Raw genomic sequence first — 60,948 nt, forward strand, 5'->3', positions numbered from 1 at the left:
TCTCTTCAAGTCCAAGCCCAATTCTGGATTCAAGCCCAATTGCTTATAATTTTCCTGAAATTAAATTAAAAACATAAAATTAATCCAGTAGGCCCAAATGATAAAACTACATAATTAATTTGACAATTAAGGCTAATCAGTAATTAAAATGGTGATAAAAAGGGTTAAGAAATATGAGAAAATGACGACACATCACAAAGCAGAAAATAAAATAAATGCAAAGGAAATAAAAATATATACATCAAATAAAAAGGTCAAAATAATTGCTACCATTTACAAAAAGATAAAAGTTCATTGATCGATAAACGTAAATTCACTAAACAAACTTTGACTGATTGATTGAGCTGACAAAGCCAATATCATAGGAACTTGACAAAGAATTTCTGTTTCATACACCCATTTTTTCAATAAATTAATAAGGTTCATGGCAAATGGTGCAGATAAATTTAAAATAATAAAAATAATTAGTTAACAATGTCGAAAGAAAGAAATAAAATAGTAGAGTCACATTACACTTGTTTTCATTGATATATGTCTTAAATAAAATTAACTTACGCATAATAAGAACAGCAAGTCATAAGAGACTTGTTCTTAAATCCAAAACAAAATATCTAACAAAGAAGAAAATAAAATAAATGCAAAGGGAATAAAAATATATACATCAAATAAAAAGGTCAAAATAATTGCTACCATTTACAAAAAGATAAAAGTTCATGGATCGATAAACGTAAATTCACTAAACAAATTTTGACTGATTGATTGAGCCGACAAAGCCAATATTGTTAGACAAGTGGCCTCAGATATCTTAAGAAAGGGGGTTGAATTAAGATATTCCAAACTGCTTCCCCTAATTAAAAATCTATTTCACTTTTTATTCAAGTTTTGAATTCCCTTAATGACAATCTTCTTAAATATTAATTCAAATAAAACAATTTGAATATGAATATAAAGCAATAATAAATAAAGGAGATTAAGGGAAGAGAGAATGCAAACTCAGTTTTATACTGGTTCGGCCACACCCTTGTGCCTACGTCCAGTCCCCAAGCAACCCGCTTGAGAGTTCCACTATCTTGTAAATTCCTTTTACAAGTTCTAAACACACAAGAACAATCATTCCTTTGTGTTTAGAATTCCTTTACAACAAGAGACTCACGGTCTCTTAATCCCTTAGAGAATGAGAAGAAGAAGAATAAATCTCTCTAGAAAGAGATGGATTTTACAGATTGAGCACTCAAATAATTCCTTAATGAATTGCAATTGAATTGGCCAAGGAATTCTTAAGAGGATAAAATGAATTTTCTCTTTGAGAGGATAAACACTTGTTGTTCTTAAAATCTCTGAGCAATTTCGTGTTTAAGTCACATATATATAGACCATTGGTGGTCATGAATAAAGCCTTTGAAAAGTTGTGACTCTTAAAATTATTTTTCTGAAAATCCTGTCTGGTAATCGATTACAGTAATTGTGTAATCAATTACAGCTTTTAAAATTTGAATTAAAACGTTTACTAACTGCTGGTAATCGATTACCAAAATTGTGTAATCGATTACACAGTCTAAAATTTCGAATTCAAATTTTAGTAGCTGTTATAAAATATATTTGGCCACTGGTAATCGATTACATCCTCTGGTAATCGATTACCAGAGAGTAAAACCTTTGTAAAACACTTTTTAACTTAAATTACTTGGCTAAACCTTTTGCTAATTCAATTAGGAATTCCCTTCCTAATATACTAGTGATCATCTTGATGCTGTGACTTATAATCTTGAAGTATCTTGAAGTATTGTCTTGAATTTAATCTTGAAAAGCCCATTTACATCATATCATCATGATCATCATCAAAACATCAAAAGCAATTGCATCTACAATCTCCCCTTTTTTGATGATGACAATACAATACCTGAAATCAAGATTAAAGCAAGCAACAACCAATTGTATATGCGTTTACTCCCCCTATATTTCGGAATTTATGATCACTTGATTTCTAAGGTTGTTAAGCTTTTTCTACAACCAACATTTTTCTTCAACCAACCTTTTCTCCCCCTTTGGCAACATCAAAAAGCCAAAGAACTCGGGTATCAACACAGATATAATAATGGAGTAGAACGATATAATAATCAGAGTATAAAACACAATAATCCAAACTCACAAACAAGAAATAATCAAACCAGAATCCAAATAACTTAAAATGTCAACAACCACAAAATATCCAAGACCGAAATTTAAAAACCACAAGATAAATAAGCAAAGTACTTAGCATAATAATGTAAACTCTAAGAAACTAAAAGCCAAAATACACGGCTTATAAACGACATATAATCAGAAACTAAAATCTAAGAAGACGGAGGTGGTGGTGGAAGATCGAAACTCTGACGAATGTATCCAACATCCTCTTCAAGCTGTGTAAGGTGAATGTCCATACCGGCAAAGCGTGAATCTAACGAGTCGAAGCGGTCACCAACATAAGAACGAAGACCCCGTAATTCAGAAAGGACTTCATTCATGAGTGCGGAATCTTCACGTTGAGGGGGAGGTGAAGGAGTACGTTCATCTTGAGGAGGGAGAGCATCCTTCTTCAGCCATTGTCCATTCCGATCTTTACGATACCCAAAGGATGTCACTGCACCAGCACCAATTGCAAAGGAACGCTTGACTTGAACAAAGGGTTCATCATCAAGCGGAATTTGAAAATGACGCAAAAACAGAGTAATCAAATGTGGATAAGGAAGAGGTGCATTGGCCCGTAATGCCTTATGCATTTGGTACCGAACCAAATGGGCCCAGTCGATCTGACGACCGGTAAGAAAAGCCCACATAAGAATCAAATCCTCCTCAGAGGCCTGTGCTAAATTTGAAGACCGAGGAAGCAAAATTCTAACAATGATATAATGCATGATGCGATTATCAAATGTTAATGACCCGGCCAACAATCTACCGGTCATTTCAGCTTGATCATTGCAGACCATGCGACGAGCATCATGACTCGAATAATCAAATTTCCAGTCATCAACAATGGTGCCCTCAAAAGGTGCACCTTGACTGGGTAAATGAGTCAAAGAAAAGAAAAGTGACTGATCAATGACCATAGAAGTACCATGCACCTCAGACATAATAATACCATCCTGAATTTTTAAATTGCAGTAGAAGACCTTTACAAGTTCAGGATAATATGGCAATTTTAATGTCATGAAATCAACAAGACCAGAATTTTGAAACACTTGATAGCAATCAAACGTTTCATCATTAAAGAATTCTACGTCTAGGTACTTAGGGTCTAAGATTATTCTAGAAGAAAACTGAGAAAGGTACCGTAGATGTTGATCATCGGATGAAAACAATGTTGATGATCTTGGAGATGACAACGAAGGAGGAATAGGTGCTGTGGGTGCTCCGGATGGGCCGTGGCGGCGATGGGCAGCGGCGGTAGCGGTGGAGGATGATCCCTTTCACTTCTTTGATGGCTCTGCCATTTGATGAAGTTTTTATGAATTTTGATCGGTGGAAGTGAAAGAGGAGTGAAAAAGAGGAAGATTGGGCTTTACGGGACGTGATTTGGTGAAGAATTGAGTGAGAATCGAAGATTTGAAGTTTTAGGTATGGAGGAAAACGTGGAGGAGGCTTTGGCTGCGCAGCAGCTCTGATTTCATGAATATTTATAGAAGATGACGTATTGTAATCGATTACAGGTATTGGTAATCGATTACAGGCCCAATAAGCCTTCTGGTAATCGATTACAGGATGTTGTAATCGATTACAGGCTGCCTGTTCATGTGTAATCGATTACACTGGATGGTAATCGATTACCAGAGCCTATCCTAAGCTAGTTTCTTAAGAGAATATCTATGTTTATGCTCAAATACATCCTATATGACTAATTTTCACTACTAATATACTAAATTCAATCATTCAATTATTATATACACAAGAAATCATAAATTCTATCATAAAAACAAGAATTCAAACAAGATCAAACAAACAAAATAATCTACAATCAATAAGTAAGAGTAAATCAACCAATCAATCAACCAATCAATCCCTATTTTTCTAAATCTCTTGCATCTAAGAGACCTAATTCTCTTCTAATAGAGAAGAACACTTCCTTGGGGAGAGGTTTAGTGAAAATATTAGCAAGTTGATTCTTAGTATCAACAAATTCTAATACACAATCTCCCTTTAGCACATGATCTCTAAGAAAGTGATGTCTAATCTCTATATGTTTAGTTCTAGAGTGTTGAACTGGGTTTTTGGATAGATTTATGGCACTAGTATTATCACACTTAATAGGTATGCGATCAAGAATGATGCCATAGTCAGATAATTGTTGCTTTATCCATAAAATCTGTGCACAACAACTACCGGCAGAGATATACTCTACTTCAGCAGTAGATAAAGCAACACTGTTTTGTTTCTTACTATGCCATGAGACAAGAGCCGATCCAATAAATTGACAAGTTCCACTTGTACTTTTTCTATCAGTTTTAGATCCGGCAAAATCAGAATCAAAATATCCTATTAGGTTACATGTTGAATTCTTAGGATACCATAATCCTAAATTGATTGTTCCTAATAGATATCTCATGATTCTCTTTACTGCACTTAAATGTGATTGTTTGGGGTTGGATTGAAATCTAGCACACATGCATACACTAAACATAATATCAGGTCTACTAGCAGATAAATAAAGAAGAGATCCGATCATACCTCGATATTGTTTTATGTCTATAGACTGACCAGATTCATCTTTATCTAAGTAACAATTAGTGCTCATCGGTGTAGACATGTGTTTTGCACTATCCATCCCAAATCTTTTGATCAATTCCTTGCAATACTTGGATTGATTGATGAATATACCTTCTTGAGTTTTCTTGATTTGTAATCCCAGAAAGTACTTTAGTTCTCCCATCATTGACATTTCAAATTCACTTTGCATATCAAGGGAAAACTCCTTGCACAATGAATCATTAGTGGATCCAAAAATTATATCATCAACATATATTTGAACCAACAAAATATCATTATGCTTTCTTTTTATGAACAATGTGGTATCCACTTTACCTCTGGAGAAATCGTTTTCTAGAAGAAAATTGCTTAAGCGTTCATACCATGCCCTAGGGGCTTGTTTCAAACCATAAAGAGCCTTTTGTAATTTATAAACATGGTTTGGTTTATCAGAAATTTCAAAACCAGGGGGTTGTTCAACATATACCTCTTCTTGAATTAAACCATTTAGAAAGGCACTCTTAACATCCATTTGATAAAGTTTAAAGTCCATTATGGATGCATATGCCAAAAGCATTCTAATGGCTTCTAATCTTGCAACAGGAGCATATGTTTCTTCATAGTCTATTCCCTCTTCTTGATTATACCCTTTTGCTACTAACTTGGATTTTTTTCTAATAATTATACCATGTTCATCTAATTTATTTCTAAAAACCCATTTTGTTCCTATGACAGGATAATTTTCAGGTTTTTCTACTAATTTCCACACATTGTTTCTTTCAAATTGGTTTAGTTCTTCTTGCATGGCAATGATCCAATTATCATCTACTATGGCTTCTTTTATATTTTTAGGTTCAATCATAGATACAAAAGCCATATTATTGCATAAATCTTTAAGAGAATGTCTAGTTGTTACCCCTTTTGAGATATCACCAATAATGTTGTCGAGGGGATGATCTCTTGAAGCTTTCCATTCTCTTGGAAGTTCATTATTGGATTTGACTTCTTCTTGAGAATCTTCATTGTTTCCTTTATCATTTATTTTGGAATCTTGTTCATCAATATTCATATGTTCTAAAGAATCTGCAATGTCATCTAGCATATTCTTTCTTGACAAGATAGCATTAGATTCATCAAAGGTAACATGAATAGATTCCTCGATATTCATAGTTCTTTTATTATATATCCTATATGCTTTGCTTTGTAATGAATATCCAAGAAAAATACCTTCATCAGATTTTGCATCAAATTTTCCTAGAATATCTTTTCCATTATTGAGCACAAAGCATTTGCAACCAAAAACATGTAGATGAGAAATATTAGGTTTTCTACCATTAAATAACTCATATGGGGTTTTCTTTAAAATAGGTCTTATTAAGGCCCTATTCATGATGTAACATGCAGTATTGACCGCTTCAGCCCAAAAATACTTTGGAAGAAAAGTATCATTTAATAAAGTTCTTGCAATTTCTTCCAATGACCTATTTTTCCTCTCAACAACTCCATTTTGTTGAGGGGTTCTTGGTGCAGAAAAATTATGTTCAATACCATGTTCATCACAAAATAATTCAAAATCTTTATTTTCAAATTCACCCCATGATCACTTCTAATGGATGCAATCTTGAGATTTTTCTTGTTTTGTATGACTTTAGCAAGTTTCCTAAATGCTTGGAATGAATCACTTTTATGTGTAATAAATAATGTCCAAGTATATCTAGAGAAATCATCAACTATAACTAGAGCATAGTAATTTCCTCCAAAACTCATGGTTCTAGATGGACCAAATAGATCCATATGCAATAACTGTAAGGGTCGAGTAGTTGAGACAACATTTTTAGATTTGAATGAGACTCTTGTTTGTTTGCCCTTTTGACATGCATCACATAGTTTATCTTTTTCAAATTTCAATTTAGGCAAACCAACTACTAAATCCTTTGAAATTAATTTATTTAGGTGATTCATGTTTATGTGAGCAATTCTTTTATGCCATAACCATGGATCATCATCTTTACTAAGAAAGCAATGATTGTTTTCTTGTTTTATGCTTAAGTCTATCATGTAAACATTATTGACTCTATGTCCTACATGCTTTATATTAATGTCATGCTTATGTTCTATAAGACATTTCTGAGAATCAAATGATACTAGATAGCCTTTGTCGCATAATTGACTAACACTAAGCAGGCTGTGCTTAAGGCCTTCAACAAGTAGAACATTTTCAATGGAGTTTGAAGAATTTGTACCTATTTTACCCACTCCAAGGATTCTACCTTTGTTGTTGTCACCATACGTTACATGCCCGCTTTTCTTTGGAGAGATATGTGTAAAATTTGATACATCTCCAGTCATATGTTTTGAGCATCCGCTATCTATGTACCACTTCTTTCTCAAAGATACCTGCATAATCAAGTTTTTGACTTAGGTACCCAAATTTTATTGGGTCCTTGCATGTTAGTATAAACAGAGGATCCTTTTGGGACCCATATCATTTTAATGTTACTGTAATTTTTCTTGAAGTAGCAAGTTGATATGCCATGTCCTCTTCTTCCACAGTAAAAACAAGTGATAGAATTAGAATTACATTTTTGTGTGGAAGTGGAAAAGTTTTTATGAAACTTTTGTTGTTTTTCATATTTATACCCTAGTCCATTTTTATTAGACACATATCTTTGTTTACTTAATATAACATCTAAATTATTTCTACTATATGAAAATTTTGCAAGTGAATTTTTCAACTCTTTAATTTCTTTTACATATTTATCACAACAACTACAAGAATCTGTTATTTTCTTGTCATTAATAGTGGAGATATTAACTTTTTCATTTGTTTTAGAAATTGAGACTTCATTTCTAAGAAGATCTAATTCTTTGTTTAATTTCGAAATTTCATTTTCTAAATTTGAAATTGTTTTCTTTGATGATGAAACTAATTTTGCAAGTTTAATTGATTCTTTATGCAAATCAGCAAATGCATCTTGCAATTCATCAAAAGAAATAGATAAGTTATTTGAAGATGTTACCTCTTCATCACTTTCGTAACTTTTAGCCATAAGACAGAGATTTATCTCTTCATTTTCAGAATCTTCAGAGGATTCCAAATCATTTTCATCCCATGTGATGTATGCTTTCTTCAGTTTCTTTTCATTATGATTTTTCTTTTCAGATTTTTCCATCTTTTTCTTGAAGATGGGACAATCAACCCTCATATGTCTAGGTTGATTGCATTCAAAGCATTTTAAAGTAGAGGATGAATTTTCAGTCCTTCTCTTTGATTTAAAATTGGGTTGCCTCTGATTTCCTCTTACTTTAAGAAACTTTTTGAATCTTCTAACAAACAAACTTAGATCATCATCATCATCTGGATCATTATCCTGATCACTTTCTTCTTGAATTGAGGATGATGCTTTAAGAGCAATTCCTTTCTTTTTCTTGTCATTTTCTTCGTGTTGATGTAATCTCAATAGTTCCATCTCGTGTTCCTGCAACTTTCCAAATAAAGTGGCAAGGGACATATTAGACAAATCTCTTGATTCAGAAATGGCCGTTACTTTGGGTTGCCATTCTCTACTTAAACATCTTAACACTTTGTTTATGAGATCCTCATTTTGAAATTCTTTGCCTAAGGCTGCTAGATGATTTACTATATGTGTAAATCTCTTTTGCATGCTTTGAATATTTTCATTTGCATTCATTCTAAATAATTCATACTCATGAGTTAGTGCATTTATCCTAGATCTTTTAACATCTGTAGTTCCTTCATGTGTTAATCGAAGAGTGTCCCACATTTCCTTAGCACTCTTACAATTTGAAACCCTGAAATATTCATCCATTCCCAGGGCAGATGTTATTATGTTTTTGGCTTTTAAGTTGTATTGTACTCGTTTTCTATCCTCTTCAGACCATCTATCTCTAGGTTTTTCTATGGTTATGCTTTCACTTGATGAACTACCATCTATTGAAACTCTTTCTACTGTGGTGGGTATATAAGGCCCTATTTCTATGGATTCCCATATATTTAGATCTATCGCCTCAATAAAAATTTGCATTCGGGTTTTCCAGTAGTGGTAACCCTCTCCATTAAAGATTGGAGGTCTATTGATAGAATTCCCTTCTGGAAATAAGGAATTTGCTGAGGCCATCTTTTTCTTGAAGCTTCTAAACTTTATACAAGAATGAAGCTCTGATACCACTTGTTAGACAAGTGGCCTCAGATATCTTAAGAAGGGGGGGTTGAATTAAGATATTCCAAACTGCTTCCCCTAATTAAAAATCTATTTCACTTTTTATTCAAGTTATGAATTCCCTTAATGACAATCTTCTTAAATATTAATTCAAATAAAACAATTTGAATATGAATATAAAGCAATAATAAATAAAGGAGATTAAGGGAAGAGAGAATGCAAACTCAGTTTTATACTGGTCCGGCCACACCCTTGTGCCTACGTCCAGTCCCCAAGCAACCCGCTTGAGAGTTCCACTATCTTGTAAATTCCTTTTACAAGTTCTAAACACACAAGGACAATCCTTCCTTTGTGTTTAGAATTCCTTTACAACAAGAGACTCACGGTCTCTTAATCCCTTAGAGAATGAGAAGAAGAAGAAGAATAAATCTCTCTAGAAAGAGATGGATTTTACAGATTGAGCACTCAAATAATTCCTTAATGAATTGCAATTGAATTGGCCAAGGAATTCTTAAGAGGATAAAATGAATTTGCTCTTTGAGAGGATAAACACTTGTTGTTCTTAAAATCTCTGAGCAATTTCGTGTTTAAGTCACATATATATAGACCATTGGTGGTCATGAATAAAGCCTTTGAAAAGTTGTGACTCTTAAAATTATTTTTCTGAAAATCCTGTCTGGTAATCGATTACAGTAATTATGTAATCGATTACAGCTTTTAAAATTTGAATTAAAACGTTTACTAACTGCTGGTAATCGATTACCAAAATTGTGTAATCGATTACACAGTCTAAAATTTCGAATTCAAATTTTAGTAGCTGTTATAAAATATATTTGGCCACTGGTAATCGATTACATCCTCTGGTAATCGATTACCAGAGAGTAAAATCTTTGTAAAACACTTTTTAACTTAAATTACTTGGCCAAACCTTTTGCTAATTCAATTAGGAATTCCCTTCCTAATATACTAGTGATCATCTTGATGCTGTGACTTATAATCTTGAAGTATCTTGAAGTATTGTCTTGAATTTAATCTTGAAAAGCCCATTTACATCATATCATCATGATCATCATCAAAACATCAAAAGCAATTGCATCTACAAATATCATAGGAACTTGACCAAGGATTTCCATTTCATACACCCATTTTTTAGTACAACCAAACCATAGATGATGCACCAAAAAATTGTAATATTTCATTTTTCGTAAATAAATTAAAAGGATTTTTTTAGTTAAAATATAATTTTAGAAAAATGTTGAGATTTTTATAATAAAATAAATAAGGAGAAATAATATTATTAATTAAAATAATGATTTGAAAGAAAAAAAAAAGATATTTGATTTAGTCATTTGATAGGAAATAAAATAGAGTATTTGTTTATAAAATAATAAACAAAGAAAAATAGAGTAAATAATAGGTTGTGAGTACCCTAGCTATAAATAAAGACATCTTAGGTCAATTTTCATAATGACGATACTCTCTACGCCTCCTCTTCTTCTCAATTTTGTTTTCCCCCTGTTCCTCCTCCCAAAACTCTCTCTTTTCCCGCATACCACCAAACTTGTCTCAGAAAAATGATGATCTCGAATTCATTTATCGTTAGATTGTCATGAAATTTGAGCATCAGGTTTCAAACTCATTCAAGAACATTCTCACCGTTGGGTTACAAAAAAATGTTGGAGCTGAGAGAAATACCCTTTGCATCGTAGCTTTTTCTTTTCTCGCAGAAATCCAAAACTGTGACATCCTGGAATTTCTACCCGAAATTTTGTAAGCGTTATATTTTAAATAATTATATATATATATATATATATATATATATATGTATGTATTATTCAGTGTGTGTGTGTGTGTGTGTATATATATATATATTCTTGGTAAGTATGTACATTGGGGGAAAGATACACGGGTTAGACTAATTAGCGTAGAGAAATCCATAACTGGACAATTATTGATTAATCCTCCATTAATTAGTCTAAAAATTATCGTTTTGCATGCAACCAAAAATTTAACAAAACCAACCTCTGAACCACGCTCAATGTCTCATTTTGAGTGTTTTGATATATATTGCCTACTTTCGAAAAATGGGCCCCGATGGGTGCAGAGAAATGCGAGGAACTGGAACCAGAGAGGCAGCATGCAAACTGAGACAAGATTTTTAGCATTCAAAAGGTCAAATTTTTCTCTCCTTGTGGCTGAGTATGAAGTCACATCAAGAGAAAAAGGTGGGCCCCTTTTTGCTCCACTTAAAATGAGACAAGTGACATTGCTTTATGAGAAAAAAAAAGGAAAAGAAAATCATTTTTTTTATAAAAGCCAAATTTCTCTCTCCTTCTTCAGAAATTTTAGCAGCTCTTCTTCTCCCTTCCACGTAGCTTTTTCTTCTTCCTTCTTCTCCACCATTGTTCTCCATTAAAGCTCCAAAATTTCTTCTCATTTCTACTCCAAATTGCAAGAAGAAGCCATTTTCGGAGTCGGGAAGCACACATCTACGTTGTGGGGCTTCGAATTTCAGGTATGGGTGGACTTTTCCTCACATGAAATTCGTGGGTGTTGGGTTTTTGCAAGCTATGATGGGTAGTTCTACTAGGTTAATGCCTTATGGTAGTTATTTGTGAAGGAATTTGTTGAAATCATGCTAAACTTGACATGTTTGATGTGAGCCAAATTTACCCATTTTGTTTTAGGGTTTTATGATGATGCTTTGTGATATTTGTATGCTGAAATTGTTGGTAGAAAACTGGTAGAGATGATGGGGAGAGTTAACTTAGGGTTAAATGTGAGAATGATAGTGATGTGAGTGGAAAAGTGTGAGATTTTGAGGGTTTGAAAAGCCAAATTTGGGGTTAGTAGAAATTGGAGTCTAAAGTGAGTTGATCCTAGTTTAAAATGTCAATTAGGACTTGTAGGTAAGCTTGGGCAGAGCAAATGAGGAAGATGAGTGACAAATGTGAAAGAAAAGAGTCATTTCTAGGCTAAATTGGGTGTTGAGAGGTCAAATTTTGAATGGTTGGGGTTTTCACCTTAAAACCAGTTTGAACAAGTCTAAATCAATGTTATAGACTTGATTGAGATGAGAATTTAGCCCAAAATTAACCAATTCTCATTTTCACTTCTTAAACCTTGAAAATCCACTAAATTGATGGGTTTTGGATACCTAGATTTTGATTTACCTTGATCCGAAGCTTGTTTTTGGTTTAAATATGATTTATACATGATTTAGGACTTGTAGGATTCAATTTGAGAAAAATTGGATGTGAGCAAGTTGGATTTCGAAATCTGCCAAATTGTGCAGCAAAATGCTGTCAAATTGTGCAGCCAACTTGACCAAATGTGCAGAAAAATGCTTGTGCATTGCTAGTCATGGGAAGAGTAGTACATATTGGGTTCCAGGCATTTTCTAGTAGATCCCAACGGTCAAAATGTAGATTTATGTACTGGGAACCTCCAGTATAATATTCGAGTCGATCCAACGGTTAACGAATTGTAACGAAGAGAATGTTACTTGGGTATATGAGTAAGGAAAGCTATGATATGTGAATGGATTTTGGGCAGAGTTTTCTGCCTCTACTCTGTTTTCTTGGTTTAGGGTAGCTTCATGATAAATGAAATTGAATTGCTTGGATATTGTGAAAGCTTGGAGGGGTTGATGGGGACCCGGTGCTGAGAGGAACGAGGATAAGGGCTACGTGGGAGTGCGTGAGCTTAGTTGAAAGGTGGGCAACTGGGAATGGTGTGTTTATGTTTGACTTGTGGAAGTGGGAGAGTTGATTTGCGTCATCGCCCGATCGCCACCTAGTACCACATATGACGGGTGCCCCATAATCCAACAAGCTTGATGTGAGAAAGCGTGGAAGAGTCAATCTTCCTACTTTTGTTTGTTGACCACAGAGTGGTACCTGGAGATATGTCGCGGGGATCAGGAGACCTTGGGGACGTCAGGTGGGGTGCTATTGCCCAAAACCAAGCTTGACCAATCCCGACTCAACCCGAGCATAGTCAATCAGTGAGAACCTGTGACGTACCTAAACAGGCGAGCTCCTGGCAGTCAACCAATAAAAGAACAAAGTCCACGAAGCAAGGAGGCTTGTGTGGCGGCTGGCCAGCAATGTATCTTGGGTGGTATCTATAACATCCCAATTTTTGTAATCTAGATTAAAAAGGATTGTTATTTATAAATAAATAGAGTTTTAAAAAAAATGATGAGATTTTATAAATAAAATAAATAAAGAGATATAATTATTAATTAAAATAATGATTTGAGAGAAAATAAAAAGGCTATTTCATTTATTTGTTTGATAGAAAATAAAATTGAGTTTGCTATTATAAAATAAATAAATAAATAAATATAGAGCAAATAATAGGCTGAGTACCCTAGGTATAAATAGTTATGATAAGTCAGGTGCCTCTTTTTGGCCTTATTTTCGTTTTTCCCCTTCTCCTCTCAAAACCCTTTCTTTTTCCCGCCGCTCACCAAACCTATCTTAGAAAAACAATGATCTCGGGCTCATTGACCGTTGGATTGTTGTGAAATTTGAGCACCATGTTCGCAACCCGATTACGAGCATTCTCACCGTTGGGAATTTTGATATTATGTCTGAGCCTAGAGGAAAACCCTTCGCATTGTAGCCTTTTATTTTCCCGCAGAAACCCAAAACTGTCTCGGTAAAACTATGATCCCGATTTCATTAACCGTTGGATTTTCATGAACTTTGGATATGTTATTTGAAATTAAATTGTGCGCACTTACACCATTGGGATTTGTGAAATAATATTTGTGGAGGGAGAAAAAGGAATCGCATGATGATAGTACAAGTGGAGGTTTCAATCTCTTCTCCATCTCTCTGACGTTTGGGAATTCTATCGGAGCAGTCAGATGAATAATTGAAGGAATCTCAGGGAACCGCTAGAGATGTTACTATCGTTAGTTGAAGACACGTGAGTCCGCTCAGAGGTAAGAGATGAGTTATTTGCAATTAGGGGTTAGAATGAACATGTGTAGGGATCCTTAGAGAACTAAATTTGGGTTTATTTTGGGATGTTTATTGAATTATAATTTTTCCTTTATGATTATAAATACAATATTATTGTGTTCTATGTACCAATTGATGTCCTGATGAGAATTGATTGATAAACTTGAGTACTCTTGATGTCTTTGTGTTTAACCCATGAATTTGATTAATTGATTTTGATATAATTGTGAGAAACTATTTCAGGGATTTTACACCCCATGTTGTGATGAAATCTTTTGTATAAATTGTTATGTTGAGGTTATGAAATGATGATTCAAACTATGATTATGTGATAAATTGAACATGTGACGGATGATGAAATACATGTGTATTGAGATGAGATGTGTGTATTGAGTTGTGAACTATGAACTGTGCAATTACACAATTGTAAGACCCTTTAAGGGCGACGAGTATTGTGATGGGATCCATTGTGGGAACCCGACAAGTTAAAATGATTTTGAAAACAATTGAGTAGTTGTGTATATTGCATAGTTCATAGGTAAAGTGAATATGATTAATGAGATGTGATAACATGTTATTTTGAGATTATACCATTGTGATTGAGATCGAGTGTATGTGATAAATTGTGTATGTATGTGATTGAGATGTTGTGTGCATTGAGTATTAACTATGAATTGTACAATCACACGACTATAAGTCCCTTTAAGGGCGACGAGTTAATGCTAAGTCCTTTTAAGGGCGACGAGTTAATGTTAAGTCCCTTTTTGGGCGACGAGTTAATGTTAAGTCCCTTTTTGGGCGACGAGTTAATGTTAAGTCCCTTTAAGGGCGACGAGTTAATGCTATTTTGAGAACAATTGAGGAGTCGTGTGTTTTGTACAGTTCATAGATAGAGTCTGTGTGCTGAAATATTTTCTGTGTTGGACCTGAATCAGGAGGGAGAGGCCCTGACGGACTCTTCGGAGTGTAGGCCTTGGGGGTCACACAGTTTGAGTGCTCCTTTAAGCCTATGTTGATCCCATATGGTTGGAGCATTCTCGCAAAACACTGTGACCTTGACTGGTCTCCCTATGATATTACCTAGTGAGAGTGACATGACTTGCTAGTGTGTGGTTTGTCTTGTCATGTACTCCTAGGCGCCCGACGAGGTTTTTCACTGACATGGTACCACATTGCATATAGGCTTGAGTCTTAGCATAACTGTTGCATACGCTTGCTAATTGTTTATTATGAAATTGATGTGTTATTATGTCTTGATCGGAGTGTGTGATTCCTGTGTATTGTGATTGATGATTGAAAAGTGTGATTGATGAATGACAAAGTGATAAAATTGTGTGAGATATGCTAAGCAAATTGTATTTGGCTACTATATGTTGTGTTGTTTCTCTCTAGTAGTTAGAAATGTGATAACTCACTCCCAGTTTGCTGTTTGTGTTTGGATCCTGTGATGATCTTGAACTTTGTGTTCAGGAGAGCAGATGAATAGGTGGATGACTATGAAGAACCTCATGCTAGAGGACACGGGAACACCACGCTCTGATAGGATGTGACATTAGGATATAGGTTCTATATTAATTGTATTAAACTTAGATGACCTTCTTTGAGCCAAGAGGACTTTATTATTTATTTGGACAAGTTTGAATATGATGTAAGAGAAAGTGAATGTGAGCCTTTTACCCATTTGAAAGGCTTGTATTTAAAAATGTTTTAAAAATACTTTTAATTAATATTTGAATTTTTATTCTTTTATTAATATATATGTGAGGGGTAAAGGGTGTCACAGTATCTGGAAATTAGTCTCTGGTAATCGATTACCATTCGTGGGTAATCGATTACAGGGCTTAAAAATGGAGACAGGATGTTAAGATGGCCTCTAGTAATTGATTACCAATGGGGTGTAATCGATTACACAGGGTGATAGGGCACTAGTAATCGATTACCAGTTGTATGTAATCGATTACACAGTGCTACCTGCCACTAGTAATCGATTACCATTTAAGTGTAATCGATTACACAATGTAATTTGTAGGTTTCCATGTGCAAAAGCTATGTAATTCGTGTTTGGGCACTGGTAATCGATTACATACTTTGGTAATCGATTACCTGAGAGGAAATCCATTGAGAGAGACCTTTTGACTATGCGTAGCGGTTATGGGACGCATTGTATTGTTACCTGTAGTTAGATTTCTTGTGAAAGAGTCTACCATCTTCCTTTTATCTCTTGTAGATCGTGATGGCAGCGCAGTTGATCCATGATCGCGTAGTGATGGAGTGCCTAGAGGGTGTTTGGGAGACCCTCGAAGGCAATGAGAGGTGCTGATACCGTGGCACGATTCGACTCACTGCTACTTCATTAGTACATCCGGAGGAACCCGCACACACACTTCAGCAGCCTGTGGAGTGGATACTACCTACACCTACTCCATATCGACTAGTGGAGTCAGTTCAAGTGATAGAGGTGTCATCCTCTGAAGGAGATCTTGAAGAGGACCCAGAGGAGTTACCTCTTGAACCTGTTGTGGATGACCTTGACTTACCTGAGGATGATGAAGACCCACTCCCTAATGTTGATTCCCTAGAGGATATTATGTCAGCATTTGAGGCAGACTCTACAGAGGAGAGTGGCCTTGGAGGGACAACGAATAGTGACGACTCTTTATCATAGCAGACGGCTCCTTAGACTAGGCGTACATACTTTTTGTGGGTGGGTGTATCTAGTTCAGACTGCTAGGTTTACTCTTTTGATTTTTGGGTGGGTAGACCTATTGTATAGAGATTTTGATGATTGTATATATTGTGGCTGAAACCACCACAGTTGATACCTTTGCTCTGGATGTCACTATGTTATTTTGTAAACTCCCATATTTTGGATAGTTTTAGATGATAAATATAATTATGTTTAATCTTGTTATTTGAAAAGGAAATGTTAACAAACTTTATTTGAAAAGAGTTTACTGACCGTATCTTATTATTTTTCACGTGACGACCTAAAATGATGGCTGGTATATTTTGAAAGAGAAAAATAGTTTCGGGATTATGAGTGATCAGAAAGAAATGACTCCGAATATAGTTGTGAACTGGTCATTCAGGACTCTATAGTGATAAGTTTTCTTCTGAATTTAATTACCGTGAAATGAATAATAGTACAAAAGAGAGAGAGAGAGAGAAAAATTCCCATGGTTTATGCTATTTAATTTATTACTATTAAGCCAGTCATTATTTAGGGACGCCACAAAAACTGTCTCAGTAAAACCACGATCCCAGATTTGTTAACCGTTGGATTGTCGTAAAATTTTGGTACGCAGTTCGTGATTCATTTTCTCACATCTTCACCGTAGAGATTTACAAAATAATGTCTATGGAGGGAAAGTACTCATTGCACGTAGACAATAGAATAGAGGCTTTAATTCCTTCTCCTTCTCTCTAATGCTTGGAAACCTTATTAGAGCAAATACAGGAAAAAGCTTGAAGAATCTCAGGAAACCACTAGAGATGTCACTATCACTGTTACAATACACAGTGAGCTCGCTTAGAGGTAAGGGATGAGTTTATAGCAATTGAGGTTAGAATGGACATGTATAGGGATCATTAGATGATTAAATTGAGTTTATTTTGGGATGTTTATTGAATTTTTTCTTTATGATTATAAATACAATATTGATGTCCTGATGTGAATTGGTTGACAAAATTGAGTTCTCTTGGTGTTTTCATTTTTCATACCTATGATTTTGATATAATTGTGCGAAATTATTTGAGGGGTTTTACTTCTCATGTTATGATAAACCTTTTGTATAAATTGTTATATTGAAATTATGAAATTGTGATTCAAATCGTGAGTATGTAATAAATTGAACGTGTGATGAAAGGTGAAATACATGTGTATTAAGATGTGTGTATTGATTTGTGAGCTATGAACTGTGCAATCACACAATTGTAAGACCCTTTAAAGACGACGAGTATTATGTTGGGATCAACTGTGGGAACTCGATGAGTTTAATCATAAGCACGATGAGTTAAAATGATTTTGAAAACAATTGAGTAGTTGTGTGTATTGCATAGTTCATAGGTAAAGTGTATATGATTCATGAGGTGTGATAACATGCTACTTTGGGATTATACCATTGTGATTGAGACCGTATATGTGATAAACTGAGTATGTATTGACTCGTAATATATGTGCATTGAGATGTTGTGTGCATTGAGTTGTGAGCAACGAATTGTACAGTCACACAACTATAAGACCCTTTAAGGGTGACGAGTTAATACTAAGACCTTTAAGGGCGACGAGTTAATGCTAAGATCCTTTAAGGGCAAAGAGTTAATGCTAAGACCCTTTAAGGGCGACGAGTTAATGCACAACGAGTATTGTGATGGGGACCCGACGAGTTTAATCACAAGCGCGACGAGATAAAACTATTTTGAGAACAATTGAGGAGTTGTGTGTTTTGTATAGTTCATAGATAGAGTCTGTGTACTAAAATGTTTTCTGGGTTGGACCTGAATCAGGAGAGAGAGGTCCTGACGGACTCTTCGGAGTGTAAGTCTTGGGGGTAAATACACCCGATTTGAGTGCTCCTTTAAACCTGTGCCGATCTCACATGGTTGGAGCATTCTCGCAAAACAGTGTGACCCTGACTGATCTCCCTATGATTTTACCTAGTGAGAGTGACCTGACTTACTAGTGTGTGTGGTTTGGCTTGTCATGTAGTCCTTGGCGCCTGACGAGATTTTTCATTGACATGGTACCACATTGCATATAAGATTGAGTCTTAGTGTATATGTTGCATAACGCTTGTGTATTGATTGATATTGATTGACTTGGTGATATTGTGTTTTGATCCTTGAGTACGTGAATATTGTGAAAATGAATAAGACGTGTTGTGTTGTGATGTGATGTTGGGCGACAAAGTGGTGAAATGACATGAGCTATGTTTAAATAAGTTTTATTTTGTTTATATGATATTTATACCTATATGTTGTCTTGTTTCTCTCCCTTAGTTAGAAATGTGATAACTCACTTCCCATGTGTTGTTTGTGTTTGGATCCTGTGATGATCTTGAACTTTGTGTTATTGGGAGCAGATGACTAAGTGAATTGCTTTAAGAAACCTTGTACTGAAAAATGTCGGGACACAATGCTCTCTAATAGGATGTGATATTGGAGCATGAATTTTGTTTAATTACATGATGTTTTGAGCAAAAAAAAAATGTTTCTGATAAGTTTATCTAGTAATAATGAAGTGAATGTGAGTCTTTTACCCTTTTGAAATGATTTTATTTAAATGTGTTTTAAGAACTTTTAATTAATTATGATTTTTATTTCTTTGATTATTAGTATATATATGTGTGGGGTAGAAGATGTAAAAAAAAATGAGAACAATTTTCAAAGTAGAGATAACTTCACCAAAAATACCACAAGGTTCATCAGGTACCTTAGAAAGAAAACATTAACAAATTAGAATGAGAAAAATAAAAATAGAAGTTCAAATATTACAAAATCAATATAAAAAAATTATTAAACCTTATTAGAATATGAGAGACCATTTGAGAAGCTAAAAACATATTAGTGACATCAAGGTCATCACATAACCTGCAACTTCAAACTTATCCCAAACATTCTCGTAAACCCCTTCATGTATCCAAAGTTTGATTAATATCAATTTTTCCTTAACAGATTCAAAAATGTTGGGAAGTTCTCATTTCCTGCAATCCTAAAATAAGACAAAAGAAAATGTATATAAAAATTTAATTAAACTCTAAAATTTAAATAAAATTCAAATTTTTATAATTATAAATAAACAATATATTTATTACCATGAGAGATTCCAGCAACTTCTGCTTAGCACCTAGCAATATACTCCTCAGCAACATGATCAGGAAAAACTAAAACACGAGTTGTATCACGATGAAATTTTACTTTCACATCATACCTTATAAATTATAAAACATGAAGAATAAAAACACTATTTAAAATTTACAAAATTTGGAGTATAAGTACAATAAATTTTACGGATAATAAAATCACAATATAAAAAAATACAGATTTAAATATTAGTAAAAGTAAAAAAATTAAAAAATTAAATTAGTTAACTAAAATATAAATCAATTTAAATGATAAATTAGAGTATAAATATAACTTATATATTAATAATTTCAATTATCAAAACTAATTAATTATTTTAGTTAAGTACATATTTGTATTTATTCCAGACTTTAATTTATTTATTTTAGTGTATTGTTTTTAAAAATTATGCAAAATTTTATTATATATTTTAATGATGTTTTTTTTAAAACATTCTTTTTTTTTTCAATACAGTGAATCAAATTTACCAGGTTTGTCATTCTTCCCAAAGATCTTCTCAATCAAGTTTTAATCTTTATGATAGTGATTCAAATAGCAAATTGTTTATTTTTTATTTTACATTTAAATTTTAATATAATATTCCTTAACGTGTAAAATAAATTCAATGAATATTATTTATTTATTTTAAATGTTATATTTTATTTCATGTGTTTAGCCGATTCAATCATTGACGATTGGTGTTTAATGTGGGAACATTACATTGATGAAGTTATATCAATGAATTTAAGGATGATCCTAAGTTCTTTTTCTCAAGTGAATATCAAGATTTGATATTATTATTTTTTGTTATATTTTTTTATATTATGATAGTCATTTATTATCCATATTAACATTTTAAAATTTTTGCAAAACTCAATTTTTTCTTCTTCTTAATATCAATTCAATTGTTCATAGGTTTTTTTAGGATATCTTCATATTTAGGATATCTTCATATTGGTGATATGTCATTAGGTTGCAAATATTGTGGATCAAAATATTGGTTTGAATGACATTCTAAATAGTCAACTAAAACTTATAATTGTGATTTTTCCTTGTGTTGCATGAAAGGAAAATTTTCATTGCCACATTTAAAAGAACCACCATTATTGTTGTTGAATTTGTTTAATGGTGTTGATAGTAGAAGTTCTCATTTCTTGAATAGAATTAGAGCTTACAACTATATTTGGATTCACATCAATGAGAGGGAAAGTTCAAACTAAACATTACAATAACAAAGTCCTCCTCAATTTTTCATAAGTGGTCAAAATTATCATCGAATTGGTACTTTGTGACCTATTTCTGGAGAATGTCCAAAGTTTGCACAACTTTATATTTATGGTACCCATGATGAAGTGTTAAAAAAAATTCTTTCAGCTTTGTTTAATTATTAAATTAATTTATGTATCTTTATATGTCTTTTCTATTTTTCTATTTAATATTTTGTCTAATTCAATTCTAACTATTTTTTTACAGAAGTGCACAAAACTCAAACGATTTTGATTTGACTTTGGTCAGTGAGTTGATAAATATGATTGATCAACACAACATAATGGCAAAATCATTTTTTAGATATGTGTGATTGTCTTTTAAGTGGATGTGAAGAAAAATTGTCCTTAAGATTATTTAAGAATTGTTTTAATGATTCAAGGACTTGTAATCTACCAATTGTTGATGAAGTTTCTGTCTTGATAGTTGGTATATTGATACATCAAATTTTGGTAGGGACATTGTTGTTTCCTCTCATGATGTACAATTTCAAAGAATACATGAAACCCATACAACTTTTATCCTGTTGCAATATCCGTTGTTGTTTCCATATGGAGAAAATAATTATCTAGAAAATATACTATTTCCTCCTAATTCTAATCCTAGAAGAATTGGTAAAAGGACAAGTATCTCATTGAGAGAGTTTATTTCATATAGAAAACAAGATAGGATTAATGAAGGAATATGTTTGTTTTGCAGTGGACATAGGTTGTTTCACCAATTTGTTGTGGATTCTTACTCCATGATTGAAGCTCAAAGGTTTTCCTTTATTAGATAACATCAAAAAACTATTAGGAAGGAATTTTTGTTTGGAATGTAAGAAGTTGTTGATTGTGGTGATGTTGATGTGTCTGCCATTGGTTCAAGAATTATGTTAGCTTCTTCTTTTGTCGGTGGATTATGTTATATGTTTAACAATTGTCAAGATGCAATGGTTATGTGTTCAAGATTTGGTCACCATGATCTTTTTTTAATAATTACATGCAATCCAAAAATGGTCAGAAATTCAAAGATATGTTGATTCAAAAGGATTGAATGCCACTACTAAAAAAAAGGTTTTTCACGACGGTTAAAAAAAGGCTTTTAACGACGATTGTGAACCGTAGTTGTAGGTAACGATGTTAAAACAAAATTATTTTTTACAACGGTTATTATAATAACTGTCTTTAAAGGTTGAAACATTCAAAGACGATTAATAACAAATAATTATCTTTGAAAACTTTGTTAAACATGACATTCAATGACGGTTATTTGCCACTAACCGTCTTTGAACGTGCTGTCCGACAAAGCTTTCAAAGACGATTAATAGCTAATAACCGTTTTTGAAAGCTATCTTGGACATGACATTCGAAGACGGTTAATAACAAATAATCGTCTTTGAAAATTATCTTGGACATGACATTCAAAGACGGTTAATAACAAATAATCGTCTTTGAATGTCATGTCCAACAAAACTTTCAAAGACGATTATTTGTTATTAATCGTCTTTGAATGTGCTATCTAACATAGCTTTCAAAGACGATTAATAGCTAATAACCGTCTTTGAAAACTATCTTGGACATGACATTCAAAGACGATTATTTGCCATTAACCGTCTTTGAATGTCATGCCTGCCAAAGCTTTTAAGGATGGTTATTTGCAATTAATCGTCTTAAAACGCGTTATTTCTAAATAACCGTCTTAGAAAGCGATTTTATATGGACTTGTATTAATATTAATTTATTAATTCCTACTTTTTTCCTTTATGTTTTATGCCCTTAAATATAAAATAATAATATAAATAAGAAATATTGGATTGAATATTCTATTCATGTTACAAAATGACCTTAAAGCATGTTTACAAAATACAATAAATGCATGTATAAATTGCTAAAAATTATGAATAAGATCTTCTATCCATTTCTGTGGAACTAGTAATATAAATTGGTAAAAATTATGAAAAGGAATAACATATAACCTAAATTTAATATTGGCAAAGGGTTCAATGAGCGCCATCATCGGCCTTGTCTTCTAATTCCATTTTCTTGCTCTCTGCTAGAACTGCATTAACATTCCAATTTGACCATTATGTCATTTTCTTTGTTAATGCTTGAAAATTTTGAATAGATACGGATCATTCATATCATATACCTTTGGAAGAGATTCCTAGATAGGACTGAGGGATATCCATTTCAACTAAAGTGGTGTTGTTAATGGCCATTGCAGTCTTTAATATTTGGTTTGTGCAATCACGCTTGTGCTGCAACTGCTTCCTTGAGTTTTCGTTTAGGCCACATGGAGGGACTCGCAGTTCAGGAAGCCACCATTTCTCTTCCTGTCGTTGAAGTGCTTGTCGAAAAGAAGATGGACCATCAGCATCTGGAGCTAGAACCCCTTGGTCTATATACCAGAACTCTGTATTGACAAAACTATCTTGAATTTGTTGTGAAAATACCAAAAATTAGAATGGAGTAGTTCATCAAACTGGAGTTATACATGGTGTTCCTTACTCAATGCTATAAAACTTACAAGAAGCATCTTATCTAATTTGTGCAGAGCTGGAAGATTGACATAAACATCTAAGCGTGGTCGAGAGGTCATGACCTAATTGACATTTCAAAACAATTGTTAAACATCAACAAATTATTCACCCCCCCTATCTTGAGGCAATGCTAACAAAATGCATTGAGGAAAAAAAAGAAGAAAAAAAAGTTTGCAGAATTACGGTCACATCACACAAAAATCCTTCACTTTGGATAAAAATTAAATGCATTCCAAAGTTTTATTTATAGCATATGAATCAATCAAGTAAATACACGGTTAATTGAAATAAAATAAAACTAGTCCCTTGCAATTCTTAAGCTCACTTTCTAATTCCAGTTTCTATTCTTGCTCTGTTAAATAGAGTTCACGGAAGTTGGCCACTTGCTGCAAAATACATAGGAAGAAATAATTTATCAACAAAGTATACATTGTATACACAATAAGAGAAATTACAAGCAAAGAAATGACAGGGAATACCTTCTCACTAAGACTGAGGTCATTCTCTAATTGTTCTATCTTCTCATTCCTTGCCTTAAGAGGTTGCAAGAAAAATTAGACTAGGGAAATTGAAACAAGTATCACGAAAGATATAGCAGAAAAGCAAGAAAAGACGTGAGACATACATAAGCATGCTTAGTAATATGAATATTGCTAACAAAAAATTTTGAAATAGTGGTTTTTGTTTTCCCCAGATGATGTGTGATCATTTGCAAACTTCCTAATAGTATTATTGTTACATTATGTGGATATAAAAACAACTATATGACCTTCTTTTCAGCTTCTTCCTTGGCAAATCTTTCATGAAAAATATAGACACCATTCTTCTCCCTTTCTGCTTGAATATCTGCATTCAATATTCACTTAGACAAAGATGAGATACAAAATCTTCTCTACATTCCAAAACTTATAAAATAGTGGCTAGTGAAATGTACCTTCTTTCATCCTGTCAATTTCCATGTACAAGTCCTTCAACAAAACAGCCTTTGAAACCTTTTGGTTTGCCTATTAAAAAATTCACAAAGCTAAAACCACTGCTTTTAGAAGAATTTTAACTTGTAAGGGACTATAGCAGTGATAACTGACCTCAGACTTATTCTTTATGCTTTTTGCACAACTAGCATAGTCTACTGTACTAAGTGTTTCTTCCATACAATAAGCAGATGGGGAAATAGTAGCAATTATGCATGTCTTTGTTTTCCCTCCTAAGGAGTCTCGCAAAATCCTTGTAAGCTTACTGTCTCTGAAACGACACAACCGATTACCATGGAAAATTAGGAGAAAAACAAGCCATAAAATCTAAGTCATAATTATTTTAAAACTAAAACTGCCACTGCTAATCTTACAAGTATAATTAATCTAAGTCATAATCATTTTAAAGTTAAAGTAATTAATTGTACATTCAAAGTAAGATGATATCTCTAGTCAGCTATTAGTTGTTTCATTATAATGCAGTTTATTTTGCTGGTCAAATCATCATTTAACCACCCATTTAGTTTAACAAGATATATATAATTTTCTATTTGATTGCAGTACAATATATTTTTCTGGCCAAATGACAAACTATCAAACACAATTAGTCACCAAAAATAGAGTCAAGTAGAGATTTTGCTTTTACCTCACGTGCTCCCGAACGCAAGATATTTACGGATCCTGCCAAATCAACAAGATTGAGCTTGCCACATTTAATTAACTCCTCATCACCAATCACTGTTTCTTTCACATACACAATAATGGTGAAGACTGAATGCGAACGACTGCACCAAAATAACATTAAATAAGCATAAAATAGCTTCCTACAAACATGAATTTCTTCTGCAACTTCAATAAAAGGAAAAGGGAGTTGCTTCTCTTGTTAAGCAACGTTTCTGCAGTGTTCCTTTTTGATGCTCCTCGTTCCAACAGAGTATAAATTTCATTCAAAAGTATACTGATTCTTCTTCAAGGCCTCTCACAAATACATTATCCTTTCCATCTTCCATAAGGGTTATAGGTTTCTTTTGTTTTTCGTCTGTAGGCCTAGAATTGTCTTCGGGGGACAACAAATCAGTTATCTCTTCGTTATAAAGCTCAAGGAATGTCACTTTTATGCTATAATCATCATTTTGTGCTTCCAAAATATCAAATATTTGACGCACTGCTCTTGGAATGACAGCAGCCTCAGCAGGTAAATCACCACCCTAATTAACTAACCACGTCATTTAATGACACTTTCTGTGAACCAAAGACATATAAGTTTTACCAGCCTTAGCAGGCAAAATGTGTATACCTTATTTCTCATTCCACCCTCCATTGTATAAGTTTTACCAGTCCCTGTCTGACCATATGTGAAAACAGTGCAATTGAAACCATCTAGAACTACATTAGATTTGTGTGATGGAAGATATGACACAGAGCAACATTCATTGTTGCAAACACTCATTATTTTAATTTTTAATAAAATATTTTTTTTACTTGTATTTTTATAATATTAATGATATACAATAAAATTTATAAATGAATTAATGATAATATAAGATTAATTTTATAAAATTATTAGTTATTATTCTTTTTTATTTATTTATGAATTTTCTTGATATGTATAAAATATCTTAAGAAGATAATTTTAGAAGGAAAAGAGTAATAAAAGAATGAGTTGATAGGTAAAAGGACAGTTTTTTTTGTGAATGGAAAAAAAAAAACTCTCTTTTTATTACCTTGATAGGAGACATATACAACTATTAAGTGAGGATATAATTAACAAAAGAAAACTATTAACCTAGCTAGGTCTTAAAGTTATAAAACAATAAATGATTTGGAACGAAAAAAGAAAGTGTAAGACATGAATATTTTTGAAAGAGAACGAGTACATTTATATATTATTATATGCAGACGACTAACCGTGTGAAAATTGGTACTCTGCTGTCTTGGTTTCCACTTCCCACCCTTTCCACCTTCTCATCTATTGTAGCAAATAATTCAAGAAAATAAGCAACTCAGATGTATCCAAAGAGGTATTCGAGTTGTTAAAGAATATACATATTTTCTTACCTTGGCTCTACCTAGAGCCAGAGTGAGAATGCAGTAAAGGACATGAAACACAGCTAGCACGAAGATAAATATATGGAGTTGATGAATGGCCTCTGATGAGACAAATGGGACTTTACCCTACGCATTTATACAATAAAAACTACATTAGCAAGGACCCACTTAATAAATTAAAATTTTTAATTAACACCGAATAAGAAAATATATGTAATTTATATCCAAAAACAGAAAATATATGTAATTTATATCCGAAAACAGCACGAAGATAAGGCCTCTGTGTAGTCCATGAGTTGATGGGCAAGATCTCCTCGTGACAAGGGGTAGTTATCACGGAGTTTATATTCAACTCGTTGATGATATATTCCGGCCTGTACCACCAACCTGCAAGGGCACACCAAAAAAGATGTAATTAACTTCTGTCCATGTAAATTTCTTGGGTAGAAACATGTCATATGTCAGACACACGCAAGTTGGAATAATTGACTAAATTATCTCCTAAAATTATGAAAAACAGTGTTTTAAATTATTAAAATATTATCTTAATTAGTTCTTAATTAAAATCAACAAAGAATAGTCATTTTAGTCCAAAAATATTTATCATATTATTCTTTAAAGTTACATATATAAAATAACAAATAATTGATAATTATGTCAAAATGATTTTTTTTACTTCTAAAAGCTAAACTAATTAGTCCACAAAATTTCTCAAATTAATTTAGGTTCTGGTTAAATAATTTTTTTAAAGTTCTTATATAGAAGAAGAAAAATAATAAAATAAAATGAATTAAATTTCTCACCTAATTTAATATTAATTTATATATATATATATATATATATATATATATATTAACATTTGTAGAAATTTTCTAATTTTACTTTCAGATGAATTGAAGTATATAAAATAATTTTAACATATGGAAAAAAATTAATTATTTTTGCTGCTTATCTTTTTTTTTTTCTCTATCAAATACTCCCTTAATAAATTTTTCGAAATAAAGTGTTAGTATATTAGTATTAAAAGTTGTATATTAGAAGGGAAAAATATTTTGTTTACAACTTGGTATACTTTAATTTTGTGGTAAAAAAAAAAATGAAAACATAAAATAAGTGAAGAAATGAAAGAAAGAAAAAACAATGAAATCATAAACATATTATAAAAATATATATAAGAGATATATATAAATCATTAAAATTATAAGTATGTAAATTTTCAACGAAAAACACATCAACATGTCAATATTTTATAACACCTAAAAGAGAGAGGAAAAAAAAAAACACATGCACACTCATATTATTCTTCTTGTTACTTGTTAGGAATATAAACCATTGAATTACCTCCAGTAAGAAGCTTAAGCTTTGGGGAGAATTGATTCATGGCATCATATTGTAGTCTCTTTAACCAAGTGAAGACTATTTTATTCTTGCCTTCCCTAGTCTTCCAGTGTATCAAAATATAGTCATTGGCTATAACAGTTATGTAGCATACATAAGTGTGCTGATAATATTCCCCTCCACTTTGAATTGTGCTTGTTAAAATTATAATTTTCCTTTGAACATGAACATTTTTTCATTCCAATTGAGCTCTTTATTAAGAAGGTAAACATGTAAGTGATTTTCTGAAAACTCCCACATTCACCAAATAATATACCAGGGATATCAAAGATTATCATGGTAAAAGAATCCTAAGTTTAAGCTATGCATAAGATAACCAATTTTTAGTGCTGAAGCACTTTCAAATATTTAAAACCCACCGCATATATTGCCACTAAACCTGGCCTCACTAAGCTGTTTATATATTTTCACTCTATACCACATTTCCCACTTCAATCCGGTTAGATTACCTCTTCTAATAGGCGGTTGTATGAGTGTGTTCTATATACAGAGTATACTGCAGCTTGGCCCAATCTACCTAACAGAGTTTTCTCAGCATAGCCAATTAATTCGCAACTTTGTCTAGAAAACACAAGACCAACATGTAATTAAACTTTTTAATTTTAATTTTTACAAAAAAAATAGTGACAATATATAATTAAAATCATTTATTAAAACAAATCTGGTACCATTTGTTATACATATGGGGTGGAGTGTTAGTTTTTAAATAAATTTAGAGTTTAGTGTCATATAAATAAAACTAAATGTAATAACATAAATTTTTTTACTTTACAATACATAAACATTAATCTCACAAATTATCCTCTCAAAAAAAGAAAAAAAAACTAACTGCTTAAGTAAATAGTTTCATTATTTAAATTTAAATTTTTCTAAAACTTTGATTAAATAATGAATAGAAAAACATACTGAACTATTATGGACACAGAAATCAAAGAATAAAAATAATGTATAGTGACATTGACAAGTAACATGATAGACCACATGAAATCGATCCTATGTACCAAATTGCCAATCAAAGTAGCTGGGGCCTTAAATATAGAGTCACATAACTTATAATAAAAGGGAAGCCTAGTATACAAGGCTCCCACTATTGTGGATCTGGGAATATATACTAAAGAAAAGGATATCTCTTTTAAGGACCATTGTTTGATAGTAAATCACGAACTTGTTTAGAATAAAAAGAAGAAGAAAATCAGGTCATCAATCAACCAAACACCAGTTCACAATCTTCATATAAGCACCATATAATACATACCTTTCAAATCTTGAACTTCATTATACAATTTCCTATTTTCAGCTATAACTACATGATAATTTTCAGCAGCCTCAGCTAGACCTTGGAACTTGATTCCTACATATACACATCTTGTTAGTTGTAAATACATCTAATCCATCATAAAATAAATACCAATGATAAATGACGAAAAATTTTAAACATTGTATCCTACCAAAGTACTTGAATTCCTCTAAGTAGTTTCTTTTTGTTTTTATCACATCATCTTTGACAGACATCATGGCAGCTCAGTTCCTAAAAAGCATCAAATTATATGGGATAGCACAAGAAAGAATTGGCGACCATAAATGAAACGGCAATACAAAAAAGCAAACCTGGAAAGCTCCAACATAACTCACAATGTTCTCAATTCTCAAATTACATTGCACAATAGAACTTCTTATACCTGCTCCAGGTCTGACAATTCAAATCAAGACAATCCCAATTCATCCAAAGCTACCAGAAACCTTTTCACACCGATTAGCTCATTCAAAGAACCACTACCCTGAATTCAAAAATACATTCCTTAGAAGAAAGAGGACACAAATAAACAAGCTCCCTAACTTAATGTCTGCACATTACAAAACAAAAAACATTAAACCTAAGCACACGCACGAAAAAAAAAAGGCAATACACAAGTATAGAACACAATGAATTTCATTTAAATAAAAAATTGCATCCCAACAACGATACTCATGTTGCTAAGAAATATACTCGTGAAACACCAAAACAAGGATTCTCTCATTGGCATGCATTTTATAAAATTGTTATAGAAGGGAGAAAACATTAAACACTGGTCATACTTATTATGCTAATAGATATTCTATCCAAGGAAGCTTAGTAAAATTGTTTATCACAAAGATAGTCTAAAACTTTTCCATTCAAATATATGTTCTGACTATCTGGATAAAAATAAATGAACAGTAAAAACTTACATCTCAATTTTTTTTTTATTCTATTCTACCAAACAGATCCTAAGAGAGTTTAGATAGTATGTACGAAATTTGAAATTTGATTCTCATTGAAGCTCAATAACTGACTTTTTTCAATCACAGTATAATAAGATAATAACTAAAGGAAGATGAGGAAGAAGGTAGCAAGCAAGGATAATAATTAAATATTCTTGTGTGTCAATATATAGTAATATTATTTTCTAGTCCCATATACATGGTCAAATCCAGCATCGATGATGGCTGAAAGTAAGACCCAAAAAAGAACAATTTCCCTACCAAAACTTTTGTGCCATCAACGAGTACCTCTAAAATCCTTTGTATTTTCACTTTTTTTATCATTTACTGTGTTTCATGTGGCAATTGAATCACTATTGAATGCCATTTTCTGCTTCTGACTCTCTGGGTAAATTGACATCAGTGGCCGACCCAATAGCTTGGAGAAATCTCACAACGTACCAAGTCATGTCTAGTTGCCACCACTCAAGTCCATGTCTAGCTGAGTACTCAAAAGCATGGTGGTTATTGTGCCAACCCTCACCAAATGCAAGCAACGCCACCCACCTAAGATTATAATGTATATATAAAAACTCAAACCAATTACCAACTATGAAATGTTTAAGGTAAAACAAAAAATACCAATTATTTCTGGACAAGTCCCTGGTGTTCCATGCTTGATTCCCCAGACATGGCAAGCTGAGTTTAGAAACCAGGTTATGTGATAAACCCAAACAATCCTCACTCCCTGTGTTTATTAAAAAAAAAAAGTGTAACTTGGAATAGGCTTCCAAATTGGACTTTAATTTTCTCTGTTCTGTTATGAGTTTTACCTAACCAATGACTCAATTAAGCAAAAGAACAACAAACATCTTTTAAAAGTAAAATGAAAGAAAATTTTGGTACCATTCCCCAAACAAGGAAAGGAAATCCTCCTGCGGCATATAGAAGGGCTCCCAAAGCAAAAGGATGGGCAAGGTAAGTGCTGCGGAGAAATCTATAGAAGGATTGTTTCTCCAAATCACCAACATTGTTTGCCTCTCCACACTGCACATATATAACATCCCACAATAAATTTGCAAATTCATTAATTTAAGGTTGTTGTTTGCTTCTTCAGAGGATGTATTTCATATTATCATACATACCCTTTCTAGGATAGAAGTGGTATCAAATAGCCAACTCATATGACTGAACCAGAATCTGATAGCACCACACAAACCACACAAGCCTCCAGAACATTCGATGCTTTTATGCAAAAGGCGCACACAGAGGAACCCGCACGTGACAATACCCACACTCGCACAAGGCCTGGATATTAGCGTGATTACGTGTAGGATTGTTAGGAACGTCGGGCACTAGGGGGACAGGCACTACTGATTGTAATAGATTTACACCAACTAATTACTATAAACGTATGCTTTTCCATGCTATGAAATATATGAAAAGTTTATCCATAGTTTCCTTTATCGCATTTCTTCTTTAGTAGTAGAGGTTCGTAGCATTTTTGGTCCGACCTGCCATCTCCGACCAGTGACCACCATGCTGGAACACAATACCCGCCAAGCCACCCTTGATCGACTGGAGGAAGCAGTCCACCGCCTCACCCAAGCCCAGGCCACCTTATCCCAGAACCACGCAAACCTCACCCAAACACAAACCTCCATGACCACCAAGCTCGACTTCGTCCTTGAACACCTCGCCGCATTAATCATACCAACCCCATCCCCTCAGCCACCTCCGCACACGACCTCACCTCCGCCACCCACTCCCAAACCACATATGAAGCTTGACGCTCCCCGTTTCGATGGGCAAGATCCAGTGGGCTGGATTTTCAAAATCAGCCAATTCTTTGACTACCAAGGCTTACCCGACCACAAGAGGATCACCGTAGCTTCCTTCTATATGGATGGTCCAGCGCTTTCATGGTACCAATGGATGACCCGCAATGGGTTCATCTCCTCCTAGCCGGCACTACTCCAAGCTTTGGAATCCAAATTTGCTCCAACATTTTATGAAGATCCACAGGGGGCTCTTTTTGAATTGCAACAACGCAGTTCTGTTAATGATTATTTAACAGAATTTGAACGATTAGCTAACCGAATCATTGGCCTATCTTCGCCTTCCTTGTTGAGTTGTTTTATTTTAGGTCTATACCCGGAGCTCCGGCGTGAGGTTCAGGCGCTTCAGCCTATGTCGTTACCGCAAGCAGTGGCTCTTGCAAAGCTTCAAGAAGAAAAACTCCAAGATCGTCGCTGGCCACCTTGCGCACAGCCATTTACTCAGTCACAGGTTTCGCGTCCTGCCACTAGTTCTTCTCTAGTTCCTTCCACAGTTCGTCCTCAGATTAAGAGGCTCACCGTCGGGGAACTCGTTGTCCGCCGCGACAAAGGCCTTTGTTACCACTGCGACAAAAAGTGGATCGTCGGTCATCGTTGTCGACCACGTCTCCACTTACTCATCGCAGATGAGGAAGATGACTGACAGGCCATGCCACATCCTGCTCCATCCATTGTCTCTGAAGTTTCCGACCAGCCACAACCACCTCTCGTCGTGCCTCAAATAAGCTTGAATGCTTTATCAGGGATGCCGGCATCGGAAACATTTCGTATCTATGGGACCATTGCTCGCCATTAGGTGATTATTCTAGTTGATGGTGGGAGTACGCATAATTTCATCCAGTCTCGCCTTGCTTCGTTTCTCCAGTTACAGTAGGTTCCGGTCACTACCATGCATGTAATGATTGGCAATGGTAGCACCAATTAGTGTAACACCAAGTTCCCATCGATTCCAATCACGATTTAGGGATTCTCCTTTGCTGTTGATTTGTTTCAGTTACCCATTGGTGGAGCCGATATCATACTCGGGGTACAATGGCTGAAGACACTTGGCTCGGTCACCATAGATTACTCATTGTTGAAGATGAGTTTCACATTCCTGGGCCAGCCCACTTCACTTAGCGTTGACATTCCCATGTTACCCAGCCCAACTTCGGCCCAACAACTTAAACGCCTAGCCCAAACCCACAACATTTCTGCTCTTTACCACCTCACCCGTGTACCTGACCCACTACCCACTTCCCGTGTTTACCCTTTTTCGACCCCACAAACACCCCCACCTGCTAAGCATAACCCCTCTTACTCGACCTTCTTCTTCAACGCTACTCGTCATTATTTCAGGAACCCAGCCAGCTTCCTCCTCCCCGCACCATCACCCACTACATCCATCTCCTTCCCAACTCCAGCCCAGTGAACGTGCACCCATACAGGTACCCATATTCTCAGAAAAATGAGTTGGAACGCCAAGTCACCGCCATGCTCGACGCTGATCTCATCCGCCCAAGCCATAACCCTTTTTCTTCTTCGATGTTATTGGTGAAGAAAAAGGACGGGAATTGGCACTGCTGTGTGGATTATCGAGCACTGAACGCCATAACCATTAAGGACAGGTTTCCAATGCCTACAGTCGATGAACTGCTAGATGAAATCGGAAATGCTTCATGGTTTTCGAAGCTGGACCTCCGGCAGGGGTTCCATCAAATCAGGATGCACGAGGAAGACATCCCAAAGACTGCATTCCACACCCACCATGGCCACTACGAGTTTAAGGTGATGCCATTTGGCCTGACCAATGCTCCCTCCACCTTTCAAGCTACAATGAATGAGTTGATCCGGCCATTCCTCTGAAAATTTGCCACGGTTTTCATCGATGACATACTCGTCTATAGCCCATCATTCACAACCCACCTCGATCACCTTGAAGTTGTGTTTACTTCACTACAGCAAGGCTCATTTTACCTTCGTCGCTCTAAATGCGATTTTGCAGAGAGACAAATCACTTACCTCAGCCATGTTGTCTCTACGACGGGGATCGCACCAGACCCATATAAAATATAGGCAATGATTGATTGGCCTGTGCCAACCTCTCCCACCAACCTCAAAAGCTTTTTGTGCCTCACCGGGTTCTACAGAAAGTTCATTCGCGGTTATGCCGCCACTGCAGCACCATTGACTGCGCTTCTATGCCGGGACAAGTTCAAGTGGAGCACCGAGGCCCAAAAGGCATTCAATCACTTGAAGTCACTTATGACCCAAGCACCTATATTGGCTTCTCCAGATTTCACGATTTTGTTCTACCTGGACACCGATGCTTCAGGCACGACCATCGATGCAGTCTTGCTTCAGAATTCCAGGCCAATTGCTTTCTTCAACAAGAAATTTTTTTCCCCACATGCAACAAGCATCAACTTATGTCCACGAGTTGCACGCAATTACTACGGCGGTGCGCAAATGGCGCCACTATCTTCTGGGTCACCCCTTCTTCATCTTGACTGATCATCGGAGTTTGAAGGAGTTGATGACGCAGGTCATTCAAACTCCTGAGCAGCAACATTACATGGCCAAGCTACTAGGATTTGATTACAAAATCCAGTACAAACTCGGCGCACAAAATATAGTGGCAGATGCTTTATCCAGGATCCCAACCCCTTCCACCATGTTGCTTTTGTCCATTCCCCATTCATTGTTCATGGACCAGCTTCGATAGTCCTATTCGACCGATGCTGCATATCAAGAGATGCTTCATAACATTATGCAATGTCCCACTGACCACCCAGGGTTCACTGTTAAAAATGGCATGATTTTTTCACAAGATAAGTTGTGGCTCCCGGCGGGACATGACCTTTCTAAGGTGCTCATGGATGAATATCACCACACCTCAACCGGCAGCCATATGGGTGTTGAGAAAACTTTTCGTCGCATTAATCAATACTTCTGTTGGCCTAAGATGCGCCATGATATCAAGCAATATATCGGCCACTATGGTATATGCCAAATGACAAAGCAGCCTAACCTTAAACCCGCCGGCCTCTGGCAACCCATACCACTTCCTTCTTCTTTCTGGGTTGACCTCTCAATGGACTTCATTACAGGCTTACCACCTTCCCAGAGCTACACCACCATCCTGGTAGTGGTGGATCGTTACTCTAAATCCATCCACATTGGTCCCCTCCCGCAACATTACACTGCCCACAAGGTCGTCGTCCTATTCCTGGACATCGTTTGCAAACATCACGGATTTCCCCGCAGCATCATCTCGGACAGAGACCTCATCTTCCTCAGTGCCTTTTGGCGTGATCTTTTTTGCCTTAGTGGGACTAAGCTCCGATTTAGCACAGCATATCACCTACAATCGGATGGGCAGACGAAGGTTATTAATCGCGTGCTGGAGCAATACTTGCGCGCTTATGTTCACGACCACCCACGACCACCCACGACAGTGGTCTCACTTCCTTTCCCTTGTTGAGTATTCATATAATACTTCAGTTCATAGTGGCACCGGCCTATCGCAATTTGAGGTTATGTTTGGCAAACCTCCACCAGTCCTTCCTTTTTATTGTGTCGGGACATCACCCGTTGAAGCAGTGGATAGTATATTAACATCGCGGGAGACAATTCATAGCACACTCACTCGCAGGTTACAAAAATATCAGGCAAATATGAAACGTGTGGCCGATGCTCCCCGCCGGGACATCTGCTTTAACATCGGCGACTGGGTGTACGTTCGCCTTCGTCCTTACCGCCAAACATCGATACAACCAACATACTCCAAACTCAGCAAGCGCTTCTATGGTCCTTACCCAATTGTCAAAAGAATAGGCCAAGTAGCATACCGGTTGCAGTTGCCCTCATCGTCGAAAATCCATCCCGTGTTTCATATCTCCCTCCTTAAGCCCCACCATGGACCACCACCACCCGAAGCTCCGAACTTGCCAGCTTTCACTGTTGATCACCATCCCCTGGTGCAACCATTGAGACTATTGGACTGGAAAATGGATGAGTCCACAATGCCTCCAACACCAATGACACTGGTTCAATGGGCTAGGCTTCCGCCCGAAGAGACCACGTGGGAAAATTGGCCCCAACTCTAAGCTATTTACAACCTTGAGGACAAGGTTTATTTGCAAACTGGGGGCATTGATAGCACCACCCAAACCACACAAGCCTCCAGAACATTTGATGCTCCCATGCAAAAGGCGCGCATAGAGGAACCCGCACGTGACAATACCCGCACTCGCATAAGGCCTGGATATTTGCGTGATTACATGTAGGGTTGTTAGGAATGTCGGGCACTAGGGGGACAGGCACTACTGATTGTAACTAATTTACACCAGCTAATTACTATAAATGTATGTTTTTCCATGCTATGAAATATATGACAAGCTTATCCATAGTTTCCTTTATCACATTTCTTCTTTAGCAGTAGAGGTTCGTAGCAGAATCCTTCAGTTGGGCTATGAGGGTCACTCTCAGAATCACAAAATTGGTGATGGTACCTATGTGTGCTCACCCAATCAATCGGATTCCCTTGCATCACCAAAAACCAATGCATGAAGAATAATTGAAGAAAGAGACAAAAAAAGAAGACTGAGAAAGTTTTGTTTTGAAGAAACAAAATTGACCTGAAGAGCCAGGACCCCACAATAGGCAAAGAAGTATTCAAGCCATTTGGGAAGCTTGAATGCGAGAAGGTGGGAGTACAGTTGTCGCTAACTGTTGCGCGCTTTTGTTTTTTTTTTTCTGAATTACAACGGTTTTTTATGAAAATTGTCACAAAGTTTATTACATATAACATTCTAAGGCAGTTTTCAATAACTGTCTTAGAATGTGTGTTGTAAAATGCAATTTTTATTACTGTAATTACAAAAATGCCACCACAACACTTTCTAAGACAGTTCCCTATATAACCGTCGTAGAACAGGTGTCGTAAAAGTCATTTTTTTAGTAGTGTGCATTTGATCATCCTGATATCTTATGAAGATTATTTCACATTAAATATAATTACAGAACATGATAGATCATTTTAAGAAATGAAAATTGTTTAGAAATGTAATTGTAGGTAAAAAAAATTGTGGATTGTTCCTTTTATTTTTTATTTTGATTCTATTTTGATTTCATTTTTATATATTTCTTTTAGGTATGTATTCTATTGAATTTCAAAAAAGAGGTTTAACTCATGCAGATATTTTGTTATGGTTAGATGCCAAAGATAGAATTAATTCAATCTAGAAGATGGATTGTGTTATGCGTAGAGTTTCTCAATCCTAGTAAATATCTTAAGTAATTTGAAGTTGTTTCAACCTTTATGGTTCATAGTCCTTGCGGAATTAGAAAAAAAATCATCATATATGAAGGAAGGCAAATGCTCTAAGTTCTTTTCTAAGAAGTTCACTTCAAATACTTCAATTAATTGTGACGGGTTTGCAATTTATAGAAGGAGAGATACAAATATACATATAATATGTAAAGAAGTTAAATTGGATAGTACATTTATTGTCTCAATTGATTGTAATTTTTAATTTATTCAATCTAAATTTTGTTTTTAGGTATTCTTCACCATGTGAATCAATGTGGCATATTTTTTCATTTGATATACATGTAAGATGGCCAGCTATTCAAAAGTTGGATTTTCATTTGTTTGATAATCAAGTTGTTTGTTTTGGAGACTGGGAAAGAACTGATTATGTTCTTGCTAGAAACTATGAAAAAAGACTTTGTTTCCTGCTTGGATGAATGCTAATGTTAAATATCCAGAAGCACAAAAATTGACTTACTCACAGTTTACTAAAATTTTGTGTTTTTTCCACCTAGGTAAGGGGAATTTTGTTATTTAATGTTCAACTTGACTGCACTACATTTGATGATTTGAAGATTATCCAAGGAAAAATTTATGATACATTTTGTGATGCATGTATAGCTCTTGGACTTTTTTTAGCTAATGATACAGAATTTATTGATGGTATCAAGGAAACCTTCACTTTTGCTTCTGGGCATTATCTTAGGAGGTTATTTGTGACCTTAATTTTATCAAACTCTATGTCCAATCCTTCAGTTTTTTTGGAAGAAACTTGGAGTTTATTGATAGAGTGTATCTTATATGATAAAATGAAAGAATTAAAGTTACCAAGTATTCATTTTAATATTTTAAGTTATTATTTTATATATTATTTAAATATGTACAAATTAATTATTTCCTTTTGATATAGATCTTTGTATTGAAGATGGTTCGATGAGAAAACTTTGATTAGTAGAGGTTGAGAAATTGTTGGTGTCTAATGAGATCTTTGAAAGAGTTATGTGATGGTATGAAATGAATTGTGTAAGTGTGAGATGCAATATTGTATTTCAGATTTTTTTATCTTGAATATGTGACTAATCATGAAGGTATTGTTGGGTTCACTACTAGAAAAATTGGATTTTAAGTCAATTCTTATGCCCATGTCACGACGGTTTTCAACCGTTGTTAATGCCAACGTCGTAAAATGTATAAGCTATTTTACGACGGTTATGGGACCGTCGTTGTAAGGTTTTAATACTACGACGGTTATATATAACCGTCTTAGAATGCGCCAAATATTACAACGTTTCTTCTATAACCGTCTTAAAGTGCACAGATAATTTTGGGTTATAAAGACGGTTGTGATAACCGTCTTAGTAGGTGCGCATCGTTTACATTTTTAAGACGGTTTTGATGACCGTCTTTGTATGTTATGCCCATTTACGACGGTCTTTGTGACCGTCTTAGATGGTATGTCAAGACTGCATACGAAGACGTTTTAGGGGTCTTTGTATGTTATGCCAATTTACGACGGTTTTGGAAACCGACTTTGTAGTTCTACATTATGTTGTAATTTTACGACGTTTTCGGGAACCGTCTTTGTATGTATAATTTTTTTTATTTATTTCATTTTATTGATGCATTTTTTTTACATTGATCTCTGGTACCTATAAATTATATCAGACCATGCAAATTAAATAATAGCATCAAATGAAATCTGAACAATAGCATCAAATGACATAATTGTAGCCAACAATTGTAGTCATGCAAATTGAATACCCTTTTTTGAATTAATGATCCTCTAATGTATCCAACATACAAATGTACTTGTACATAATACAAATCAAATTTAGCAACTGCTTTTCCTAAAAGATAAAAAGTAAGTTGCCCATTTCTGTCGAACTGATGTGATGGCCTCCACGTCTAACGATGAGCCATCAGAGAACCACTACAAAATTAACATTAGATAAAATTATTAGTAACTTAACAAATATTAACCAAAGTTACAATTGTAACTCCATGCATTATGTTTACCTTGTGCCAGTCATCCTTCAAACCGACAGTCACGATGCACCACATCCAGTGCATGACATAATATCCGCACTCAAACCCTCCGCTTTGCACATTAGTCTACATATAACATTTTTAATGGTTACTTAACATTCAACACTTAAAGATGTACAAACGGTTCATTACAAACAAGTATTGATTACCTTGGGTTCAACCCACCGAGGTGCACCTTGATTAGACATGCCTTCAAAAGAACTGGTTATTGTCTTCATTGCACTAGTTAAAAAAAATAGCATATATATGACAACCATTTTTGCTGTATATGTAACAACAATTACCAACTAAATGATGCCATGATTTGTATATTTGAATAGAACCTGTTAATTGCGCCTTTGATGTTAATATCAGGCTTCTTCCTCAGAGAACAAAACCAAACGACCGTGTTTTCCCTTGGGTGGAGAACAAATAGTTGCCAATGTGCCCTGAATTGGACAATTATAATAACAAAATTGTACAACAACAAAAAAAAATTAAATTCAAAGAACAATTGAACTTACTGATTCAAGTAAGCTCCTAAATACAACTTCCTTTGTGATTCCTTGACCCATGTTTCAATGTATTGTTGGCATTGTTGCCGTCTTTCCTTAGCATTTTGTATAGATTGAGGCTCCAACAAACCATATAGTGACTGATCAGCTTTGCTTCTACCGCACTCATTCATAAATCTATTTCGAAGACAAGTCAGGATTATTTTAAATGTTTGAATGTAAAAATATTGGTTATCTGGTAATCAAACATAAAGGTTGTAGGAAAATGACTTACATGGTCCACAATTGTAGTATCGCTATGTTTAAACACTTGTCACCTGATATTATTTCCGCTAGATCTGCATGTGTGATGTAAAATTTTGCCCCAATCTCAGGAAGTCCAAATTGGTTCGCCTCCCACGGCACTTCCACTGGATTCTGGTACACATAAAACAATATCTTCATCAACTCTCCCAATGGATCGGATTCACCTGCAAGCTTTGCATCACTACTATGTTCAACTGGCTTCCGCACATTAAGGTCAGAATCCTAAGTGGTACAAAAAAATAAGTATTAAATTTAATCAACAACTTAACAAATATTACAAGTGTGTATTCAAATGACAATTTGGCAGAGGGATTATTATATTACTTACATAAGATAAAGGTTTCACTAGATGTCTGGGCCATCCAATGAATGAGTTCACGGCGTCCCTGACATACTGAATCTCTGAAGTGGGTAACGGGACAATGGCTTCACCATCGTATACAGTGTCAACACACACCCTTACTACATCATCTCCATAAGCAACAGTGTGTATCATGCCACCTACTCCAAAGACCTTTCCCCCTGCCACCAGCTGTGTACTGTCACCACAAACAATGTAGAAGCCCATACTACATGTATCAAATGTAGACCGCTCGTTACCAACAACATTATTAGCAGCTTCAGCACAACTCTCTTTCGTGCTAACACGTGCAACAAATACGTCAGGGTTAGACGGTCTTGGGGGAGCTGACTGTTGCGTATGAATTTGGGATAATTCACTCTTGATCGCATCCAACTCCATTTTCATCTTGTCCATACGATCTTTGTTCTCGTCTTCTACCTCTTTCTTCACCTCTTGCTTTATAGTTTGTATGATTTCAACCAATCTGTCGGCGGTGATCGCAGGCGAAGAACTGTGGGACCCACAGGAAGCATGTCCAAAGTAGCTGGTTATGGTCACACCATGTCCACCGACACGAACACGTCCAGGATGCTCTGGACGACCAATGGCAGTGTTTAGGATGTCTTGACGACCATGTGGGACAAAAGCTCCCTGTTTAGCTTGTTCTTGTAATTCATCCTATGACATTGACAACAAATTCACTTGTGGTTATGGTTACAAATTACAATTTATAATTGTGGCATATATTAGACTTACAATTTTGTCTGCGATTTCTTGAGCTGCTGCAGATGTCATTTTTCCAAATTTGTTTGTCCTAGCCTTTTTCCACTTCTCATGTCTCGCAATAGGGGATGGAGGGTCGACGACCATATCTGCATTTTGACTATTGTCACCTTCATTCAGTCTTGACTTGGTTTTCTCGGCCATTAATTTTTTTCAAGCACATCGTAGCCTCCACGAGAGAGTACATGGGGAGATTCATTGAATTTTTGAATTTCCTGTGCTTTTTTGCGTATTCCCTGTCAGCATTTTCAAATACAACTCAAACATGTTTGACATTAACAACTAAATTACGTAACTAAAATGTTATGTAAAAAGATTGAAATTTAAACCTTCCAAGTAGGGGTCTGTCGAGTCTTTGCAAATTCTTCCCATGTATTTCGATCAATACCATACTTAGCAGATGGATCCTTGTTTTGTTCATCGTCATTCTCAGCATATACATATCTGGTCGTCAGGGAGGACTTAAATTGCCTCCATCTGGTCCCAACGGTGGACATAACCTTCTTCTTCGCAGTTAAACCTTCAGGTATGTCAAATTTGGCCTAAAATAATAAATAGAAAAAGTTAAATTTGTTACTGCATAGACCACATTTCCACCGCAATTAAATGTCACAGAACCAGTCACTAGAAGGTTGCAAGCTGCTTATAAAAAGTTGACAAAACAGTCTGCTGTACCTTACTGTTGTACATTACTAAAAATTACATATATGGAAGCATTTTTCCCTAATACAATGCACAGTCATAGTATGAGATGGCCTTAATACAATGCACAATCATATGCGAGATTAAGATATTTTTTCAAACCACGCATAAACTTATAAGAAATAAACTTATAAGCAATAAACTGAGAAAAGATATACACAATAATTTAAATCCTATGCATAATTTACATTTACATTTATAAACAACAGGAAATTAAAAGAAAACTAATTATATTTAATCCCTATACACACAGCCAGCAAATTTACACTTTAACATGCATAAAACCAAATGTGTTTACAATATACTTACATCAAGGCTTTTATAGTGTGTGTGGGTGGTGGTTTAAGTCAAGCTTCCCCGTTTTTTGATTTCATAATTATGGCTTAAATTATCATCCTGAAGGGTAATTCATTTTATTTTTGTATGTGGGATCTATTACACTTCATTTTATGCTTCCAGCAATACTGTTTTACTGCGCCCTTGCCCGCTTTCCATTTCAAAGTATATTCACGTTCTTTCTTTTAATCATGTGTGCATTTGTTTGCACGTCTGGATTTGCTATCTCCAAATTTAGCTTTGGTTGCTCAATAATTTGTACTGCTACTGCCTGTTTTCTTGCTCTCATATAAAAGTAGCAGGTAGTGGTTCTCTTGCTCTCATATAAAAGTAGTCCTCTCACTAGATATCCCCCCTGCATATGTTATGTCATATTTTTCAGTTTCATTTATCAATACCTGAAAGTTCAATACCTTTGAACTCTTCTCAGGGTACAACAACTATAGGTCATTCAAGGGAGACCACAAGTCAATCAGGATCTTTAGGTTCAGTTGGAGATTGTCCTCTGTATCCTCCTAATGGGTATGCTCCCCAAGCCCAGGCTTTCTACTATAGAGGTTAATCTTTATTTCTTCATTTCTGCAAGTCTTTTTTTATTCTTTGAAAGAATTCTAACTCTTTTATTAAGTTGATCGACCACCTTGGAACTTCAACTATACATGGCTTTTTTAGGGTGTTTACAATGAAAATCCATCTCTTATTTTCCATTCTAGGTATGGCTTCAACCCACAAGTGCCTTATGGACCATATTCCCCAGTTACCACACCTTTGTCGTCTGTAGGTGTAGACACACAGTTATACTCCCCTCAGCAATTTCCATACACTGGGCCACCTTATTATCATCAGGTGGTTCCTCCTAGCTTACCATATCTTAATTCACCTACTCCAGTTTCACAGCCAGAGCTCACCAACCTTATTATCATCATTTGGGCCTAGTGTTGGAATGGTTTGTTCTATAACTTGAGCATAAACACACAATATGTTTCATTTTCTAATAAGTAATTTTATAGCTCTTAAACAAAAGAGATAAACACAAAAATGAAGAATCCTTATGTGTCTTGTTAAAACACTCTCAATTTCAATAGTAAAGAGAGCTTGTTTTACTGCTGTAAAAAAAAAAACACATTAAGCTAAAGATGCAGAAAATAATATGACTAACTAAATCATCCTTATATGTCCAGCATGTCCAAAATGGAATCTTGCATCAACAAATAACCATAACTCTCTGTGTAATCATGCATCAACAAAGCTGTACAAACACAATCTACAATCTAGAAATTGGAATCCCTATTATGCCATCTAATTCAATAAACACAACCTCCCATGCATTTATCTGCATGTCAATCCAATCCATGCCTACTCATCCAATTGATCAAGATTATTATTCAAAGAATAGACTTTAAAATGTTTTCAGTTGGTAGTGCCAAAAGTCTTAAATTGCAGTTGCAGTCATAGTTGTAGTCAAGTGGTTACTGATATGTGGTAAATGTGGCTAATGCAATCGCAAAGACCGCCAAAACAGTGATACAGCAGTTGCACACACCAGAATTTAAAGCCTTAGTAGTGTTTATCAATGGCACACCCAGATTCATTGAGGCATATAAGCTGACAAACAGTGCATGTGGCACCAAATCAAGCCAATCTATTATAGGAGTACTAGCATATGCATGAGATCATACAATTTCAACAGTGCCGTGTATTATGAATTTCCCCCTCCCCCCCCCCCCCCATACCCAGATAAAAACTGGAAGGCAAAATACCATTGTCATCAGCAATTTTGAATTATTTTGGTCTCTTCTAACCCAATCACCATGACAAAAGAACCAAATTAAACCACAAATAACATAACAAAATGTCTTGTTTAAAGAATGAGACACATACCACACCAAAAACCAGAGCAACTACTAATAACAACCATTTATGGGTCAAAGAGGCAATTTATATGGTCACCATAAGAACCTAAATGAAAAAAAAAATAATAAGTATGTCCAATGTTACAAGTGAGATTGAGACAGAATAAACCTAAGTTAAGAGCCAAGATTCCCATAATTTATGTCTAACAGATCAAACAAAAACGACTCTCCATGTAATTATGCCATAAAAAAACAGTACAAACATGTTCTAAAATCTAGACAACCAGAACTCCTATTCTGACATCTAAATCAATAAGTACAACCTCTCATACTTCTATCTGCATATCAATCCAATTCATGTTTACTCATCCCATTGAGCAGAACAATCTAATTCATAAAACATCTTCACAAATATTTTCAGTTGCTAGTATCCAAGGATTTAAATTACAGTTGCAATCACAGTCATGGTTACTGAAATTTCAGGCAAATGTGGCTAATACAGCCACAAAACCTTCCAGAACTACAAACCACAGTTATGGATCCCAAATTCAAAGCCATTGTAGTTTCATAAACAGCATGCAGATTCTGGGACACATATAGTTACCAGTTTAGCGTACTTACCAAAATGTCATCCCATACAAGAACTTTTAGAGTTTCTGGGACATCCTTCCAAGTTGTATGAACGATAGGGATTTTCTCCCGTGCCACTACCCCCAGGTAACTATGAAATTTTTCTTTATGAGGACCAGATCCTCTACCAGTAGAAGGGTTGACGTGGACAGTTGGTCGTGGTTGATCTAAGCTTTTGGCAGTCAACCTTCGCATCCTGGTAGTTTGTCTAGTCTTCTTTTTTGTGGTTTCCGTAGGAGAATCTGCTGGTGGAGGGGACCTCGGGGGTGTTGCCATGCCTGCATAGAAATACGGAAATAAATTAAGCCAACTAAATTACCACAACATAAATGCATCAAATAGTAATGAAATACAAATAATAAGAAATTTAAAATGACAATGGATAAGGTAAACAAAATGGTGTTATATACCGCATTCAAGTAGATGTATTTTCCCATAAACCTTCGTCATGATCGATACGATTCGCATATACATCATCCTCCTCATTTTCATCATTTACGGGAGGCATTTCTGTGGAGAAGGTCGGCATGTCGTTAACATCAAGGGTTGAAGCATCAATATCGGGAGATATACCAATTGTTTTCCCTTGAAGAACAACTGACCATCTTGAGTCGTTGGGATCTTCAACATAGAACACCTGTCTTGCTTGTGTTGCCAGGATGAATGGCTCGTCCTTATAACCAATCCTTTGAAGGTCAACCAAAGTAAACCCCATTTTGTCTTGTCGGACACCTGCATTTCCATTAACCCATTGGCACTTGAAAACAGGCACTCTAAATTCACCATAATCAAGCTCCCAAATTTCCTTGATTTGTCCATAATAAGGCATGGACGCTCGAATAGGATGGTTATCCACTGCACTACTAAAGTGGTCCGAATGAGCATCAATGGTGACTCCACTGTTTTGTACAACACTGTGATCATCCTGCGATTTTGTGTAAAATGAATAATTGTTGATATCATACCCCTTCCAAGTAAGGACATTCAGATTAGGCCCAACAGCTAACATTGTTAATGTCTTAGAAGCAGTGTTAATTCCAAAAATTGTTTTTCTAAACCAATTAATGAAACTCCTATTGTGCTCCTGCAACACGCGCATCATATTCATGTTTGGGTGACAAGCTGCAACATATTCCTTGTGAGCATCTAAGTATGGTATAACTTCAGCAGTGTTGTTTAGTACATATAAATGCGCTTGAGAGACCTGTTCCCGATCCATGGTTACAACATTGAATCCTCGTGTACCCCTGCCTTGTCGGGTGGACTCGTGACGGCTTTCAGGAAGACCGACAGGTGAACCATTTTCAATGTACTTAGAACAAAACTCAATGGCTTCTTCAGCCACATACCTTTCAACAATGCTTGCTTCGGGGCGATGTTGATTTTTCGTATAACCTTTCAATACCTTCATGTACCGCTCAACCGGATACATCCAACGCAGATAAACGGGCCCGCACAATCGTATTTCTCGAACTAGATGAACAACCAAGTGAACCATTATGTCAAAAAATGCAGGTGGAAAATACATCTCCAATTGACAAATGATAATGGAAGCCTCATTTTCCAAATCATCCAACTGTTTTGGGTCGATTACTTTGCTGCAGATGGCATTGAAGAAAAAACACAATCTAGTTATTGCAACCCTTACTTTGTCAGGCAATATACCCCGGATGGCTATAGGCAATAATTGTTGCATTAAAATGTGACAATCATGAGACTTCAAGCCAACCAATTTCATATCACTCACAGATACAAGGCTCTTTATATTTGAAGAGTATCCTTGTGGGACTTTGACATTTTTCAGACAATGACAAAAGCTTTTTTTCTCAGTCTTTGACATTGTATGAGATGCGGGCGGCAAATAAGTTCGAACACCTTTTGAAACTGGGTGCAACTGTTGTCGTATGCCCATCTCTACTAAATCTTGACGGCATTTCAAACCATCTTTTGTCTTGCCTTTAATGTTTAGCAGTGTCCCAACTAGACTATCACATACATTTTTCTCAACATGCATAACATCTAAGCAATGTCTCACATCTAAATGACACCAGTAAGGCAGATAAAAAAATATAGACTTTTTCTTCCAAAGCTGGTTGTGGGACCCATCCTTTTTTTGTGTCTTCCCATATATAGTGACGATGTTCTTTACCCGATCAAAAACTTCATGACCTGACAAAGGAATCGGTGCACTGTCAAACTCAGATGTGCCATTAAATGCCTTCTTCATTCGCCTGTATGGGTGAAAAGCTTTTAAAAATCTTCGATGTCTTGTATACACTGTCTTCTTCCCATGCTTTAATTGGAGGTAACTTGTGTCTTTCTCACATATAGGACATGCGTGGTGGCCTTTGACGCTATATCCACTCAAATTCCCATATGCCGGAAAGTCGTTAATGGTGCAAAAAATCATTACACGCAACCTGAATGTCTCCTGAGCATTCCTGTCATACACATCAACCCCTTCTACCCACAATTTCCTGAGGTCTTCAATCAACGGAGCAAGATACACATCAATGTCATTTCCTGGCTGTCTTGGACCGGCTATCATCATACACATCATTATGTACTTCCGTTTGATGCACAACCAAGGAGGAAGGTTGTAAATCATTAGCAAAACAGGCCACGAACTGTGGTTGCAGCTCAAGTTCCCAAAAGGATTCATTCCATCGGAGGCGAGACCAACCCTTAGGTTTCTGGGATCTTGTCCAAATTCCAGATACAACTCATCAATTGACTTCCATTGAGGAGAATCAGCAGGATGACGGAGCAATCCATCTTTAATCCTCCTATCAGCATGCCATGTTAGGTTTTTCGCGTCTTGTGCATTAGCAAACAATTGCTTAAACCTTGGTATTACTGGAAGATACCAACACACTTTTGATGGACAATCTTTGTATGTGCTTCCATCAACACTGCTTTCATCAGACTTCACTTTGTAACGTGACGCTCCACATGTAGGGCAGCTGCGCATTTCAGCAAATTGATGTCTATACAAAATACAATCATTAGGGCATGCATGTATTTTGTGGTATTCCATACCCACAGGGCATAATATCTTCTTTGCCTCGTAATGGTTCTTGGGTAATGTGTTATCTACAGGAAGCATATTCTTCAATAACAAAAGTAATTCGTTGAAACTTTTGTCACTCCACCCAAATCTTGCTTTCAAATTCACCAAACCTAAGACCGCTGATAACCGTGTGTACTTTGTGCATCCCATATACAATGGAGTCGTAGAATCAGTATCTAAGCTTTCATAGTAAGGTGAATGTGCTTGCCTAAAACCCTCTTGTCCAAGATCACGTAGCATGTCTTCTATATGATCACCAACTTCTTCGTCAACTAGAGCAGTCGAAGGGCTTGATGACATTTGTGGTAATTCACCATGCCAAATCCATTTCGTATAATTTGGACTAATACCATCACATATAAGATGTGTTCTAATGTCATCCAAAGATTGTCGTCGTCCATTCAAACAATTAACACATGGACATAAGTATAGTCCACCAATGGGTGCTGCATTATGTTTGGCAAATTGCAAGAAATCTTCAACTCCATTGTCATACTCGTCACTTATGCGTGGTCTTGTCATCCAACTTCGATCCATTTTGGTGTACTGCCATAGCCCGCACATTAACCGATATGCATGTCAACCTCTCTTTTTCATAAAAAGGTATGACCCTACCCCATTTGGAAAGACAATTTTTTACTTCATTCAGACAAACAAGTTAAGACGGTTATGTTAATTTTGACAAAATTTCGGCAGCATTTCGCTTTGGTCTCCAAGTACACAACATGAAAGGGGTGACATCAATTCACGCCTATCATGTATGCACCCAGAGAACAAAGCAAGATGCATTGCTCGAAATTTAGTCAAAAATAACACAACATACTTAACTTATAAGTCAAAATGAAGTAAAAACAATTTGTCTTCCCAAACTGTCCAAACGGACAATTCAAGTTTGAATACAACAATTAATCCAAACTATCCGTATTAATCGTTGTATTCAATCTCAAACGGGGAACTATGGCTCACTCAATGAATTACAATGTACTACTAAAGAATAGTAACATGTCAACCATTGCCTATAATACTTAAGCACATAAGTGTGAGAATCACATACATACCTCGAACGATGATAGTAAGGAAATCTTTGTTGTCGGGGATGCAACTTTCAATGAGATGACAGTATGCTAAATGGAAGTGTATCAACTATATTGCTATCCTTAACAGTCGCCACACGCCTTAACGGTAACACCTGCATCATAGCAAAGCTTGTAAGACCACAGTAAGAGTAGTGTTGTAACAGTGGAGAACAGCCAACCCCCTCTTATCTTTTCCATGTTCACGCCCTAATTCTCTCTCACACACACACATATATATATGTATATGCTCCCTCTTATCTTTTCCAAACCAAACATAGCAGCCTCCTGTCCTAATTATAGAAAGCCACTAATCAATTTCTTATTTCATCATATTATATAATTAGTTAATAGGGAGGGGGAATGAATCCATGCAGAGTCAAACAAACCAATTCAAGACAAATAATATCATTAGCAATTTATAACTGTTGGGGAAAGATGAAACATTGTGCAGACAATTCCCAAAAAAAAAAAAAATGGAATGCTATAAAAAAAAATATTACTAATAAATTGTTTAATTGACAGATATTTTCTTAATAGGTCTTTCTAAATGTAATTCGAGTAATAATGAAGACAAAAGGTATACCATTTTAACCATCAAACTAATTTCTTTCAATTGTGATGCAAGCCAGACAAGGCCTCAAAAATGATGGCAACAATACGCAATAACATACCTAATTACCTAGGAAATGTATGAGCAATTACTTACCGCGACACTGTTATTTTGAACTCCTCTGGTCTTCCAAGATAACAAGCAACCTGCAAAGAGTGTAAAATATGTTCAGAAGTCAAAGCAAAAGCTTATAATTTCTTATTTTTCTAATAACAAGGGGCAATTAGACATGCAATTTATCTGTTAGGCCTTCATTTGCAAAGAATAGAAATCCAAAAAATATTGTAATGCACAAAGCAGAGACCAAAGGGTGCATTTTGGAAATGATGATTTTGATCTTTTTATTTGAGAGTTGGTTTGGTTAAATAACATGGAGATTTTGTCTAAAGTTGGGATTGAAAAGCACAAAGCAGAGACCAAAGGGTGCATTTTATAATTTCTACCATACTGTTGGGTCGGGGGAGATTGGGACCCTATTGATCCGCATGTTCCCATTTAACAAACACAGACGCCATTTCTGGCTACTTTTCTTCTCCAGCTCCAGGGACTGCCTCTATTGTTTTTTTTTTTTGGGGCCATTGATTGATATTAACTTTTAAGTTAGAGGTAATAGTAGGGTAATTAAAATTCTCTTTATAAAGTGACAATCTCATGTTACAAATAAAATTCACCTAAACACTTTAGCTATGACCAAGCACTGATGCGTTAAAAGGCTGCCTCCACTTGCAAATTATTATGTAAAAGCCTAAGGAGACCCAATGATCGATTCACACAAATCTGAATTCTCTTTTTGCTTTTACCTTATTTCAATTTTGTGCAGATTTACTCAAGAGTATTATTATTTGATCTACTGCATCCTTATTATTGACTTTGAGACTCTAAATGATGAAATTGAGATTCTGGATTAAGTTCCAAAACCAATAGTAGGGGTGCTTAAAATTTCATTTCATCTTCTAAATTCCTAAAATCAATAATATAGTTATAAAATTCAATTGATGTTTAAAATTAATTTTCAGTAAGACTGAAATTTAGAGAGGAAAAATGTCACAGAAAAGCTCATTCATAGTTATTCACCATCACTAAGAGGTTTGTTAACATCAAAATGAACTGTAGAATATTTTTAACTAAAGTAAGGGGAGTGTAATTTTTAGAAATAGAGGGGAGGACACTGTAATTTGATCATCTTTAAGGGGAAGGGAACGTAATTTATCAGAAAAATTGAATTCCAGCACCATGTAGGTGGGCTAGTTCATATTCAAGCTTCAAATAATGGCTTTTGTGTGAGGGGGTGTTAGATATACAACTATTTGTGAGTTTTCATCTAGCAGCCTAGATATAGAACCATTTGTGAGTTTTCATCCAGAAGCTTAAGATTTTGGAGAGTCAGTTCATGATAATCTACAATTAGCATCAATAGTTCTGCTTTAAGGAAAAAAATTAAAACCACCTTACATTTACCTTTTATGTGTTTTGGATTCTGCAAAAGGATTTTGCACAGAAAATGCAAGAAAACATGTTGCATGCATGATTCCTAGTGTTCCTACAAATTAAGTTAGGTTCTTTTTGTTTTATAATCAAACTCGTGGCTATCTTGTTTTACAGGTCAACGGGAATGAAACTGCTTTCATATCACTGTTGAACTGTGAAAATGAGTTCTGGTAACTTCATCATTCCTCCCTTTTCTGGCTATATATGTTTTATTGAGCAATTAGTCATCAATTTTTAACCCCGCAGTATAAAGCACTATTAGTATTGTTCATATTCAAAGTATTGAGTAAAATGTTTCAACATAGCAAAGCTCTAAGAATTGATGACTAATTGCTCAATAAAAGAGAGCCTGGGACAACCCACAGGTGGCTGCTGAATGTGATCAGCCTCTCTACAAAATTATATCTATTGTCTCATGATGAAGTTCTTGCAGATGCAGTAGATGCTACAACAAGTCTATCTCCAAAGCAAAATGAAAGAAAGGTCTAGTTTGTTCAGGCTTGCAGTGCTTTTTCTCCCATTATTTTTTTTCAGGACTTGTAATTGAACTTATCTTGCTATAGGGAGCATCTTCTATCTTTGTTAATATAGCTAAGAACTTTAAAGCGGGGAATGCGGATCAGAATGCAAATCAATCAGTTCATACTAATAGACTGGAAAATTTAAAACAATTATTCTCCAGTCCTCCTTTCTTAAAGTCTTCCTCGAGCACAGTAGATAAGCAAGATCCTTTTGCGATTGACATAGGTTTGTCCCTAACATTTTCTACTGCCAACTAGGATTCTTTATTTTCTTAAAATGTTACCTTATCTTTTGCAGATGACATTCAAATTGATGAACCTGTAGTCTTCTCATCTCCTCAGAAAATCGATATTGACAAGAGAGGTACATCTATATTGTTTTATTTTCTCCAAAAAGTATTTTATGATTTTATCTTTTGAATATTGAATGGTTGCCTTGCAGATAAAGGGAAAGGAACAGACAGACAAAAATTTCTTGAAGAAGCAAGCACATACTTGAAACCAAAAGCTAGAACAGCTGACGAAATTAAGGCTAAATACAGAAAGACGGGCACAGGGGTAAACCTACATCTGAAAACTTCTGCAATTTACTCATTTTAGATCATGTCTTGACTTTTCACTGGTGTCAGGATGCCTCGGCAGCAGCTGCACTTGCAAGGGATAAACTTGTAGAGCGGCAAGAAAAGCTCCAGGTAGAGGATTATTTGATTCCTGAATGACTAAATTATAAGCATTTGTGCTAGGATGTGATAGGAACAATATGAAATTAAGAGAAAAGATGATTGAGCATAGATAAAGGGAAGAGATTGGGATTACAAAGAATCAAATGAGTTTTATGCCAGGAAGGTCTACAACAGAAACTATTTATCTTCTACAGGGCTGATGGAAAGGTACTAAAGTAAAGAAAGAGACTTTCGTATGATTTTTATTAACCTGAAAAAAGTATATGATCTAGTGCTAAGAGAAGTATTGTGAAAGGCTATGAAAAAGAAGGGTGTTCTAGTGCCTTATATCCAGACCATACAAAACATGTATGATGAGATAACCACTAGTGTAAAAACTCCTAGTGAAGAGACTAAGGACTTTCCAACAAGGGTAGCCTTTTGTCCTTATTTAGTTAAATATGGGATGTGTTTACCAGAGACGTAACAAAAGATTATACCTGAATACATGCTACTTGAGGATGATATAGTTCAAATTTTAGAATCAAAAGATGTTAACTCTAAACTTAAGCTTTGGAGACATACTTTGGAATCAAAGGATCTTCGCTTTAGTGACAGTAAGACGAAGTATAGCATTGCAATTTTACCAAGAAGCAAAAGGAAAATGTTTTGGTGGTAAAATAGGAGATGTCACACAACAGGTTTCCATTTTTTGGCAAATGACAACAGGTTTCTAAGTACAAAACAATGTGGAAATTAACAAAGATGTCACACACAAGATGCAAGTTAATGTGGAAAAAAAGCATTGGGGGGTTATTTGTAATTGAAATTTGCAAAGTACTAACCAATCTCAAACGGGAGTTTTATTGTACTGTTATAGAACCAACTATACTATATAGTAGTGAATGTTGGGGTTCAAAGGGATAACACGAGAAAAAAGTGAGTAATAGAAATGAGAATACTAAGATAGATGAATGGCCACACAAGAAAAGCCAAGATACAAAATAATTGTATAAAGGAAATATTAGTGTGACAACTATTGAGGAATGGACGATAGGAAATTGAATAATTTGTTTTAGACATGTGCAAAAAAGGCCATTAGAAGCACCGGTGGGGAGAGTAAATCTCATAGTTTTCTAGCCCTGTGAAAAAGGATACGAGATCAAGAAAGACAACAACAACCAAGATACAACTGTTTTCATGTATCGCTGCAAGAGGGGAGGATGGAGCCCATTATTTGTCTACAACAGGCTGCCAATAGATGAAGTTTTTCTCAAGCTTTCTTCTTCTTTCGGTATATAGATAGCTTTATGTTGGTTTGGGTTTTAGGATTACCATGTTCGATGTTCAGCTTTCTGTTTCTTTAGTCAGGAAGGGATATTTGTTGAATACAGTTTGCATTATTTTTGGGGAGGCTTATAGTTATCATAGGAAGGGATCGTTTATTTTGTGAAGCTGGCAGAGGTGTTGCTATAGTCTGAGGTTGGTTTGTGGTGTCTTTATTTTTTATGTAACTGCTGCCAGGCTGGTACCGATATCACTCCTTGTGTCTCGGTCCAGACCTGGTGTTATATTTATTATATGATCGGTTTTTGCCTTGCAAAAAAATAAACCAAGGTCCTATCCCACTAGGTGAAGTCTTGGCAACATGGATCACACAAAACCATTCAGCTTGATTAAAGACCAAATCTTCGAAGATATCATTTACCATGAAATCTCTATTAACAACTTCCTCCAATGTCCTTGCTCTCTTTCCCCTCTTTTTCAGAAGACTAAAAACCATGCAATCTACTCTCATGACTGGTGCTTCCAGTGGCCTTCTTTGTACATGAATAATATTCCTGAGAATTTGGTTTTTGACCAAGTTCAGTGGCTGTCGTGTGATCCATATAATCAACCTCACTTGATGGGATAAGGTTATTGTTATTGTTATTGTTCTTGTTTGCTAGGAAGTCATAAAGTCTGACACATGAAAAATAATTTTGCCTCCATTATAAGTTATTCCCTTTCAAATTTTCTCATATAATTTTAAAGGAAACAAAAAAAAGGAAGCTGAAATTTCAATTAACTGCTCAGATTTCTCAGAAGAAAAAAAATTCATATGGCTCTAGATATTTTTGAACTTTCAAGACATGCAATGGAATGAACTGTCCGTGTCATATCTATCAGAAGATAAATGCATTATGCATCAAAATTGGGTTCTGCTTAACTTAGAAGCATATGCTCTTTTGTCAATATGCAATGGAATTAGTGGTCTGTGGACAATTGAAGATAATTTTATATAGGGCAACAAATTTTTGTGACATCAAAGTATGCAATATACTAAGTAAAAAAATACACACCTTAGGAATAAGAAACAGCATATAAAATCTCTGGAACATTTGTGAAACTAATTTGATAATGTCTATTCCATAATCTTTCCCTTGTAAATAACAAATGTATTGTCATTTACAAGTTATGAGCAGTTTAACAAATGAAATGGATTGCTGCCATCACAGAGGATGCAAATTTCTCTCTCTCAAATTGTTTTGTCAATTTGCAATGCAATTGCCAATTAGTGGTCTGCATACCATGGACAACTGAAGATAGTTTCAAATAGGGCAACAAACTTTGTAGCATCAAAATATGCTATACACTAAGTAGAAAAATACAACTTAGGAATAAGGAACAACATATAAAAGCTCTGGAACTGGTTGATTTATGAAAGTGATTTGATAACATCTATACCCGTACTCCTTCCCAAGTAAATAATAAAAGTATTATTGCTAGTACTTATGAAAAGTTTAACAAAGGAACTGGGTAGCTGTCTTTATAGAGGATCCAAATTTCTCTCTCAACATCAAAAAATTAATGAGAATGCAATGACACACTAGAATAACCAAGAGAGGAGCGTCAAATATTGATAGTCCTTTACAATAATTTATCAAGCATGAAATTAAACAGAAAATCCAACAGGAGAATTCCTTGTGCTTAAAAATTATCTAAACACGAAAATTTCTAAAGTACTGGTCCTATTGAGGGTCCACAAATGACTTGAAATTTCGAAACTAACAAACTAGGGAGGGCATTGTGACTAATTGGACACCCATCTATATTCTATGGCCATAAGGGAAAAATTCAGAGCATTCATGCATATCACTGAGAAGTAATCACTTAACTTAACTGTTTGTTTCAATTTTCCACCAGTAAACCCGTGTTATCACTTATCAGTATAAAAGCCGAGGACGTGTGAATTTATTAAGAACAAATTACGGTTCTAAAGAGGGGGAATATGCGGAGGTTAAAGCCAAACATGCATTGCTAGAACTGAGGCCAATGCTTTTCATTTCAAAACCCAGAAAGAAACCAGATCCAAATGATGCTCCTACGTTAATCAAAATAAAAAAATGCAGAGCAGAGAAATTGTATGAGCCAGGAAGAGATAAAGCAAGCACTATTCAAAAATGCAGGTTATGGTGAGGCTTCTGTGCAAAATGTTCCCTAATTTCTGAGAAAGAAGAACATTTAGGGGCAAGTGGTAAGGAGAAAGAACAACTCACCAGTGACGACGACGTTGGGGTGATACTCCGGCGAAAGGCGGTGACGGAGCTGAGGCTACGGTTCCACGGCGGCGGCGGGGGAGGTTCTTTGAACCTTTAAAAGGTTCACTTTGCAGCTGAAAGAAAGTGTTCAACGGCGGCGAGGGAGGTTCTTCGAAAGGGCGCCTCACTTTGCTGACAGCTTAGAAGATTAGGGTAAGCAACAAGACAACTTAGAGTTTCGAAAGGTAAGCAACAGGACAACAAGAGAGGGTTAGAGAGACTTCAGCGCGAAAGGGGAAAGAGGAGGAAACGCGCAATGTGTTAATAAATTTAATTGTAAAAGCACATTCTAAGGCGGTTTTAATAACCGTCTTAGATTTAATATCGTAAAATCCTATTATTATTCAGATAATTACAAAAAAGCCACCGCACATCTTTTTAAGGCGATTCCCCAATAACCGTCGTAGTCTCTGTGTCATAAAATGCCATTTTTCTAGTAGTGGTTACAAATTGGGTTACAAATGTGAGGCGAAGTCCCACATCGGATAAAAGTGGAAAAGTTGAGCACCATATAAGTGGGGAAAATGATTCTTTTTTGTTTTCCCTTTTCATTTTCCTGCTTCAAGTTTAAGATGGGAAGACGCAAGGGTTCCCGTTACCGTTCTACTACACTTTCCATCGGAAATGTTCGCAGAAGTTGTAATCTTGCGCAACTTGCTTCTTCCGTCAACGACAAACATGGTGTGGAAGCACTCAAGAGCCTATTCAAATTGATGATGTCACCTTCATTTAATAGTGAAGAGAATTTGAAGCCATAAGAGTACATGCATGTTCAATATCAGGTACTGTTTCCAACTATTTATCTTTTTTTTATTTATTATTATTGTGTTTGATAATTATTGTATAACTTTAACTTGCATTTTATTGATATGTACAAGAAGTCCATACGGCTCAGAGCACTCCAATCTTCCTCCCCAGCCAGACATTCAAAATGAAATTGATGAAGAAATATTTTTTTTTCCAAGGTATTTTATCATTTGTTATATTAAATGTTTTTATATAAGGAAAATGAATGTGTTGTTTATTTAATTGTTGATATTTATTTTTTTCATAACCTTTATTTTGTATTGATTCAAGGTGAAAAAGCATTTGTCATGCTATTTTTTTCATATATTTTGGTAATATGTCTTTAATATTAACAGATATCACTTAACTAAAACTATTATTTGTGATTATATTATTGTAATTAATTATATTATCTTTAGATGTAGGTTTACTTTTTAGAGTTCTGCATGCAGATTAGTATTAGATTATGTTGTAACAATATAATGATTAAAAATATACTGTGTTTTTGGGAGAAATTACAATCACGGATTCAAAGTTTTTATTTTTTTTGGTTTCATTCAATATGCTCATAATTTTTACTTAATATATTTTCATATTTTTAGTTTATAAGAAAATTTATGATAGTGTATAGAGTTAGACTTAATTAATAAGTGTTGAAAATTTTTATTTCATCATTGAATTATATTATTTTGATCTTTAATTTTTGCTTTTATTTTGATTGATCTTTAGTATAACATTGTTAATGCTATTTCTCTCGGACCACATACATTTAAAGTTAATATCTCAACAAGGTAAACCATAGGTCAATTTGGATTCTTTTCTTATTCTTTAGTAAATTATATATCTTTCAAATTTTACTGATTTTTTTCTTATTTTTTAAGGAATTAGGAAATTATTCCATTTCCATTTTTCTGATGGTGATGAACTGAAGGATTTGCTACGATTTAAAACAACTGGATTTGAAGATCGTGAATCCAACTTTCATGAAGTTGAACTTGAATTCATCCATGACAAATTCTTCTTAACTCTTGGTCTTCGCCGGATTTATAGATTCGATCAATTGAGTGAATGAGTAATCTTTTGTTTATTCATAGGGGTTTTGATTGAGATATTTCCATTTTGGACCAATTTGGCATTGAAATTGATTATCCTTCTTATAAGGATTATCTTATGTATCCATGCTTTCACTACCATTCAAATGTTGATGACAACAAGGTTAATTATAAAAACCTTATTATTTTCCTTAATATCAATATACATTTATTTATATAATTCTTAGTTTTTTTTTTAATCTTATATCTAGGTGAAGATGTTTCTTTATGGAGCTTATTGAAGTACTTAATTTGTGGTGCTGCTACTGGTGTTCTTGAATAGTATTTTATTAACTTATGTTTTAGTATTTTGTTGCTCCTATTGTTTGAATTTAATAGTTTCATTTTCTTGATACTTAAGTATATCACTATTTTTATTATTCTGTTTATTTAATTCACTTTTATGTTCTTTATTATAGATGTTATGTTTCATTTTGTTTGAATGTTAGTTATAATGATTTTCTTTAGAAATTACACTAGTCCCCTCCCCTATTTAGCACCTTATTGAATATTTTAATAATGGAAAGACTCAATTAAACTTTTAATTATAATTTATAATTAAGGAACCAATTATATAATTAAACCTTTTTTAACCCAACACAAACCCCCTTACTGTTTGAATTTCGTTACAGAGAGACCCCTTGTCTCGTAACAAATATCTTTCCATTAACCCCAATGTGTCATATGTTGTGCACATGCTTGCTAAATGATAAACCAAGACAAAATGCCCTTATGTTCGTCCTTTGGAACGATTAAAAGAACTAGAGCATGGAAGATGGAACGTTCTTGGCGGGGGAAAAAAAATTGATGCACCCAAAGCTTGAAGTGTACGAGTTTTCGATCATGTTCGTTGCTGTTGAGGTTAGAACTCTTGGAATCTAGAATAGATAATATCTTTTGTCCAACCGCAAGACAAATAACAAAACAAAACAAAAATTATGGATACCCATTTGCTTATATAAAAGTTGTTTCAGAATTTGAAGGATGAAATCTAAATCAAGGCGAATTCTATCATGAATCACTACAATAGGTGGTTCACAGAAGAACCAGTGAACGGTACTTAAAAATAATTTTAAAAAAATAATTTAAAAAGGACTTAAATGTCACTTTTAATTTTGTTTTAATACATTAAGTTTAAAAAAATTTATTTTAATTTTTTATGTTTGTAAAATGTATTTTAATAATTTTTTCAATTTTTCATCTAAAATGTTTTAACTTTGTTAATATTTTAAATTTTAAAATAATTAATTTAAAAAAATCACGGTTAAAAATCACTACTATCTTATTTTATACAAAGCCAACCAACTTTGATATAGAGAGCTTTGTCAATTCTCAAATGTTCCATCTAAATAATTTTGTTCCTCTTCTTCCTTTATCCTTCTTTCTTCTTCCTCTATTGCTTTCCTAGCTTTTATAGGATTCAAATGTTTTTTCTACATGCTCTTGTAACTTATCATAAGCATCAACAAAACTTGGACGCAACATTTAGATTGTCATACATATGGACCAGTGCAGTCGTTCCTCACGAATAACCTCCAGATTGACTGAGGTCATGAAATGCGTCTAAGAATATCACACTAATGTGTGTGACACTCTTGTTAGCAAAGAGTATGCAACCTACTAGATGCAATAAATATGCTCGAACTACTAGGGTCTACTGTCTTGCGTCACATTTGCTATGATAAATGTCTCGTAGCCAAGCTAGGCAAACATATGCCCCTCTGCATTGCTCAATCTCATCTTTTGCTTATTGTGTACTAACTTCAAGAAACTGAACTAACAAATCCACGACTTCGTCTACATCAATAACATCGAAGGTATGGAAGACACCTCTAATAGGCAGATGTAATAAGGATGCCACATCATCGAGGGTTATACTCAGTTCTCTTATCGATAGATGAAAATTACTAGTTACCTTGTGTCACCTCTCTGCAAAAGCAGATAAAAGTCAATTGTCACCTATCTCCAACGAACATGTAATCATAGAAATTAATCCTGTAGCAGCAACTATGCCTTCAATCTCAGGTGCAAGCCTTCCAAATTTCTCTACATTCCTCCCATGAGAGACTAACCTCAACTCAGTACGTTTCTACAAATAATTAAAACTAATTACTTCAAATAAAATGAAAAATATTTATTCAAATATGATATAATTAAACAAATAACTACCTTTCCTGCCCAAACTCTTATTACCACATGATCAGCATATGACGCCTACACTGATGTATCATGGGCCTCACCTGGAGAACCCTCAGTATTAGCATCTACATGATTCGTAACTGGCTCTTGAGGTTGCTCATGAACCCCATTAGCAACATGATCCACATGGTCAACATCTTCAGCAACAGCGATAACTGGTTGTTGACTATGTGCAAATGCTATTGGCCTTCGACGTCGAGGGGCTTCTTCCTCATCACTAGCAATATGTCTACCTAAGACTCTTCCTAAAACTCTACCTAAAGCCCGATGTAATCCTCTGATTCTAACCATAATCTACAAATTTGCACATTAATATCAGGTAATGTCATCGTTCAAATAATAGTTGACTTTCATATTTCAAAACAAATATTTTTTCATTCTATTATTCAAAAACTAACTAACAAATTAACTAAAAAATCTTAAACCCTACTGTAGTATTAAATGTAGCATATTTTAACAAATGTAATAAAAAAAATTAAATTAACATTAAATGGTTAATCTAGCAAGCTAAAATACATCATCAAAATCAAAACTATACTTTTATTTTAAATATTTTTTAAATCACAAATTAATTATTCATAAATAAATATTTAATTATTTTATAAATAATTATTTAATACTTTTATATATTCACAAATCAATGTAGAAATTCATTTTTTTTAAAATTTTTATACTTGAAATCACTAATTCTAGCAAACTAAAATATATGATCAAAATCAAAGTACAATTTTTTTATTTTGAATAAATTACTATTTTATTATTTTATAAATAACTATTTTAATAATTTTAAATATTTACAAATGAATAAGGATATTAATTATATATATTTTTAACTTCAAAACAATATTTATATAAATCTTTAATGCTATTAAATATTTAATATTTATACAATTATATTTATAAAAAAAATACTTATACAATATTACCTATTTTTGTTTAACTAAATGTTAAAATATATACATTTTAAAAATTTTCAAAATTTTTTAATTAACTATTTTAAAGATAACTATTTTAAATATATAAAAGTATTAAAATATTTATTTATAAAACAATTAAATATCAAAACAATTTATACATTCATTTTTAAATAAATAAGTTTAT

At 34.7% G+C, this 60,948-nt stretch overlaps 3 protein-coding genes, 2 long non-coding RNA genes and 1 pseudogene across 5 annotated transcripts; 1 reads left to right on the forward strand and 5 right to left on the reverse strand.

Moving 5' to 3' along the window:
* Positions 1 to 22,757: 22,757 nt before the first annotated feature.
* On the reverse strand, positions 22,758 to 26,935 carry LOC114370699 (rop guanine nucleotide exchange factor 7-like). Its single transcript, XM_028328092.1, has 9 exons — positions 26,531 to 26,935; positions 26,381 to 26,441; positions 25,119 to 25,257; positions 24,587 to 24,743; positions 24,436 to 24,505; positions 24,271 to 24,347; positions 23,489 to 23,563; positions 23,111 to 23,402; positions 22,758 to 23,020 (listed from the first exon to the last, which is right to left on the reverse strand). Exons 4-9 carry the CDS (start codon positions 24,650 to 24,652, stop codon positions 22,962 to 22,964), a joined length of 639 nt encoding a protein of 212 aa, XP_028183893.1. The 5' UTR covers positions 24,653 to 24,743; positions 25,119 to 25,257; positions 26,381 to 26,441; positions 26,531 to 26,935; the 3' UTR covers positions 22,758 to 22,961.
* A 3,537-nt stretch (positions 26,936 to 30,472) lies between these two features.
* LOC114371547 lies at positions 30,473 to 36,769 on the reverse strand (annotated as a pseudogene).
* A 2,526-nt stretch (positions 36,770 to 39,295) lies between these two features.
* Positions 39,296 to 39,761, reverse strand: LOC114370534. Its single transcript, XR_003657847.1, has 3 exons — positions 39,640 to 39,761; positions 39,466 to 39,538; positions 39,296 to 39,382 (listed from the first exon to the last, which is right to left on the reverse strand). It is a non-coding gene; the product is annotated as an uncharacterized LOC114370534 (long non-coding RNA).
* A 54-nt stretch (positions 39,762 to 39,815) lies between these two features.
* LOC114371548 lies at positions 39,816 to 41,367 on the reverse strand. The gene is made up of 4 exons (XM_028328955.1): positions 41,216 to 41,367; positions 40,445 to 41,137; positions 40,085 to 40,338; positions 39,816 to 39,987 (listed from the first exon to the last, which is right to left on the reverse strand). Exons 1-4 carry the CDS (start codon positions 41,327 to 41,329, stop codon positions 39,816 to 39,818), a joined length of 1,233 nt encoding a protein of 410 aa, XP_028184756.1. The 5' UTR covers positions 41,330 to 41,367.
* A 3,092-nt stretch (positions 41,368 to 44,459) lies between these two features.
* On the reverse strand, positions 44,460 to 48,370 carry LOC114371550. The gene is made up of 4 exons (XM_028328956.1): positions 45,205 to 48,370; positions 44,755 to 45,041; positions 44,582 to 44,626; positions 44,460 to 44,471 (listed from the first exon to the last, which is right to left on the reverse strand). The coding sequence occupies exons 1-4, from the start codon at positions 48,368 to 48,370 to the stop codon at positions 44,460 to 44,462; spliced, it is 3,510 nt and encodes a 1,169-aa protein (XP_028184757.1).
* Positions 48,371 to 51,458: 3,088 nt separating this feature from the next.
* Positions 51,459 to 52,205, forward strand: LOC114369341. Its single transcript, XR_003657610.1, has 5 exons — positions 51,459 to 51,490; positions 51,571 to 51,754; positions 51,827 to 51,892; positions 51,971 to 52,086; positions 52,158 to 52,205. It is a non-coding gene; the product is annotated as an uncharacterized LOC114369341 (long non-coding RNA).
* Positions 52,206 to 60,948: the final 8,743 nt, after the last annotated feature.

The sequence above is a fragment of the Glycine soja genome, chromosome 10, assembly GCF_004193775.1.
Source record: "Glycine soja cultivar W05 chromosome 10, ASM419377v2, whole genome shotgun sequence".
NCBI classification, from domain to species: domain Eukaryota; kingdom Viridiplantae; phylum Streptophyta; class Magnoliopsida; order Fabales; family Fabaceae; genus Glycine; species Glycine soja.

Excerpts from the sequence above, each read along its gene's own strand:
- LOC114370699 (XM_028328092.1), bottom strand. The coding sequence starts at position 24,652 with ATGGAAGAAACACTTAGTACAGTAGACTATGCTAGTTGTGCAAAAAGC. Across the intron at positions 24,506-24,586 it reads GCATAAAGAATAAGTCTGAG|GCAAACCAAAAGGTTTCAAA; the intron begins GTCAGTTATCAC and ends ATTTTTTAATAG. Across the intron at positions 24,348-24,435 it reads AATTGACAGGATGAAAGAAG|ATATTCAAGCAGAAAGGGAG; the intron begins GTACATTTCACT and ends TATTGAATGCAG.
- LOC114371548 (XM_028328955.1), bottom strand. The coding sequence starts at position 41,329 with ATGGTCGTCGACCCTCCATCCCCTATTGCGAGACATGAGAAGTGGAAA. Across the intron at positions 41,138-41,215 it reads AAGAAATCGCAGACAAAATT|GATGAATTACAAGAACAAGC; the intron begins GTAAGTCTAATA and ends TCAATGTCATAG. Across the intron at positions 39,988-40,084 it reads ATACTACAATTGTGGACCAT|ATTTATGAATGAGTGCGGTA; the intron begins GTAAGTCATTTT and ends TCTTCGAAATAG.
- LOC114371550 (XM_028328956.1), bottom strand. The coding sequence starts at position 48,370 with ATGGATCGAAGTTGGATGACAAGACCACGCATAAGTGACGAGTATGAC. Across the intron at positions 45,042-45,204 it reads TCGTATCGATCATGACGAAG|GCATGGCAACACCCCCGAGG; the intron begins GTTTATGGGAAA and ends ATTTCTATGCAG. Across the intron at positions 44,627-44,754 it reads TTGTATGGGATGACATTTTG|CCACATTTGCCTGAAATTTC; the intron begins GTAAGTACGCTA and ends TGGCTGTATTAG.